General features: G+C 41.5%; 1 protein-coding gene across 3 annotated transcripts; it reads right to left on the bottom strand.

Moving 5' to 3' along the window:
* Positions 1 to 28,282: 28,282 nt before the first annotated feature.
* FAM174A (family with sequence similarity 174 member A) lies at positions 28,283 to 55,659 on the bottom strand. Of its 3 annotated transcripts, none has more exons than XM_080362814.1 (4): positions 55,327 to 55,659; positions 45,291 to 45,425; positions 45,072 to 45,184; positions 28,283 to 28,524 (listed from the first exon to the last, which is right to left on the bottom strand). In XM_080362814.1, the coding sequence occupies exons 1-4, from the start codon at positions 55,605 to 55,607 to the stop codon at positions 28,400 to 28,402; spliced, it is 654 nt and encodes a 217-aa protein (XP_080218940.1). In that variant the 5' UTR covers positions 55,608 to 55,659; the 3' UTR covers positions 28,283 to 28,399. The 3 variants fall into 3 exon arrangements, with proteins under 3 accessions (XP_080218940.1, XP_080218941.1, XP_080218942.1); XM_080362815.1 differs by lacking the exon at positions 28,283 to 28,524 and adding an exon at positions 34,515 to 36,136; XM_080362816.1 differs by lacking the exons at positions 28,283 to 28,524; positions 45,072 to 45,184 and adding an exon at positions 34,515 to 36,136.
* Positions 55,660 to 72,089: the final 16,430 nt, after the last annotated feature.

The raw sequence follows: 72,089 nt of genomic DNA, 5'->3' as shown, positions 1-72,089 counted from the left end.
TGTGCAGTTCTGGGCTCCAAAGTTTGTCTATCTTTAAAAAACAATGTTAAGGTCCTTGAATGCATCCAGAGGAGGGTAGTCTTGCTGGTGGAAAGACCAGAAAGCATGTCCTATGAGGAGTGACTGAGAACTCTGAGTTTGTCTGGTTTGGAGAAAAGGGGGCTGATGGGAAACCTCATTGCTCTCTGCAGCTTCCCATGGAGGGGAAGTGGAGAAGGAGGTGCTGATCTCTTCTTCCTGGTATCCAGTGACAGAATGCCTGGGAATCATTCAAAGCTGCACCAGTGGAGGCTTAGACTGAACATTAGGAAGCATTCCTTTACCAACAGGGACCTTTACCAACAGGAACACACTTCCTAGAGAGGTGGTCAGTGCCTCATACCTGTCAGAGTTTGAGGCATTTGGACAGTGAATTATTAAAATGTCTAAAATCTATTTCTGTTTCTTAAGAACCTTCATTACTGAATATTAATTGCATTGGAAGTACGGATCTAAAAAAAAAAATCACATTTATACAGATTTTTACCATGCACAAACCCTAAAAAATGCTGGGACCAAGTAGTCTAACAACTTAACAGGAATAAAACTTTCTTCAAATGTCTGCATACCTATTGTGTTTACAAAAGTCAGCATGACAGTCGTGTACAATGTTTTCCCAATTTCTGCATCAGAAGCTTCATACATAGGGACAGTGTGGGCAGTTTTATAGGAACATGCACTGCTAGTTGGCCAAAGGAAAAAAGGAATTCCATATTCAGTTAAACTAATACATTCTGGTTTCCAGTGTAATACTCCTGCACATTGTATTCAATTTAATAGGCTAAGTTTGTAGTTTTCCCTCCTTTCTAAGGTCTATCTTCTCTATTTGACTATCTTTTTTCCTTAAAAAAAAATGTATAGGAAGATAATATCTTTGAGAACTCTAGCTATCTGTGTCATATCTAGATGAAATGGGCCAGCATTTTTCATTATTAGGAGAGGCTAGAAGAAAGGCTTTTGTATTTATATGCAGATAATGTGGTCATGAAGTTTGTTTTCTTAAAAAGCCAGACTAAAAGCACAACTTACCTACAACAATATTTCTTTTAAAAGACAGTGCAATCAAGCTGAGAGACACAGAAAATAAAGATGGTATTTTTGCACAGTTTATAATGTTTGATTCTGCTATAAATGCTGGCATTATTCAGCTTTACATTTATTGTCATTAAAATTTAAAAGGACTGAAAAATTTGCAATTTACACATAATTAAGAACATTTAGGAATAGGATTCTATCAAGTACAAAACCAATCTTCAAAGTCTGTCAAGTTCCACAAAATGTTTGCAATATGTATGTGTATTTATTCATTGTTATGTATTGTATTATTTCCAAACCATATTTTGGAATACCCCTTTTCCTGGTAATGTAGATACAAAGGCATAATATTCTCTGTCATGCTGAGATATTAGTCCTTCAGATTTTTGTTATAACCCTTATTTTGAATGTTAACCAATTAGAAGCTCACACTCAGAACCAAAACACAATTTCAAGTGTTCAAGAAAGTTTAAAATATATAATATAACAATAAAAATAAATTAAATATTTTTCCCAGGAGGCAAGAATGGCTATTATCTGCAAGGTTCAAATTTATGGATGGTCTTGTCATTTCCTCATATGTTTCTTATTCTGTCCTATTGAATCTTCCTCATATTAGACATTCTGAAATGAACAGAAAGTAGAGTGTGAATCTGGAAGATTATAGGTATTTTTCAATTTTTATTAATCACCAAACAAGTAGATAAAGCTTTTACTGAATTTGAAACACGAGTGACATGTCTCCTGAATAATGCTACAGAAATAGTGTCAGAAGGACACTGGGCAGGATATGAGAAAGCTCTTTGTGACCTACTGTATATGAAATGAAGTGCTCATTTGTTTCCTTGAAGAGAAACAGAAAAGATTGCAAATGTATGTTGCTCATGTAGTCTTAATTCCTGATGCATATTCATACACAAAGCTACTGAATCAAAGCCTAAAGTGTATGTCAGTAATTACTGAGAGAATGCTTATACCTGCATAATTTAATTATCTAGAAGACTATGAATTTTTACATGCCCTCTAATCTACATCCTTATATGAGTTTTCTTTTCTTTTTAAATTGCAGTGTTTGTTAATGTGGATTTTTGATAAATTCTACAGTCCCGCTTACCTCAAACTGCTCACAGAACTGCCCTTTTCCAAGACACACAATCTAAGAAAGCACTTTTTCCATTGTTAAAAGCAGCTACAGACTGAAAAGAATGCTGGGAAACTCAGAACCTTTATTAATACAGTAATATTTTTCATACATGTTCAAATTTGAACGTGTGCTCACATAAAGAAGCATCATCACCCTTACCAATGTAATTAACCACAGTGGTGAAGACGAAAGTCTCACAGACCAATGTTTGTTCTCTGATACACAGCAGGTTATTAAACATACGCCCTGAAGTAAGCGAAGTATGACATGCAGCTCCATTAGATGTAACAAATAGAAGTCATTATAAAAGGAGATTTACAGAATCTATTACAGTTTCCTACTGAAAATAAATACTAAATGAAGTCCTAAAGGACAGATAAGTCATGGAATACTAAAAAAGACTACTTACACAGCGCTTTGTTCCCTAGGGGTCCAGTTTAAGGCAGGCCAAGCTGAGGACAACAAAGAGCAGATATAAAAAGTGCTTAAACCTTGGGGATGTATGAAAGGCCATTGTATGGAGGGATAACTCGTAATCTGAGCAGCTGCTTTACAAAAACAACAAGGAAAAAGAAAGAAATAGAAAATAATAAAAAATTAATGACACATTATTTTGTTCATCCTGAAAACACTAGTAAAAGGGGTACCACTTAGTGAAACAAGGGTAATTCAGAAAAAAAAAAAAAAGTGACTTATTTTTGACAAACTGCTTGCAGAAATTGCCAAAAATCTCTCTATTTGTTCTACACTGTAAGCTTGGTGCAGGTATTGCCAGTTAGTCCTTGTCATCGCTTTTGATATCACAAGTATCTGCCCATGGAAATGACAGACGTGGTGGTCAAAGTGTAAATGCAATGTACTGCATAAAGATTTTGGAATCTGCATGTCACTTACACAGTCAGCAATGTTTATTTCTAAGAACAAAAAGACTTGGAAAGGTGAGGTTGTACAGGTTTCTGGGTAAATCAGAAAGAAAATAAAAGCTGAAGAAAAATGTCCAAAGTGAAAATATTCCTGTCTCACCTCTTCATTTGTATCAGATGTTTCAGATTTACAGAGAGCACTGACAATAATTGAAACTCTTGTGAGGTAGAAGTATATAATGAATAATATAAGTATTTCATGCCTGACCTCCATCCCAAAGCACCTGATAATATTTTATGTATTTTGGATCTAAGACTACAAGCTGTGCTGCAGACTCAATTTCTTTTTTATTGGTGTTCCACTCAAGCACAAAAATCTGCCTGCAAACTTACAGGTAGAACTGACCTTGTGAAACTGGGCTGCTACACAGATCTGTACTTTCTCATGCAAAAGAATATGAAACTCTTGCCAGACATCTTCTGAGGCTTAACTCTCTTGGCTGGAAACCTTCCCATTCCAAGGTGTTCACCATGGCCCTAGTTGGTTGTCATTATCCCCTCATCTCTTCCTGGAGGGTATTCAGGTAAACATTCACTTTCCTGTCTGGGTTAGTTTAAACTAACATCCATCCATCCATCCATCCATCCTCCTCTCGCCCCACCGAAGTATAAAACAAACTACTTTATATGAAGTGACTACTACTCTGAGTCAGAGGGAAATAAGAAACAGGTAAGCAGAAATAATACCACATCTATTTGCGAACTGAATATTTGCCCATCTCTACTATACATACAGTCTGCAACAGGTTTGAACAGGCCTTCAGTTATCTGCAGTATTCTAAAATTAGTTTATGCCACAGTCTTTTCCTCTTGGTTGAGAAGCTGGCATCCAGAACAGCTGATTTAACAAAACTTTGTAGCAATGTATGCTATTGAAATGTTAAGCATCTGAGGGCTGAGGAAAGCTTATACTTACAATTTAGGCAATCAGCCACCCTTTCAAACTGATCAAAGTTTACTCCTTTGCAGTAAAACACTAATGATTTTTAAACTATGAAATGATATCTATTTCTTAGCTTCCTGTTCCAATTCTTCACTACATCAGCATCAGTTGCTGCTTTTGATGTAAAGCTTTGTGATTTTGGTGGTGGTGGTTTGTTGTGCCTTTTCAGGTTTGTGTGTGGGATTTTTGTTTTTCTATTGTTGTTTTTGGGGGGTTTTGTTTGTGGGGTTTTGTTTGGGTTGTTTGTTTGTTTTGTGGTTTTGTTGTTGTTTTTCATTCAGCTGGTCTCATCCTGGAGTAGAAACAAGAGCTTATTAGAGAATATTCCAGGACATTACAGAGGTAAGCATACAGTCATTTCTACAATCCCTAAGGTTTTACAATTGGGACAGAAAGTAATCCACTGCTGTCTGACATTTCTTCTGATCCCTTTACCAATAGTTTGTGTCCTGCCACCTTCCTTTCTGCTACCTGAGTAACAATTAACTTTGGGCACATTTTTGAGTAGCCAATATACAAGCACAGTCACAGAATCAAATATTTTCAAGAACAGTGAAACTGGCTTTGTCCAAGAAGGGTGAAGAGTTGTGTTAATACAGAAAAAGGCTGTACCCTTTGAGGGAATGGATGAAAAAAACCCAGACTAAGCAGGATTTGCAAAAAGTGCTAGGAAATGCCACTAAATGTGGAGGTGAAAATGACATAAAGTGAGCGTTGCCCACAAAATTAATTACAAGGCCAATGACTAAAGACAAAAAGATCACCATAAGAAATAGCATGCCCTTTCATTACGTAAACACACACACAAACATTGGAAGAAATGTCAGCCCCCACTTCCCTCATTCCTGGGGACTTTCCAGCTTCTGCACCCGCTTTCCTCTTTCAATTACTGATGCAAAGATCACAGCTGAGGAGGACGTGTGGCCAGCACTGGGCTAGAGAGAGGAGGAAGCTGAGATTTTGCCTGCATTTTACCCTGCTCTATGTATTTCTGTAATGATTTGGTCATCTATTCTCCCATCATAGACAGATGCAGCAGAGAGAAAGAGAAGTGAAGAAAAACCCAATTAAATTCCAGACATATCATCAGCCAAGCACATATTTTGGTTTCTTATTCAGCTCTATTTTAGTATTTCATGTTTCATGATTCACTTTTCAGCTGGGAGTTTGTCTAAATCCATTCAACGCTGCCTATAAAAATGTAGCTGTCTACAGCTACATTTTTTGAATGAAAGCAAGCATTATTTGCTTTAATTTAAAACTCTTTTGGTTAGAGACACACATGCTTGTTAAACATATATCTCAGTTCTCTGTTAAAAATTTGACCATCACTATCAGAAGAAGAGGTGATTTTTTATGAAAATTCATCTGCTATTTAAGTGCCTAAATGGCAATGAAGATTTTCTTAAACTCTAGTTCCAGCTGTGCTGAGCCCAATGATGTCTTGCTTGAAGTCTAAAAATCAGGTTTATTGGAACTACAAGATCAAGCTTCCACAAGCAAAACCTCAGATTTGCCTTCGGTAGTAGAATCTCATTAAAGCTTTTTCCAGGCTTGTATTTCATGAAAAAGGAAACAGACTGTGGGTCTGTGGGGAAATAAACAAAACTTTGACCAGGGTACACAAGGGCTCTTCGAAATTTCCAATAGCACAAGAATTGTTCTTTCTGATTAGGACAAATTAAAATCACATAATCATACAATTATAGAATTTTTTTGGTTGGAAAAGACCTTTAAGATCGAGTCCAATCATTAACTTAGGACTGTCAAGTCCACCTCCATATTATGCTCCTAAGAACCACATCTTTAAATACCTCCAGGATGGTGACTCAACTAGTTCCCTGGGCAGCCTGTTCCAATGCCTGACAAGCCCTTCCGTGAAGAAGTTGTAATATCCAACCTAAACCTCCCCTAGCACAATTAGAGGCATTTCCTCTTGTCCTATCACTTGCTACTTGGGAGAAGAGACCAACACCCTCCATGCTACAACCTCCTTTCTAGTAGCAGTAGACAGCAATAAGGTCTCCCCTCAGCCTCCTTTTCTCCAGGCTAAACAGCCCCAGTTCCCTCAGCTGCTCCTATAAGACTTGTGCTCCAGATCCTTCACCAGCTTCGTTGCCCTTCTCTGAATTCTCTCCAGCACCTCCATGTCTTTCCTACAGTGAGGGACCCAAAACTGAACACAGGATTAAAGGTGGGGCAAGTACAGCTGCACAATCACTTCTCTACTCCTGTTGGCCACACTATTCCTGATACAAGCAAGGATGCTCTTGGCCTTTCTAGCCACCTGGCCACACTGCTGGCTCATATTCAGCTGTCTGTCAATCAACACCCCTAGATCCCTTTCTGACAGGCAGCTTTCCAGCCGCTCTTCCCCAGGCCTGTAGCACTGCCTGGGGTTGTTTTGACCCAGGTGCAGGAGCTGGCACTTGGCCTTGTCAAATACCATATAGCTGGCATCAGCCCATTGACCCAGCTGGTTCAGATGCCTCTATAGAGCATTACTACCGTCAAGCAGATCAACACTCACACCTAATTTGGTGTCATCTGCAAACTTACTGAAGGTGCACTCAACCCCCTCATCCATATAATTGATAAAGAGATTAAACAGAACTGGCCCCAATACTGAGCCCTGGGGAACACCACTCATGACTGGCTGCAAACTGAATTTAACTTCTTTCACTACAACTCTTTGGGCCTGGCCATCCAGCCAGTTTTTTACCCATCAAAGAGTACACCCATCCAAGCCATCGGCTGCCAGTTTCTCCAAGAGAATACTGTTGGAAACAGTGTCAAAGACTTTACTGAAGTCTAGGTAGAAAACATCCACAGCCTTTCCCTCATATCCTAAGCAGGTCACCTTATCATAGGAGATCAAGTTAGTCAAGAAGGACTTGTCTTTCATAAATAAAGGCTGACTGAGCCTGATCGCTTGGTTGTCTTGTATGTGCTGTATGTGCTGTATGTGCTGTATGTAATGGCACTCGGGATGATCTGCTTCATAATCTTTCCCAGCACCCAGCTCAGACTTGGCTACCGATCCTACCAACTTTTTGTGGGGAGAAGCCCTAATGTAGCAATTACTAATCACTACGTTACCATTCTCTTGGCACTTCCCTGGTTTATAACTCATTAATAACCCTAGCATGTTCCAGATAGATATTCTGTCGATGTAAATATGCTCTGAAATTATTTTTCAGAATTCACTGAAATTAAATATTTCATTACTTTAAAGCAACACTTGAATGTTAGACTCAGTATTTCAAATGGAATTGAGACATAGAATGAAGGATAAATGTCTGCTTGAGACTAAAAATTTTGCTTCATATCTGGAATTGAAAATGTATGTCTTTTTTGCTTGGAAAGAAAAAAGAGCTAAAAACATTTTTAAAAATATAAAATATTTTTGCTGAAATAAACTTTTTTCCATATAACATTTTACCTCAATAGTGTACATTTCTGTCTAGCAACATTTCCAAACTAATACTTTCAGTCTGTACTGATAGGTACTGATTTCTGACAGTTGAATCCTCCATAGTCATCCCCATATTGAAATATTCTGACAGCTCTCTCCAATGATCCCTTATTTATTTTCTATAAAACTAGGGTAAAAACATTTATTTTCCTCATGTAAAACTTGGAGACATGCAAAATATATGTTGGAAGCACAACCATGTTGTTTTGGCCCATACTAATTCTTGAACTATGTCTGGAGTGCATTCACTAAGAAGAACTGTCTCAGGGTACATTAGGAGCATATTACATTCAGTTAAGTCCCAGCATCTAGAAATGTTTCTAGAGAACATTTAATCTAATGGTTTTTTGACTTGTTGCTGACTTTAAATCTCCAGAACATGACTGATGAGAATCCATTTTTTTCTGGGATTTTTTAAATGAATTCTTCTGGAAATGTGTTCATATCCAAATACCTTGACTCTTTTATTTCTATGAAAACACTATAATTTCTAAGGAAAGTGCACATAACACTTTAGGTAGACTTCTAAGTAAGTATAAGTGCCCTATTCCATCCATCTTGACTTGGTAAAAGCACAAATAGATTAAACATGGCAAGATTCAGTAACGTTCATACCTGAGATAGTTCCCATATTTATAAATCTGTACCAAGAACATATAGAAAAGTTGTGATTTCCCTGCCATGTCACACAGTCAGCAATAAAAATTCCAGCTAAAATCCAAGGGGATGTCTCCAAGGGGACATCTTTTACTAGATTAGGTTTTTCAATTCATCAGTGACTTGGATGAGGGAATAGAGTGCACTGTCAGCAAGTCTGCTGATGACACCAAACTGGGAGGAGTGGCTAACAGGCCAGAAGGCTGTATCACAGTATGTTTGGGATTGAAAGGGACCTCAGAAGATCACCTAGTCCAATCCCCCTGCCAGAGCAGGAACGCCTAGATGAGGTCGCACAGGAACATGTCCAGGTGGGATTTGAATGTCTCCAGGGAAGGAGACTCCACAACCCCCCTGGGCAGCCTGTTCCATGCTCTGTCACCCTCACTGAGAAGTTTTTTCTAAAATTTAAGTGGAACCTCTTGTGTTCCAGCTTGATTCCATTAACCCTTATCCTATCATTGTTTGCCACCGGGAAGAGCCTGGCTCCATTCTCATGGCACTCACCTTTTATTGCTTGAAAAGGCCAAAGTTAGCCCTGCTAAAGTCCCGGGTTGCAATTCTAATTATTGCCCTGGTCCTACCACACAAGATGCTGAACTCCACCATCTCATGGTCACTGCAACCCAGGCAGCCCTCAACCTTTACCGCTTCGACCAGACCCTCCTTGTTAGTGAGGATGAGATCGAGCAGCGCTCCTCTCCTGGTCAGCTCCTCCACCACTTGCATGAGAAAGTTATCGTCAATGCACTGGAGGAACCTCCTGGACTGTGGCTGGCTGGCTGAATGGTCCTTCCAACAAACATCAGGGAAGTTAAAATCCCCCACAACAACCAGGGCCTGAGACTGTGAGGCCACTCTCAGCTGCCCATAGAAGGCCTCATCAACTTCATCGGCCTGGTTCGGTGGCCTGGAATAGACACCTACAACAGTAACACCCCTGCCAGCCTGCCCCTTGATCCTGACACACACACTTTCAACTCGCACCTCATCCGTTCCTGGGCAGAATTTAGTACATTGTAGCTGCTCTCTCACATAGAGAGCAACTCCACCACCACGCCTGGCTGGCCTGTCTTTCCTGAAAACGGCATAGCCATTCATGACCACATTCCAGTCATGTGAGCTGTCCCACCATGTTTCTGTAATTGCCACCAGATCATAATCTCCCAACCGAACATAGGATTATAACTCCTCCTGCTTATTCGTCATGCTGCATGCATTGGTGTACAAACATTTCAGGGAGCATGCCGAGCACACCAATTTCTCCCTAGGGGTACAGGAGGCCACCTGGTCCTCATCGGCTCTAGAATGCTGCCCCACTGGGACAAGCCCAGCTACAACCCCATCCCCCTTCGAACCGAGTTTAAAGCTCTCCAAATGAGCCCAGCTAATTCCTGTCCCAGCCTCCTTTTGCCCCATGCGAGATAAGCCTTTCCTGCATATCACTGTCCGGACTGGAGTCTTATAAAACCAGCCATTATCAAAAAATCCAAAGCCCTGCCTGTAGCACCAGCCTTGGACCCAATAATTTACAGTCTGAATTTTCCTGTTCCATCCCTCATCGTCATTCGAAGATGGAAGGAGTGAAGAAGATCACTTGAGCCCCAGAGTCCTTCACCATCCTTCCCAAGGCCTTGAAATCTTTCTTCATTCCCCTCAGTCTACGAGAAGCAGCTTCCTCCCCATCTGTCTGGAAGACCAGCAGCGGGTAGTAGTCTGTCGGGTGCACCAGTTTGGGGAGCTCTCTAGCGATATCCTTGATCCGGGCACCAGGTAGACTGCAAACTTCCCTATGATGAGGGTCCACCCGGCATATTGGGCCCCAGTAAGACCTGGACAGGCTGGAGAGTTGGGCAGGGAAAAATTTACTGAAATACAACAAGGGCAAGTATAGAATCTTGCATCTGGGCAGGAAAAACCCCAGGTTCCAGTATAAGCTGGGGAACAACCTGTTAGAGAACAGTGTAGGGGAGAGGGACCTGGGGGTCCTGGTGGACAGCAGGATGACCATGAGCCGGCAATGTGTACTTGTGGCCAGGAAGGCCAATGGCATCCAGGGGTGTATTAGAAGGGAGGTGGTTAGCAGATTGAGAGAGGTTCTGCTCCCCCTCTTCTCTGCCCTGGTAAGACCACATCTGGAATATTGTGCCCAGTTCTGGGCCCCTCAGTTCAAGAAGGACAGAGAACTGCTGGAGAGAGTCCAGGGCAGGGCAACAAAGATGATGAAGGGAGTGGAGCATCTCCCTTATGAGGAAAGGCTGAGGGAGCTGGGTCTCTTTAGCTTGGAGAAGAGGAGACTGAGGGGTGACCTCGTTAATGTTTATAAATATGTAACGGGTGAGCATCACGAGGATGGAGCCAGGCTCTTCTCGGTGACAACCACTGACAGGACAACAGGCAGTGAGTACTAACTGGAACACAGGAGATTCCACTTAAATATGAGAAGAAACTTTTTCACAGTGAGGGTGACAGAGCACTGGAACAGGCTGCCCAGGGAGGTTGTGGAGTGTCCTACTCTGGAGACATTCAAAACCTCCCTGGACACCTTCCTTTGTAACCTCATCTAGGTGTTCCTGCTCTGGCGGGGGGATTGGACTAGATGATCTTTCGACGTCCCTTCAAATCCCTAACATTCTACAATTCTGCAAAGCACCATCCAACCTGACAGTGAATACTTCCACTTATGAGGCATCCCAAACTTCTCTTAGCAACCTGTTCCAGTGCCTCACCACCATTATGTAAAAAATTTCTTCCTTATATCAAATCTAAATCTACCCTCTTTCAGTTTAAAACCTTGTCCTAGCTTGTACAAACTGAGAGAATAGAGCTTATGTTTGCATAGGATCTGGACAAACTGCTAAGGAGCTGAAAGACAATATGTATTGCTGATCACAATAGATTAATAGACTATACTGTCATGACAACACAAGATTTAGGAAAACCAAGTAGATGGAGTAAGAAGGGGATAAGACAGGTAAAGCATTATTTACAAAGAACATGGCATTACCAGAACTCAATGAAAACCTGTCAAAGGTCTCAGACTATTCTGCCTATTGTGTTGCCATGATCAGAAGCCATTTACCTGACATTTCATGGAAGCTACTGGCTAAGACAGGTGGTGTACCATCTCCTCATACCGTTTTGTGCGGAACATGAGCCTGTACTGGTTTATACTTCATGGCACCATGGCACTTCATGGCACTTCAGGTAATTTAATGACTTCAAGATCAAAAACTGTGTCTTTGCAGGAATGGCAGCAACTGAGAAAGAATTTTATGGAACTAGATGTTGCACTATGAGGAGCATAGCAGTTGTGTTTAAGACTTATTTTAAACTGTTTTAAGAATCTAGCCCTGAAAAGTGACACAAATATGCGAGGCAAGAAATAGTCCTCAAAGAACATAATGCAATTTGAAAAAGAGAAAATAATTTACATAGTAGTACAGTGGAAGAGAGCAGGAAATACTAAATACTATTTAAATAAATATGAATAACCTCTGACTCTGTAATTTTCCTTTTTACAAAGTCTTTCAAAGCATGTTTTACGGAAACAAAATCCTTGCATTACTTCTAGCAGACTCTCTGTCTTTTTCACTTCAGTGAAGAAATAGATAGTTCTCAATGATCTACATTATCAGAGTAAACATCAAATGAAACAAGTTAACAATGAACTTGCATCACAGGGAAATAGGAAACTGAAAACAGTAGCATATTAGATAGGGTGGATATTTTTAAATAGTAGTGCACTGTTAGAATCTAAATACATGATCATATGATCATTCAGATTTGGACATTACTGAGAAGAAAAGGGTTTTGAAAAAACATATTCTAAAATAGTGACTGCAAAATCTTTTCTTAAGAGATGCAGGACATCAGATGCTAAAATACTGCATGTAAATGTCTTTCCTTATGTACTTACAACAATAAGTTGACAATCTCAATTTAAACTCAGTTGTTACTTTCCTAGCCTGATTTAGGATGTCACCAAGATTAATTTCATTTTAATTCTTTGCATCCATTTTGAATATAAATGCACTTTTCTCTACTATAACTTGAATGTATAACAAAGCACCTGCAACTTTATTTCCGTTAATTTGGTTCACTATCACAGTAGAAACAAGAGGAATCAGTATGAAGTATTCCAGTCCTTAAAAATTCTGTTGAATTTTACATGGTTCTTTTTTCATTGTTTCACAAGCATGATAACCACCTTGTTGTTGGATGCCCTGTTTTTCAAATGCAGTCTGGATGAATAAATAGGTTGATTAAAGATCTACCGTTGCAAGATGAAGGTTTAACAGCCTGAAAAACAACAGTTAAACCAGAGCAAGACTCCTGCAGTACTTAAAGTCACTTTTAACCCTATTAAGGGAAGATTCAACCATGTCTACTATCAGTCAGAGAAGGGGCGTCAGAAGATGTTAGGTTCTAGTGCTAACAAACCCCTTACAACTGAGCCCATTATTGAGAGTCATCTACTAATTATTGTAAAGATTTTGGGTCAAACCCCACATTATATTATTTAGTGCAAATTCACAGATCTAAATCCACATTTTCATAGTTTTTCTTCAACCTCTGTTTTCCATTTCAAAATTATAAACTAAGCTACAGGAATTTCCATGCTGAAATTACCATAAAACAGAAAAATTAACAATATGGAAAATAAATGCGTTATTATACCAGTACAAATCACTTTAAGGAAGAATTTTGCATAACTTTTTTTTTTTTTTCCCTAAAAGAATAAATATTTGAACATGCCCAGTCCATTAAGTTGTTTTATGTCAGCCACTCTACTTTGACCTGAGTTTCTATCTTAGAATGCACCATAAGAGATGTGCAGTATATTGCCTATTCTCATTTTTCATATGCCACAAAACTAGAATTAAATTGTCCATCCACTGAAAAAATTCCATGTTAGGTTTCTTCAGAGATAACTGTCTACTGAACCAATCTTGATCACTCTTTTGTACTTGTCTCAGTGGAGTTCACACACTTCCTTTCTACCTTCTTTACCTTTATTTATCTTATTCAGTGGACAATTTATTAACATGATTATATAGAGATATTCCTCAGTGTTTTAAATGAAACACCCTTGCATACTGTACCTTCTTCCACAGTGCACTTAACTGCTTTTTTTCTTGGTGTAACACTGACTATGGAGTAAGGTGCTTGCTTTAAATAAATAATATTAACACAGATATGTAATTGATGTGTTGAATTAAAAATATTACATTCATAGATGGCCAAAGGATAAAACTGCCTTTTCTGTTTTCAGGAGAACAAGAGTTCAGGAGAACATGAGTACCAATGTGGTTTATTTTGCTGTAGAAGTCAGGATAATAGTGTTTAAATAGTTTATGTGAAAGCATGGTAGCTCTGTAAGTTGTGAAACTGCCATTTACAATTATACTGATGAAAAGCCATTTATATTGTGTAAGAACAGCTTGATTTCCAAAACGAATTATGTCTTTCATAAGTCATAGCTGGGAGTATTTTACTGAGTCTGCTTAAATGCAGGTATCTGAAATAATGTAATATACAGGATATGGTTCTGCGTATTCTGCACATTGTGGCAGAGATGTGGCTTTTCCTTTGTAGGTTGGTTATAAACCACTCCTGCCAGAAGGCACACTACACAAAATAGAATTCAAGTGAATATTTACAGGGCACTTAAGGGGATCTTTAACTTGTTCTCACCAGGATATCCAATTGTAAGCCACTAATACAACTCTGGATATAATTCTTGCTAGGATTTTAAAAGAACAGAAAAATCATAATAAGTGAAAGCAAAACACACCATTTTCAGCAGTATTTTAATTTTCAATAAACAGGGCTTATCATCCTTTAGTTGTCCAAATGCAAGCCTAAAACAAAACAAAACAAAACAACAACAACAACAAACAAACAGAGAAAAACAAACAAAACAACCCAACCCAACCAAACCAAACCGAACAAAAAAACTGAATTAGGAACTGTTGACTGCCTTAGCCTGTGTCCAGGCTTTAGCTTATTGAACTACTGTGCTTGTACAATCAAGAGGCTTGCATAAGCATGGTAGGGCAGGATTACTGTGTGGTTTGGTATACTGCTGTCCCGTCCCAACAGATGGGATGAGGGATGAGTTAACTCTGAACGTGACACGCGCCCTGACTCAACAGATGAGATCAGGTATGAGTTAACTCCGGGTAATTCTGCGTGGCAATGTGAAGTGAATGACAGACAATCACTCCAGGAGTCCAATCATGAATTTACTAAAAGCACATGGTGGTATACAAATTACAGCAATCAGTGACTTGGACATAACACAAAACTTATCAATACATTGACAGCAAAAGCCCTTTTAAAAACAGTGGATTGGCAACAATTAGTAACTGTAATGCAAAACTTAACAAGACTTTAGCAGCAGAACTTACAATGATATTACTTTATATGTTTAAGAAAAAGAAAGAGAGAGAGAGAATAGGAAAACTAAGATATCAGAAAGAGAAAGGGAGAGAGAGAGAGACAGAGAGGGAGAGTAAGATATCACCACTCCACAGGTACATCGGTCCTGCGACGACCTCTGGAGGCAAGGACGCGTTGAGGATTTACATGCTGCCAACCTGTATCATACGTGAGGTTGTTTTATAACCCAGTTCATTTACATGCAAGATAGGAGAAGGCGGTTCATCTCCTCCCTCTGCTCGTTCTTCATGCTAATTAGGAAGACTCTTCTGGAAATGGCTCTGGGGTCTTCAGACTAGGGGAACGTTCATGGTATTGACCAGAAGTGAGTTGACTTGCCTGTCAGGGGTAGCTGTTGGTTCGTGGTTTCTTCTGTTAGTTGGTTGTCAGACAGATGATTCATCTCTATCATCCCAATTAGGCCATGAGGCCTTTCACAGCAACACTGTTAATTGTCCTTATCTTCCAAGGTGTCTGCCTTCATGGCCATAAAACTTTGGGAAAGATAAGATGAGCTGTCATCTATCTCTTCCTCCCAAAGTAACAAAAAATAGACATTTAAGGCATAACAAGGTCTTTGTTCTGCAAAGCATGGGGGGAGTGCTTCAAGGTTGTCACAACTGCTTATATAGAATTTGCTTAGCATAACTCGCTCTTAGCATTAGTAACTTAACTTCTTGCTGGAGGCCCCAAACTATGAACTTTCACCAAGATATGTCAAACTTTTTACGTAGTTAGGCAAAGGAGGGTGCCAGAGCTGATTCAAGCCAAAAAGGAGCTAGAACAGTCAGTAGAAGCCATATTCTTAGATATAAGAAATGGAACAGCACTTCTAGAGACAAGAAATGGCCCACCAGGAGAAAATTAAGAGACCAAATGAAGAACAGGAAGATCCCAGACCCTAATGTTACTATTGGTCCAAACTGTCATGTGAGGAGTGGCGAACTTAGACTGTAAGGACATAAATTGCCCAGGGATTTCTTTACTTGAAGCCCCCGCCCAAAGTCACCAAGCTGGAGCTGCCCTCTACTTCTGCACCTTACAAATAAATTAATTAGTGGAATTTATGGAATTCATGCCTGAGACTCTACTTGGGGAAATCTAGGGTGAAGAAAATTCTCTAAGACTCTGGCACGCTTGAGGAAAGAAGAAACAAAGAATCATTAAATATTTTCCATTAATTGATATTACATGAGTCATTTGATAGAACAATATTGGCCATATTTTAGAATAAACACTTTCTTTACAATATGAAAATATTTCTTGAGAGAAAGAAAAGTCCTGCTTTACTGGTATAAAAACATGTCCTCAACACCAAAGTTCTCAAAAATCCAGATATATTGTGCAGTTCAAATTTTATAGTACATCTTAAAAAGCATAGACTAGTTATGTTACATTTTTAATAATAATTCTAAAATCACTACAGTCAGAATACAGTATTTTAATATATCATTTGATAAAAACAGCCTTATCTCTCAGAGACAGGTAACTTCAGTTGTTCTCAACTTAGAAAAGTAAGATTTTTTTAAAGTAAAATTTATCTTATCTAAATATAATGAAAGGGGTTTTTTTCTCTTTGCCCTTCATACCTGAAATATATTTGAAAGATTTATTCCTGGTATTAACTCATTCACTCTTCTGTGGCAAATTCTGGAGAGAATTTGGAAAACTTATTCTCTTAGTCTGTTAATTTCTGTATCCTATTTGATTTCCTCCTTGACAGCTCGAAAAAAGTCCTTTCTTTCATCTGAACACTAATTTCCTGCCACTGTTAGCAAAAGTTAGCACCATCACTGGTTTTGGACACTGATGTCAAGTTGTAGCAACCTGTCAGAGACTCAATTTGTCAACAAACCTGAAATTAGAATTTACATTAAGCTTGAGAACTGAGACTCCAAACAAAAATGAGATATTGAGAGCTCTCCGGTTGCATCTGTGTCTCATTGGAGGGTTTGTTGCTCCTTAATCCTTCCTCTAGGTCCTGATGAACCCATTGAAACAAGGAGCACTGGGCTTGACTCTTAGTGCTGCCACCCGGTGGCCACGAAAATGACTGAAGGTGATCCCTGAAGTATTGCACATCAGAATAACAGAAAATCACGGATTTTTTTTTAATGTTTAAAAAAAAAAAAAAAGTTTATTCCCATTATTTCCATAGAGAATTAAACCATGCTTAATTAAAAGAAAGGAAGGAAAGGGTGCAGGCAAGCAAACCTTCGATACCAAGTAACAAACACAGTTTGCTAAATATTAAAGTTACTGAAACTAAGTATTAGCAAACATTTTGTCGGTCCTAAAAGTGTAGCTCTGTATACACATTTACACATTTCTTTGTAGGGATTCAACTTCCTTTCAGAAGGATTAAGTCACAAGTGACTTAATTCCTGGCTATCCACTACTTCCTGATGCTGCTGTGGCCTAAAAAAGACAAGCAGCTCAAATTCATTGAGTCTGCTGTCCTTTGTGTGGCTGAGGGACCCAAACTGTTTTCAGGGCCTCTGACTGCAGGAAGTCAAATGCTGTCTCTCGGTTTGCTGCAAACACTTGTTACTTGCAAGCTGCTCTGACTCGGGCTTCCCAAAGTGTCATGTTTGTTCACATTCAGCCCACTATGACCAAAAAGTATTATACTCGGACATGCAAATCAGATTCTGGTGCATTAATTTGTCGTCCTCTTTGCCCCAAACACTGGCAGTTATATCTAAAATGGACACGTTGAAGAAGTCTCTCCCTGGCCAGCAGCTGGTCCCTAACTTGTTTTTTTAGTCCAGCCCAAGGATTGCACAGATTGTGGGTAGCCTCTGCAGTGTCCTTTGGAATCCATCATCCCCAGATTACTCTTAGGTGTTTAGGCATTACTGGTAAAGTAATTCCTCATGTAGAATGAAAAAGACAATTTATTATTCTCATATTTCATTATTTATTTACATAAAACTACACTGGTTAGAGATTCAGTAGAATCTACTTTACTACAGGAAGCCCAAGTTCAACTGTCTAATTTCTGTTACACAGGAATATGAAACATACATTACCTATTTCAGAAAAGATACCTTACTTAAAAACTGACCCTTAAGTAAAGTTGTTACTCTAAGCAAAAGCAAACCAGCAGAAAAGGGAAAAGCCAACTTGTGATCATAAAGAAAGCTGAAAAAAACCCTTAGGGTTAGTAACAATAGAGATTACTTGGAACAGATGTTAACAAACACATTTAAAGGTTTACATCTGTCTTCAACACAGACACGTATCCAAGAAGAACGCTGAAGCAAATTAATTTATTTTTAAAGACATCAAGGAACTTGACTGCCTAGTGAAACTGGATTAAATTTTTACTTTTCTTGCTACACTGGAGCATCTAACATGCTGGATATCTGTTGTTCAACACATGCAGTGAAAGTGGTTTGCAAGTTCTTTGTATGAAAGTGTTTTCCAAGTTCTTCACACATTGCAAGTGATCATTTCCGTGTATCCACTTCAGAGTGTACCAAAACTCTACGATCTGAAGAATTTTGCATATTACTACTAAGTAATAAATAATTCACTGACATGAACAAAGTACTTTGTCTCCTGCATACTTCCACAGGGAATGACTTTCCAGTAGTCTGGTACAGTTACCTGATTTTCCCATACAAACTGGCATTCCATTACTATAATTTACAATGCTTCAAGATCCTAGCTCAAGAGACATTAGACATAGGTTAATTCCAGTTGACCTCTGTGGGAATTAGGCATATGATTGAGTGCTCTGACAAGTTCGTTTTAAATAAGCATCAGTATTGATGTATAGTAAGAATATTGCAAGGCAGAGCTGTGAGTAGTGCAGTACACTGTGTTCAGAACATAGAATAATCTATCTTGATTAGAGATCCTTAAGAGGGAATTAAATACATTGCAGTGAGGTATAAAAACATCATGCCTAGATTGCTCCTTCACATCAAATCCAGATTTGAAATGAAAATTTTATTATCAGCTGCCTGTTTGAGCTTACGTCTATGTAATGAGCTTGATTGCTCAGGTGCTTTCACCTTAGAAAAAGATTAGTCCCAAGTATGAGACAATGACTTACACAACTATCCTGTTTGCACATGCCTGAGTGACTGTATCTAGGTCAGTCTGACACATCATTCCCAAGGGTTTGTTTAAACTACATGACTTCACCTATATGCACATAACATTCCCACATGACAAGATCATCAATATATCTCCGTTCATGCTTACACTAATAAACCACAGAGGGACCACTAAATTGACATTTAAGACCTGAAGAAGGTACGATCTAATGCAAAACTTATAAGATATGCTCTAAGTTTTCCAAGTCTCTTTTGAGCCTAATCTCACTACTAACTTGTCAGCACCTGTCTTATCTATCGTGTACGGTTTTTAAGCTCTGTCGGCCATTTACCTTCAATTTCCACACAAACCTCATTGAGCCAGTATGGTGCACCAACCTATAATCTACAAGATGGAGGCAGAGAAAACAGAGCTCTTACAAAGTAGAACTTCAAGAGACATCTAGTAAAGCACAAGACAGGTAGGTACTGAATCTGCAATTACTTTATCAGAAAAAAAGAGTAAGTACTCTGAGTAGTTTTCAGTTGTTGGCAGGTTTGGGGCCTGTGTCAACCACTGACAAAAAAATACAGATATACAGGCTAATCCCCTCAACTTATGTACCCACAAATTTCTCGGTACAGAAGGCTACGTTCCTGAGCCAGTTGTTGGACCTGGTGTTATGTTTAATTCAGCAAACTGCATTTTCTGGGCTTTTATCGCAAACAAGAAGCAGACAACACTAACCTTAAAGGGGCAAACAGTACAGCAATTTGGTACGGCACAGTTAACGTTATGACAAACAAGGTCTGTGGTACCACCTGAAATATTTAGTAAAATGGTCAAAGACTTCAGAACATATACCAGCTCCAGCCCCGTGTGGCACTCTTCTCCCCTCCTCACCCCGCTGCCCCAACCTGACCTTTTCCCATAACCCTGCTCAAGTAATAACCACCCGTGGCAGACTTGACAGATGCATCTTGTCATAATGGATGCATCTCGCTCAAAGTGGATTCAGGGGAGACAGGTAACACAATACCCAAGTGTGAATTTATGGCAATGTGCCCATCTAACCACAGTGATGGTCAATGTCTCACTCAGGACAAATTTGGAATAAACTAACATCTGCAGTCAGTATACAAATACAACCATGAGTCAATGATAAAGAAATAAATCGTGGACAGTCCAGAGCCCTTTCAGTTTTCCTGCATGGCAGCAAGTGGCACGCCGGGTTCTCCCCTTGAGTAGGGACACTTTTTGAGGCTGAAATATTCCTTGGTGCAACAGATCCTCAGTAAGTGACTAATAGCATGCTAAACTTTGAAATCTTAGCTTAGTGATATAAAGGATTGACTGTGGATATATAATCCTTTAGACATAAACAGTTGGCCACGTCTGAGGCTAAGTCTGGATCCAGCTGCACCTAGACTTCCATCTGAGAAGGAGTTTGCAAAGCAATGAGGTCATTTCTGAACCTCATGACTCAATGTGAGGGTCTCTCTGACAATTTTGTCTGACCCTGTTCTCTATACAGTAAATAAGTGTACCTTGCCATCACATCTTTTTAAACCACTGTCACATTTATCATCGAGCTTTGTTCCCTGTTTTGTATCAGTAAAGTCTGTTGTTCCTTCTCTCTTAGGAGTAAAGTGCATCCCTCATACTCCATCAGCAACACATGACCAGCCCACAGATAAGAAAACTGGTGACTAACACAGGGAGCCTGCTGTCACAATCAAAAGAACATAAAGAAATGACAGCAGTCTCAGCAGAATTATTTAATGTATACTTACATTAAGTCTATGGCTGTAAACAACACTAATATCTATCAGTATCAGAACTCTAGTAGCTGTCTCTTGTGATAAGCTAGAACCTGTTTCAAACATGGGGCAACAACTACAGCATTGTCAGCAGCACTATCTTACTTCTGTTGCTGTAGTGCCTGATGTTTCGTACAATCATCAAAGCTATTAGAAACAGTGGGTCCTTAACTTCTGCCAGGTGACCATGAACGAGGCCTTCAAGCATCTCTGTACACACCAGCTTTTCCCTCTGCACTGGCAGAATTATCATGATCTGCTGCACACTTTGTAATTCACATGAGGAATGGCAAATCCATCCAACTGGTAGCTTGTAGGTTCATACACTGTTTCTGGACAGTCATCCTTCTCAGGAGTGCATCTAATAGGAAGGTTATATGTCTCCTTGCCAGCACTTGTTACACAACAGAAAAGGGTGGATTTGTTGAAAGAGGAAGGCAGAGGAGGAGGAGGGAGGAAGGCAAGACATGGAATTGTTCATAGTCCAGCAAAATGCAATCACTTTCTTAATATATCCAGCGTGTCCCAATGTCACCTATGAATGATACCTATGCAAGGAGTTTCACCTTTCCCTTCTTTCCATGGCTCCCCAAAGGCAGGACCCTCCATTCCACTTCATATTCCTCCAAGTGATCTAGACACAGCCTCTCTTCCTTGAGAAGCTAACAGCAGGACAAGTCACATAAAAAGTAGCAGCTACACGTAAGAGAGAAAAAATTAGGGCCTTTCCAAGACTGAAAGCCCATACGTTGTGCAACTATTCTATTGCTTTGTCAAGCACCAAAAGTGTACATATATTTGCAATAAGAGGTGAAGAAATATGTTGGCAGTACTGCATCAGTGTTCCATTGATAGCTGTTCACCCAGTGGAGGGTACTTCCCTCTTCAGTTACGAGGACCAGCACATAGAGCTTGCCTGCTGTGAAAACCAAGTTGTTCTTCAAGTCCTTCACAGCAGTTTCACAGCTTGACTGGAGGGGTCCACTTTTGGGTAATACTGGCCAAGTGACTTGGAAAAAAAACCCACAAAGAATCCCAAACCAAACATATATCTTGAGTTCTTGGATAATAAGGAAGAGGAAGCCTGCCTGATTAGAGATCAGTTTGGGAGCTGCTGCTGAAGTCCACACTAGCTGACAATAGGCAGGATTCAAATAAAAAAAGACGTCTTGGGCTACCAGCCAGCTCAGGCAAGAAGCCAAGTGTTAGGGAGTGTATTTTGGAATGAACATTTCAGCACTATTTGGCAGCAACCCCAACAAGGTAGGTACCTGTCTCTGGCTGGTAATGTCAGCGGATGGATGCTCTGTCAGTGTTGATTGGATACCTGCAACCACACAACTATGTCAGATGTATGAGCAACATTATCCAAAAGTATCCTTGGAATAAAAGCTTGTGAGCCCTTCTGTTTTCATCATTGCTGGTAACAGAATACCACTTCTCCCAATAAGAACATGCAGGCTGAACATTGACTTTCCTTCTGTATTTCAGGACTTTCTTCATTAGGCAAGAGAAAGTCTCATCTTCTCTCAACGACCAACACTCTTTTGAAAGTCTTTTTCTAGTGAGTACTTTATTTTGTGAACTTCAAGCTGGTATTTGTAATTAAAACTATGACTTTGCCATGTCAGTTCTTACAGCATACATATTTCATGCCTATGACCTCTCCTGAGATTGAATAACACCTTAGGTACTAGATTACAGTATCACAGTATGTTTGAGATTGGAAGTGACCTCAGAGGATTATCTAGTCCAGTCCTCGTGCTGGAAAAGGAACACCTAGATGAGGTTACAAAGGAAGGTGTCAAGAGAGGTTTTGAATGTCTCCAGAGTAGGACACTCCACAACCTCCCTGGGCAGCCTGTTCCAGTGTTCTGTCACCCTCACTGTGAAAAAGTTTCTTCTCATATTTAAGTGGAAGCTCCTGTGTTCCAGTTAGTACCCACTGCCCCTTGTCCTGTCAGTGGTTGTCACCGAGAAGAGCCTGGCTCCATCCTCGTGATGCTCACCCTTTACATATTTATAAACATTAACGAGGTCACCCCTCAGTCTCCTCTTCTCCAAGCTAAAGAGACCCAGCTCCCTCAGCCTTTCCTCATAAGGGAGATGCTCCACTCCCTTCATCATCTTTGTTGCCCTGCGCTGGACTCTCTCCAGCAGTTCCCTGTCCTTCTTGAACTGAGGGGCCCAGAACTGGACACAATATTCTAGATGGGATCTCACCAGGCCAGAGTAGAGGGGAAGGAGGACCTTTCTCGATCTACTAACCACCCCCCTTCTAATACACCCCAGGATGCCATTGGCCTTCCTGGCCACAAGGGCATAGTGTTAGCTCATCGTCATCCTGCTGTCCACCAGGACCCCCAGGTCTCTTTCCCCTACACTGCTCTCTAATATGTAATTTCCCAACCTATACTGGAACGTGGGGTTGTTCCTGCCCAGATGCAGGACTCTACACTTCCCCTTGTTAAATTTCATCAGGTTATTCCCCGCCCAACTCTCCAGTCTGTCCAGGTCCCGCTGGATGGCAGCACAGCCTTCTGGCGTGTCAGCCACTCCTCCCAGCTTAGTGTCACCAGCAAACTTGATGATAGTACACTCAATTCCCTCGTCCAAATCGTTAATGAATATATTGAATAATATTCGCCCCAGTATTGACCCCTGAGGCAGTCCACTAGATACTGGCCTCCAACTAGACTCCGCACCATTGACTACCACACTCTGGCTTCTCTCCTTAAGCCAGTTTGCAATCCACCTCACTACTCTATTGTCCAGACCACACCTCCTCAACTTAGCTGTGAGAATGCTGTGGGAGACTGTGTCAAAGGCTTTACTGAAGTCAAGGTAAACCACATCCACCGCTCTGCCATCATCCATCCACCTTGTTACATTCTCATAAAAGGCTATTAAGTTGGTCAAGCATGACTTACCCTTAGTAAAGCCATGCTGACTGCCCCTAATAACCCTTTTATCCCTGATATGCCTTGAGATGGCACCAAGGATAAGCCATTCCATTACTTTCCCAGGGACAGAGGTGAGGCTGACCAGTCTATAATTACCTGGGTCCTCCTTCTTGCCCTTTTTGAAGACTGGAGTGACATTTGCTTTCCTCCAATCCTCGGGCACCTCTCCCGTTTCCCAAGACTTGGCAAAGACAAAAGAGAGTGGTCTAGCAATGACTTCAGCCAGCTCCCTCAGCACCCGCAGATGCATCCCATCTGGACCCATGGATTTATGGATGTTCAGCCTATTTAATTGCTCCCTAACCCAACCATCATCAACTAAAGCAAACTCCTCCATTGACCTGGCTTCATCCGGGGTCTCAGGGGTACAGGTCTCCCGAGGACAGCCTCCAGCAGAGTAGACAGAGACAAAGAAGGCATTCAGTAATTCTGCCTTCTCTGTATCTTCTGCCACCAGGGCACCCACCCCATTCATCAGTGGGCCTACATTGCCTCTGGTATTAGTTTTATCTGCTATGTATTTGAAAAAGTTCTTTTTGCTGTCCTTGACCCCTCTCGCCAGCTGTAATTCTCAGGAGGCCTTGGCTATCCTAGCTGCCTTCCTACATCCTCTAACAGCAGCCTTATATTCCTCCCAAGTGGCCAGCCTCTGCTTCCATGACCTGTAAACTCTCCTCTTCTGCTTGAGCATACCCAACAGATCCCTATTCAACCACACAGGCCTCCTGGCTCCCTTCCTTGCCTTCCTACATGTGGGGATGCTCTGATTCTGAGCGTGGAAGAAGCAATCTCTGAATGCCACCCAGCTATCTTGGGCCCCTTTTCCTTGAAGCAGTCTTGCCCATGGGATTTCCCCTAGCAATTGCTTGAAAAGGCTGAAGTTAGCCCTGCTAAAGTCCAGCGTTGCAATTCAACTTGCTATTCTGTTTCTGCCACACAAGATATTGAACTCCACCATCTGGTGGTCACTGCAACCCAGGCAGCCCTCAACCTTTACCGCTAGCCTAGTCAGCTCCTCCACCATTTGCATCAGGGAAGTTATCATCAGTGCACTGGAGGAACCTCCTGGACTGTGGCTGGCTGGCTGAATGGTCCTTCCAGCAAACATCAGGGAAGTTAAAATCACCCACAACAACCAGGGCCTGTGACTGTGAGACCACTCTCAGCTGCCCATAGAAGGCCTCATCAACTCCCTCAGCCTGATCTGGTGGCCTGGAATAGACACCTACGACACTATCACCCCTGCCAGCCTGCCCCTTAGTTCTGACCCATACACTCTAAACTCGCTCCTCATCCGTTCCTGGGCGGAATTTAGTACATTGTAGCTGCTCTCTCACATAGAGAGCAACTCCACCACCACGCCTGGCTGGCCTGTCTTTCCTGAAAAGGGCGTAGCCATCTATGGCCACATTCCAGTCATGTGAACTGTCCCACCATGTTTCTGTAATTGCCACCAGATCATAATCTCCCAACCGAAAATAGGATTATAACTTCTCCTGCTTATTCCCCATGCTGCGCGCATTGGTGTACAGGCATTTCAGAGAGTAAGCTGAGCACACCAATTTCTCCCTAGGGGCATAAGAGGCCACCCGGTCCTCATCAGTTTTAGAATGCTGCCCGACTGGGACAAGCCCAGCTACAACCCCATCCCGCTTCGAGCCGAGTTTAAAGCTCTCCAAATGAGTCCAGCTAATTCCTGCCCCAGCCTCCTTTTGCCCCTGCGAGATAAACTTTTCCCACGTAACATTGTCCAGACTGGAGTCTTATAAAACCAGCCATTATCAAAAAATCCAAAGCCCTGCCTGTAGCACCAGTCTTGGAGCCAACCATTTAGAGACTGAATTTTCCTATTCCATCCCACATCGTCACTTGAAGATGGAAGGAGTGAAGAGAATATCACTTGAGCCCCAGAGTCTTTCACCATCCTTCCCAAGACCTTGAAATCGTTCTTCATTTCCCTCAGACTACGGGAAGCAGCTTCCCGCCCATCTGTCTGGAAGACCAGCAGCGGGTTGCTGGTCCGTTGGGTGCACCAGTTTGGGGAGCTCTCTAGCGATATCCTTGATCCAGGCTCCAGGTAGACTGCAAACTTCCCTAAGATGAGGGTCAGCTCTGCATATTGGGCCCTCTGTTCCTTTCAGAAGGGAATTTCCTATTACAATCACCCTTCTTTCTTTCTTATCAGAGGCAGTCTTAAGTGGTGAAGTCAACTGCCTCTTCCTATGTGATCTTGTAGGTAGGCTTGGCACCACCTCCTCACCTACCTCCTTTTCAAGATCCAGGGCCTCAAACCTATTACGGAGGGTCACCTGGGGAAGCAAAGCAGGCAGGGAGGGGGGCTGCCCGTGATGTCGAACTGGAATATGCTTCCAACCCTCGTCGTCTTTTAGGTCCCCTAGCTCTGCCCGACAGCAACAAGGGTAGGGCTGTGTCGGACTTACGCCTCTGTCTGAGAGGGCAGGAGGTCCACCTCCTTTTGGGAGGTACCTCCCTGGGGCCTTTCCGACTGGCACATCAGGGTGTTACTCCACCAGTCGATCTCCCTTTCACACTCCCTGATGGTCCTCAGCGTCTCAACCTCCTCCTTAAGTTTCACAACCATGTCGAGCAGATCTTGCACCTGCTCACACCTCACACAGGTGGAGTGCTGGCCTCCTCCCCCGGCAGCAGCAGGCTCTGGCACTCCCTGCATCCGGAGACCTGAACAGCCACCATTCGGGACAGAACCTCAGTCTGCGTTGCCACAGTCTTTTTGAGACAAGCTCTCCTCGAGGCGACCGTGGTCATCAGCAGTCTGGGACACTGGCAGTAAGTTAGAGGGGCTGACAAACAACAAGTGCTCTCTGCACTCTGCTGCACAAGCTACCACACCTGCTGCTGCAGTACAGTGTGGGTGGGACTCAGCCGCTACTCAAGCTGGGTGCTCCTCTCTGCACCTAAAGGCTTTTTCAAGGCAAGGGAAGGGGGTGTGGTCACCATCACCGTGGGAACACACCCTGCCACGTCAGCCGCTCTCTCGCAATGGCTGCCAGGGCTTCAGGGATCGGGACATGCCGCCAATCATGCTGTCCCTGTACGTTTCCCTCTGAGCTTCCTAATCTCTGCTGAACCTCGTGGTCAGCTGAACCTCACCGGCTCTGGCTCTCGCTGGGCTGGCTCCGATCAGCTGGCTGATTCCTCATTCCTATCTATGGAGGGGAAACATATGGATACCTTGGAGGCCTTGCTGCAGATTTTTTTAAGGCAATGTTGTATTTCAGTACATGGACACAGACTTCCTGAAAAAATCTGCCATGCAAATTTCTAGGATACTTGTCAACAAGAGACGATTTTGAAGGGTGCAAAGGACATCGTTGGCACAAGCGACAATGGTCAAAATAGGTCAGTCTATTATGAGTGCAAAATGGTCTTGCTGGTCTAGGGCTAAGCATGTACAAAGCACATGCTCCCTTTCACTGTTAAGAGCTGCAACTTCAGTCTGAGGCACAGGCAAGTTTAAATTGCTTCCTCTACATACAAGACTGTAGTCCACTGTCAGTCTGATACATTAAATGAAAAATATCCTCCAAACCAAATATTCAAATTGAAATCCTGAAAATACCAACTATTATAACATTGCAATTTAACTAGAAATAGATTTTTAGAAACTGTACATTTAAATTTGCTAAATAAAATATTCACAGTAGCCTTCTCTTGCTTTTGCTCACTGGAGAATGGCATGTATGCTAACCAAAATTGAACCTGTGTTTGTTGTGAGAAAAGAAACAAATGTTTATTTTCTAAAGAAACATCCTAAATGTTTCAATGGGATTTTACTCTACAATTTCTTTCAAGGCAAGTCTCACACTTTGGCATAGGGAATGTCAAACAGTTACTTTACTACAGTGACTGTCAACATATCTTGCACCCAAAAGCACAGCTGAGGTGACAGAACAGTGACAACTGCAACATTACCTGGCTAGATTGCCTAAATCTTCAATCCTAAAATTTCTGTTTTCTGGAAGAACTGTTTGATTAAACTCCTACATTATGAATCAGGGGGGAAAAGACCCCCAAACCAAACATTTGCAACTTGCATTTTTGTGCTGGTTTGGCTGAATTGAGGTAATTTTCCACACAGATAATACATTTTCTTGGTAGGCAGCATGGTGCTTTTTTTGGATTTAGTTCCAGAATAAGACAGCACCCTGGGATAAAGTTAATATTTTCTTCAAGTAGTTTTCCAGTGTTTGGGATTGGGTATGAAAGAATGTAAAAACCCATTGATATGATGACTGTTGCCAAGGGGATGAAGGATGTTCTAACTGCCCAGCTCCAGGTGCAAGATAGCAGCTGGAAGGAGCAGATGCTGGACAACTGAACTAAGCTGGTCAACAGGAGTATTCCATAACATGAACATCATGTTCCATATATAAATGGGAGGTCACCAGGGATTGCCCTCTTCTCTTGACAGCTGCCGTCCATGAGAGGTCCTGCTCCTGTACCTAGGGCCTGATTCCAGTAACTTCTCCATGCCCGACTTCCATCTCCACATCATACTGGGCTCGTCATGTTTGCAGTGTCCACCCTTTGGTGTTCATGGCTGGAAGTACACATTCCAGCCAGTAAGCATTGCTCTGTATATTTTAATAGCTTGGTATATTTTATGATACATTATTATTCACTCTTATTTTATTATTTTTTTATTAAATCTGTTTTAATTTCAAGCCACGAGTCTTTCTTCCTTTTTCCTTCCTTGTCCCCAGGGACAGAACGGCAACAGAGAGTGGCTGTTTACTGTTTTCGCCACTGCCCAGGGCCAAATGGAAACAATTTTTTAAACAGAATTTTGCCCTACCATGATTTTAGAAAGAAGACAAAACTGAATCCAACATGGGAATTTTTTATTTTCATTTTTAAATTGGAAACATTACAAACAATTTTCCTTCTGATTTGAGTTGTAGTTTCTAGCCATGCACATGGGCAGAACAGCATCTACAGTGTTTGAAATCCAGGAAAATATTTCCATTCCGTAGGTACTGAAGACAGACATATCTGCATCAAGAACACAGTTTGTATTCAAAAAGCAAAACAAAGAACAACATGTTTTAGCAAGCTTTTCATATATCCTAGTTCAGCTTTCTTTTTCTTGGAACTTACATCAACACAAGTGAACATAAGGGTTTTTCTGAAGGACACCTAGAGTTGCCAAGGTAATCTATTAAAATCCTAATCACTCTCTGCTATTTATATCCAGAAGACTATAAACACTTCAGTTACATCAATATTGCACACTGGAGCTAAGATATTCCTGTATTATGTTAGTAGAGACCACATAACATCAGAGCCAGAAGCACCACAGCTGCTCAGGCTAATTAGCCCCGCTCTCATAGCACCTCTAGGAATATGAATGCTGTCAGTTTCTAGGCAGATTGAACAGTCTCTAGAACCTCCATTCTGCTTGCAGATGTAGAACAGATGTGTAGTTACTAATATTTTATTTAGAACCCTATTTTCTGCATGTTTACTTTCTAGTATCGAATAGTTCTGATGCTGCTACAAAATCTAAGGCCCTAAATCAATAAAACTTATTTAGAGTACTAAAACTGAAAATGTAAGTTCTTATCTTTGATATGGGTACGAGATGAAGGAAAAAGGTGTTTATTTCATATTTCTTATGTAAAGTTCAGAAAATGAACTGAATGCAAATCACTGATGTTACATGTTAGTCTCCAATCACTGAGCTAACAGCTCAGGACAGCAACAGGACTTCAGATCATACCCTTCCACGTCATATAGGAGAAAATTGTACCTAAGGGGAAGCCTCAACTGTTATTTTGACATCTGTAAAAGCAGAAAAAAAAAAAAAAAAATCAAACATTCATGCTGCACTCAGGTAAGATGCATACATTATTAAGGGCAAGTGTTGCTTCAGTAGGAAAAAGCAGGTGTAACTACTGCTGAGAACTAAATCTACATGGCATAATACAGCACTTCACAAATATCTGGTCCAACCAAATAAGTTGACTTGGATAAGAAATAGGCATGTTAAACAGGCCAAAAAAGAGTTCTGAGCTGATGCAGATAAGCTCCTTTCAGTACTTAAGATGGCTTACTCCTGGCTTGGTTTCTTTGCATGGTCCAGCATTGCCACATACCTAAATACAACATGCATGTAGAAGTTTCAAGATTATACATAATTTAGTAAGCTTAAGCAAACTTTAATCAAAAACTTTCACTTCAACACTACTGGGGTAGATTGAAACTTCTACATTGTGCTAGCAACCACACAGAGAGATAAGTGTGCAGACAGCTGATCCTCTGTAAGTTCTTTCAATATTTTTTTTTTAAAAGGCAGTGATGTTTTGCAGTGATAAGGATAGGTGGGCCATGTACAAGGATGTCTCACACATACTTTCCATATCTGTCATTCCATAAACACCATCCACAGTCCTTTCAACACTGCAGTTTATGGAGCGTGTGAATCAGCCAGTTCATTTCCAGAATTAAAGGTATTACATATCTACACCATAAGAGCACTACGAAAAAAATGGAGGGTGCTTTGTTTAGCCAAGACTGAAGGGATATACAGTGATCTAAAATCAATTGGCAGACCTGCAACAGAACCAAGCTCTTTCTGCCATTCACGACAGCTTAAGTGTTACATGCTTTAAATTACTAAAAAGTACATTTAGGTTACATATTAGGAAAAACAAAATTACAAACCACTCTACTAGAAAGGATAGCTAAGTTTTGAACTAGATTTTTCAATTTACCTAAATAATCTGCATACTTGGAAGGCTACTTCAGGCTGGAAGAGTTCGAGCCCAAGAAGAGAAAGCTCCGGGGAGACCTTATTGCAGTCTTTCAGTACTCAAAAGGAGCCTATAAGAAGAGTGCTGACAGACTTTTTATATGGGTATGCTATGCCAGGACAAGGGTAATGATTTTAAACTAGAAGAGAGGAGATTAAGGTTAGACATGAGGAAGACATTTTGTACAAGGAGGATGGTAAAATACTAGAACAGGTTGCCGAGAGAGGTGGTAGATGCACCTGTCTCAGATGGTCATCCCTGGAGACATTCCAGGCCAGGCAGGATGGGGTCTGAGCAACCTGAACTAGTTGAAGATGTCCCTGTTATTTGTAGGGAGGGCTGGACAAGATGACCTTTGAAGGTCCCTTCCAACTCAAACTATTCTATGATTCCATGCGTAAGACTAACTTGGAGAAACATCACGACAATGTCAGTATACTTGTTCCTGCTTTGATCAGTAGGTTTAATGTACATCTTAAAAAAATGATGTTCTCTGTGTTTAGAAAGAGGAGATGCCTCTATCAGAGCACAGTATCAGTATACCTGTATTTGGTCTGAATAGAAATCCACCTAGCCATGCATCTTTTCTTGGACAGTGACCAAGGCAAGTTCAAGAGAACAAGATCAGTACAAATATAGCGCACTTCCTCAGTGGAATCCCCATATTTCGAAACATTTGTGGCATATAGGCTTTTGAATTAAGTAATCCGTGATACCATTTACCTTAATTACAAGCCTTTTTGCCAGATTTTTAAGAAAAAGTTGTGAAAAGAATAAAGAGTTTGTTTATTAGAAATTAGTAATTCTTTGTACAACACACAATCCTGTTGGATAGCTGTTGAACTGACAATGACTTTAGAACATGAACAACAAAACCTTTGGGTGAGTATGTGTATTGTTTCATCCTCTATCTTTATGGACTGGGTTTTCTGATGATATAATTAATGAATCTTTGTTTCTAATAAACTGAATGAGGCTCAGGGAAGATCAATAAAGTGCCTTTTTGGAATAACAGTTCAAAAATATCTTTGGCATTAACTTTTGCATTCAACCTCAGACTATGCCCTTGTCATATAGAGAATCACAGAATCATTGTGGTTGGAACAGACTCTCAAGATCATTGAGTACCATTGTTAACCCAGCGCTGGCACTAACCCATGTCCCTAAGAAACTGATCTCTGCATTTGTTAAACCCCTCCAGAGATGGTGACTCAACCACTTCTCTGGGCAGCCTGTTCCAATGCCCGACAACCCTTCCGGGAAGAAATCATTCCCAAGATCCAACCTAAACCTCTCCTGACACAACTTGAGGCCGTTTCCTTTCATCCTGTCACTTGTTCCTCCTCGTGCACTCCATGTTCCCATTGTCTCCTCCAGTTGCTTTTCTTTCCCCTCCTGGGGAGATGCCCAGAGTCAGCAGCATCTGCCTTCCTTCACCCCATGCTATGGTCATGGTTCCTCCATCCTCTTCTGTCCATACCTTCAATCCCAGCTTTATGTTCAGCTCCACCTACTCCTCCCTCACTCTCAGTAAACACCTTTGCAATCTCAAGCCTTAATTTTGCATTAAATCAAAGTCTGAACAGTATGCAAGGACTCAGGAAAACGTGACTTAAATGGTACTGTGCCAATTCACATCACATTAAGTCTACAGAGGCAATTTACTGCATATAGAAACTGGAAGGCAGAGCACAGCACATTAATGTCTGGGATTATTACTATTATTGAACTAAAACAGAAGCAAATCATAGAATATCTCAAGTTGGAAGGGACCCATAAGGATCATCAAGTCCAACTCCCTGCTCCTCACAGGACCACTTAAAACTAAACCATATGAGCATTGTCCAGATGCTCCTTGAACTCTGACAGGCTTGGTGTTGTGACCTCTTCCCTGGGGAACCTGTTTCAGTGACAGACCACCCTTGCAGCGAAGAACCTTTTCCTAATGGTCAATCTGAACTTCTCATGATGCAGCTTCATTGATTTCCTTGTGTCCTATTGTAGTCCTTACCAATTAAAAGAATGACTTCTGTCAGCAGTTACTGACCTAAGGATACATAAATCCTGGCAACAATTGCTAACCTAAGGATATGCAAGCAGTGGACCAGTAACAGGTCAGCCTGCTCCTTAAACAAATATAAGAGTGATTTGAAGAACTCCTTATCAGGAGCTCCTGTCCTTGCAGTTTGAGCATCCTGGAACACATGTAATTATCTGAGTTTGTTTAACATATATCTTGAGACTGTCAGACAGAGCGCCCTTTAGGTTAACTTTGCTCATTATAATACTAAAAATCACACCCACAGGAATGAAGACCCCTGCTCAAGTGAAGACCCCAACCTGTGAGCATGCATGGTACAAGAAAATGATTGTGTAACCATATGTAAATTACTAACCAATTCTGGAAAGGGGAGTGGAAACATTGGGATGTATTAACCAAAATCAAAAGTGTAAATGATGTAGGTAATGTGAAGAAGATGTGTTAGCTTTGGGTTTTTATGACCTAGCACCGACACTGTTTAATCTCATAATAAAACGATATTTTGGCTCTCTGTGTATATTCAGCTGCCTGCACACCAGGTAAAGAACCCTGATTTTGGGATAATACTACCACCAGTCACCAGAGATCCATATCTCCTCCTCTGCTGCCTTCCTTGAGGAAGTGGTAGATTGCAATGAGGTCACCCCCTCAGCCTTCTCTAAGCTGAACAAACCAAGCAACCACAGCCATTCATTTAAGTCTTGCCCTTTTGCAATCTTGGTCACCCTTCTCTACACACACTCTAATATTTCACTGTACTTCTTACATTGAGGTGCCCAAAACCACACACATTACTTGAGGTAGGGCTGTACCCATCTCTGTGAGGTAGACAGGGACAATGACCTCCCTTGATCACTAGCTATGGTGTGCTTGATGCACCCCAGGACACAGTTCACCCATCTGGCTGCCAGGGTACATTGCTAACTGATATTTAACTTGCCATCAACCCAAAACCCCAGATGTTTATCCACTGGGTTGCTCTCCAGCCTCTCGTCCCCCAACTTGTATGCATAACCAGGACTACCCTGACCCAGGTGCACAAGCCAGCACTTGCTCTTCTTAAATTTCATATGATTAGTTATTGCCCAGCTCTATACTCTATCCATAATCTCTCTGTAAGGCCTCTCTATCCCCGAGGGAGTACACAGCTAGTTTAGTATCATCAGTGAACTTACTTAATGGAAATTTGATTCCTGTGTCCTCACCATTTATAAAAACATTATACATACCGTATATTGTGCAAAGCATACTGCTAGAAGCATCCAAAGGGCTTATGCCAGAAGCATGTGCCTTTTGGCTCATACTCTTCCAACAGAAACAAGCAGGAAACTACACTCAAAATATTTCATTATTTAAGAAGCTAATCTTTATATATATATACATATATATATATACCTTAATAAAAACCTGAACTTAACCATCCTGCCTGATGATCTCTTTAAGATATAGTAAAATGAGCAGATTTCTTAAAGTAAGAATGCTGCAAGATGCAAGCTAAAGAGAGTGCAAGCTACTTGGAACACATGAGCAACAGCAGACAGAGAAAAATCAAATAAAAAACTCAGAGGACAGTACTCCTGAGAGATCTGAGTCAATTCTGCAGCACTTTATCAGTTAAGAACTTGAAACAACATCATCAGTAGTGCTGTTGTCCCAAAAACAGATTTACCTGGTGTGCATACAAATGAGCCAAATTAACACACAGAGACGATATTTATTTACAGAGTTGCACAAGCCTGGATGCTGGAATAAAGCCAGCATGCAAAGAAAAAAAAAATCTTATCATTACTCAGGGCAGTCCTGAAGAGCCAACTGGTTACGTACTTGCATATTGCATTACATAATACTTTTAGAGTATAATGAGCAACATTCAGCTAAAGGGCACTTTATCCAACAGTCTTGAGGCTTTTCCAGTGTTTCTAACAACTTGAGTTCAAGAAACTATGCTTAGCAAGCATAACAGCTCCTGAGAACGTACTCAGTTCTAAGCCTAGAAAGATTCTACAAAATGAAAACAACTAATTTTAGGATGTCAGGAAGACAGTCTCTACTGCTAGGGCCAACATGTGGCACTACTAGAAAAATTTAAATCTAAAGAAAGATTGCAATTATGTTTAGTTTTAACAATGATTATACATATTTATACACAGAAGAAACATGCTCTGCTTTCCATTAATTTTTGTTCTCTCACCTGCAGCCTATGTCACAGTTAGTCTTCACTATGTCTCTAGATTCCCCAGTTAAGCTTCTCCAAGAATCAGTGCTTTCATTTCAATTTTGTCTTTAAATATGGGCAAAAAAAGTTCGACACAAAAGAAGCAGCAAAATAAAGACTTGCATTTATTGTAAGTACAATATATTTCCAAGTTGTGTGCAGCACATGGGCAAATGTAGATAGAAATTACCTTGGAAGGCTGATTTGCTATTAATTACTTCAGGCCTCATCTGAGTTGTTACTAGGGCAAGTAATTAGTTTTCAATACAACATTGGATAGTACATGGTAAAAAAAAAAAAAATCTACAGTGCATCCCCTCCCCATCCCATCACCGAAGAGATAGTAATAATAAACTCAAAGACAGATAAGGCATTCCAGTTTTGTTCAAACACCAAGAGAGGACTAAAGAATCAGGAAAGATAACACCTCTTTCCCCATAGCCCATAACACATGAAATTTCAAGAAACAAAGCCAGGGCCCACAGTACTGCTATAGCAAGTTTGCCTTGATAATATATATATACATAATCAGCAATATATTTACACAGTAATTTTAATGAACTGGAATTTGAATATTTTGTCTGCATTTTTAAGATTCCTGTGGAAACCACATATTTTTTTAAAAATTAGGTCTTCCAGGTCTTAAAGCTTGTTCCATTAATTTTTATGGAACTAACTAAAAAAATAAATGTAAGCACTGGATGACAACTACCTTCATGTAAAAATTACCACTCATTTCGTAGTAACACCTGCTTCTGATGTCTCTTTTTCATTTTAGAGTTACAGCAAATTTAGTATTTGACCTAGATTGTTCAAAGAGTGCAAAAGTAAAAAAGGCTTCCCAAAGCCTTATATCTGCTTCACTATAGGCCTGAAGACAGACACCACATGGACTACACCAGTAGCACCATGAAGTCGGTGAACATCTGTCCATACAATCTGAAGATGGACCTCACAAAAAATTGACTCAGCAAATGTAACCAGTAGTCTTAGCAGCAAGAAGATATTGCAGTACTGCATTTTACAAGGTTATGCTAGTATCCTTAAAATCCATAGTGTTGAAGTATCATGCTAAATGCTAGGAACACTGTAAACAGTGTTTAAAAACATGTTAATTCCATTTTTAAAAGTCTCAACATAAACGGTAGTAGTTCAACTTTTTATTTGTAAAGGATAAAGAATCTCCTCAACTAAAATCAAGTTCCAACAATCCTGAGAAGTCTACAGAAGGTACATTTACTTACAATTTAATATCAGGAAAAAAAAAAAAAACTTTTAACATTCCAGATTACTGCAGAAAAAGTGTACACCACACTCGTGGCACAAAAGACGTATAACAAGCAAAAAATACCCTTCCAAATGGGTTTTCAATCCAGTGCACTCGGTCTGTAGGCTTTACATTTAGAATCCTCTATATACAAATATGTACAACAAATTGGTACAGTATTTATTGTAACAAGTTAAGGATACCATAATATACACAAATTAAATTAGTCCCCCCAACTTGCATACCCTCTTGCTTCTTATTCCTCCCATGAAGCAGTCTCCTTCTCTGGTTCTAAGATTAAGTTCTTTCACTGAAAGGCACGTATTTCTCTACAACAGAAGAAATGGATGCATTAATCTGAAATGCCCTGTTTCAAGGAGAACCTTAGCCTACATTTTTGAAGCTCAAACATGACCAAGAAAATGAGATGTAACATTTTATTATTAAATTTGCCTGTAAAACCTCATAGTTACCATATTACTGGGAAGCAAAGTGCCACAAAACTCCATTTATTTAGACTTCCCAAACAGACAGCTCACTTACAAAAACCTGGGTTTTCACCACATTGGATATATTTTTAAACTTCCAAGGCTCCTGAGTTCCTATTCGAACTCCAGTAGCATTCCATAACTGGAATGCTATCAAAAACAGAATAACTGCTTTTCTTTGTGCCTTGCAGTACAGCAAGTAGTTTGTGTATAAAGTGATTTAATGAGGATTGATTGTAAACTATTAGTGTGATACACCTTTGAAAAACAAAGATGTGATATTAGGATACCATACTTCAGTTGACATGCAGGTACAGCTGAATGGTGAGAGCCCAAAAGTTAGACTTTCAAACTTCAACATGTAATAGTATGCTATGGAACAAAATGGCTAAAACATCCCATCCAGGCAAGCTGCCCCAAACTGAAGAGGCACAGAGACTAGCTACAATGGTGGGAGTACACTTAAAGTGCACATATGTTACAACAGAAGGCACTGTGAACTTTTTTCCGTATGGCTCTGAAAGAAAACAGCAACACTCAAGTAATAACCATATCAGCACATTAGCATACTAACATCAATATGCTGATTTTAGGAAATAAGTCAGTTTCTCTGACTAGCTTTGGAAAGACTCAGATACGCTTACCAGCTAATCCAAAACAAGTCTATAGGGGTTTCTCACATATGCCTAGATTATAACCTTAAAAAAGGTTTGACTTTTAGCTAAGAAAAATGAAAGCAGAGTGGATACTACTGCAGTCTATTAACAGGTCATACAGAAAGAAGGAAAAAAACACAACTATTTGCTATACAGAACAATAGTTACATAATTTAGTGCCTATAACAAACGTGTATGAATGCACTTGAACACATAGATCACAAACTCTTATAACTGCATTTAGTTTTTTAGTGCCCTCCATTATGAGTTATGAAGGTAAGAATCTGATGAACTGAATAAGCTGATTGTTGACTGTACTCAGGCAAAACTGCAACTGTGAATTAATTAACAAATGACAGAATGTTAGGGATTGGACGGGACCTCGAAAGATCATCTAGTCCAATCTCCCCGCCAGAGCAGGAATACCTAGATGAGGTTACACAGGAAGGCGTCCGGGCAGGTTTTGAATGTCTCCAGAGTAGGACACTCCACAACCTCCCTGGTCAGCCTGTTCCAGTGTTCTGTTACCCTCACTGAGAAGAAGTTTCTTCTCAAATTTAAGTGGAACCTCTTGTGTTCCACTTTGAACCCACTACCTCTTGTCCTACCATTGGTTGTCACCGAGAAGAGCCTGGCTTCATCCTCGTGACACTCACCCTTTACATATTTGTAAAATTTAATAAGGTCACCCCCCAGTCTCCTCTTCTCCAAGCTAAAGAGAACCAGCTCCCTCGGCCTTTCCTCTTAAGGGAGATGCTCCACTCCATCATCTTTGTTGCCCTGTACTGGACTCTCTCCAGCAGTTCCCTGTCCTTCTTGAACTGAGGGGCCCAGAACTGGACACAATATTCCAGATGTGGTCTCACCAGGGCAGAGAAGAGGGGAAGGATAATCTCTCTGGACCTACTAACCACCCCCCTTGTAATACACCCCATTGGCCTTCCTGGCCACAGGGGCACAGTGCTGCTTCATGGTCATCCTGCTGGCCTCCAGGACCCCCAGGTCCCTTTCCCATACACTGCTCTCTAATCAGTCATTCCCCAACTTACACTGGAACCTGGGGTTGTTGCTACCCAGATGCAATACTCTACACTTTCCCTTGTTATATTTCATTAAATTTTTCCCCACCCAACTCTCCAGCCTGTTCAGGTCTCACTGGATGGCAGCACAACCTCCTGGTGTGTCAGCCACTCCTCCCAGCTTCGTGTCATCAGCAAACTTGCTGATAGTACACTCTATTCCCTCATCCAAATCGTTAATGAATATATTGAATAACACAGGCCTCAGTACTGACCCCTTGAGGCACTCCACTAGGTACAGGCCTCCAACTAGACTCCACCCCATTGACCAAGACTCTCTGGTTTCTTTCCTTGAGCCAGTTTGCAGTCCGCCTCACTACTTGTCATCCACACTGCAATCCCTTAGTTTAGCTGTAAGGATGCTGTGGGAGACTGTGTCAAATGCCTTACTGAAGTCAAGATAGACGACATCCACCACTCTGCCATCATCCATCCATCTTGTTATGTCCTCATAAAAGTCAATGAGGCTGGTCAAGCACAACCTCCCCTTGGTGAAGCCATGCTGACTGCCTCTAATGATCCTCTTATCCCTGACATGCCTTGAGACGGCACCAAGGATGTCATTCCATCAGTTTCCCAGGGATGGAGGTGAGGCTGACCAGTCTATAGTTACCTGGGTCCTCTTTCTTGCCCTTTTTGAAGGCTGGAGTGACATCTGCTTTCCTCCAGTCCTCAGGCACCTCTCCCATTTCCCAAGACTTGGTAAAGATGATGGAGAGTGGTCCAGCAATGACTTCAGCCAGCTCCCTCAGCACCACGTGTGCATCTCATCCTGACCCATGGATTTATGGATGTCCAGACTGCCTAATTGCTCCCTACCCCAGTCCTCAAAGGACTAAATTCAAAAGACCATTAAAAGCCCTTTTTCTTTGTTCCCTAATTAGTTGCTCCAAGCCTGACAGAATATTTATGCTACCTTAAAAAAAACCAAACAAACAAACCAAACAAACAAAAGCCCACATCTCTGAATTACTGCAAACCTCAGGATAAAGTGTAATGACATCTACTGAGACTATGTGACTATCATTATCATTGAGTTGTCCTCAGCAATTCTTTGATTACTTTGGTATTTTGTACTCCCATTGGTCATTCTTGGTTAAGCAGTGACATGAAGACTGATTTCTAAGCCTCAGTGCAGACACAAAAGACTTAGTTGAAACAAGGGAAAAGAAATTAACTGGAAAAAATACATTCCCAACTAAGGATTTTTTTTTTAAGTACTCTACCTTAGTTTTCAAACTTCCTTCCCATCAATGCCTTTGCTTTGTAAAGTTTGAACAGCATTTTATCAGGGTGTTTCATAGAGATTTCTGGAGTGCATTCACATCATTCAGCACTGCTGTTTTCCTACACACAAACACTGTTTCAAGATAAAAAAGTAACTTTTAAAATTTTGAGAGCTTCTCCCCATAAAGGAGAACACAGTGATCTCTCAACATGCATATAAATGGAGTATATTCACATTATTGACTATACATAACTGAAGTCTTTGTTTTCTCAAAATAATTACTTCGATAATTTAAACACTTACTTTCTGAGATATCTTGAAACACTAACACCTTTTTCCTTTATTATCTACAGCTACTCTCTTCTGAAAGTATTACTTTTGATCTGGTTAGTCAGTCTTCCTCAGCAAGTTATCAGAAATGTGTTGCAGTTAAGTTTGGTTAGATCACTCAGTCACTCAAATACAATTACTTTTCTTGCAGTTTGTCTAAGATGCCGACATTATTATCTCCTCTGTGAAAACCATCAAATTTTAAGTAATTTTGCAGCCCCTCAGGGCAGAAATAAAGCTATGTCTACGCCACAAGTTACATCACTATGTAGTTACTCCAAACTATGGTATGTTCAAATGTGACATGCCAATTTTCTCTCCACTTTTTCTGGGCTCTTTGGACATGATGAAAACATCAGGTATTGCCTTTTCAGCTGAAGCTTTTAAAATAAAATACTACTTGAGAAGTTCTTTCACCAACAAGATACCACACTGTGTGAGGAACTGTATCTAATAAAATAAATACCTGTTTTATCTTAAAATAGCTTAATTTATGCCAACAGCTAAATTAAACACTATTAATGTATTTGAACTGTTTGTACTGTCTGTCATCCAAAGGACTATTTTTTATGTGGTCTGGATCAGTAATCTGCTTTCAAATACTTCCAAATTGTCTAGTATACCTAAACTAAATTATTATTTCCTGTAGTACTTTGAAGAGAGTACTTTAAGTACTTTAAAGAGAGGCTGAGTTTTTGGGAATAAGGACAGGGGTTTTTTTCTGATGTGGTTTTTGTTTGTTTGTTTGTTTGTTTTCCAACTACAACACTAACAGTGTTTGTTGGTTTGGTTTTTTTTTTTGTAGTTATCACAGTTTAGGGCAAGAGCAGCTCAAAGCCTGCTGTCTGTAGTTACAAAGAGTTTGCTTTAATGCAAGTTAATTTCAACCACAGAATATAGAAAGAGTAGTGGTAAAAACATTACTTTAGGACATAATTTGACAAAATCCATACTGGGACCAGAGGTAGGGCAATCTCTAGGACAACTACTTCAATGAGTATGAGTTTCCAAGGCAAATTTTGAAAGGAAATGAACAGAATATTATCTGATTGAATAACGACGATAGATATAAATAGGGTTCTTGATACAGCCCTATTTAGATTTTAGAAGTTCTCAGGTTTCTCTTTAGATTGATAGGCATTTAACAAGCATAAATTCATTCACCCCAGCATCACCCTAACATGTCTGTGGCAAAAAGGGGAAATTAAGATAAAAATAAGGAGCTCTACGTAAACCATATTCATTTTCTTACAATTTTACTACTGTTTCATCCTTATATATCCTTTCTGGGACAAGCATTAAATACCCAAGAATGAAATAACTGAATTATGTAAACCAGACAAAAACACTATCTATCCGCTTTACATAATTCAGTTATTCCGTAAGACACCGCAAGTATATGATCACAAAATGGATTTGGAACAATTTAAAAGTACTGTCCATATTAGGTACTTCTACAATAAAACACCTGAATGGAAAGTTTTCTCCCTCAAACTGAAGTATGTAGAAATGTATAGGGGAAAAAAAAAAAATCAGAAATTTGCTTTCTGAAAGCCTTTGACATCATTTTAGTGAACTTACCTCTAGGGTTTTTATTGCTTATGTTTTAAGGAATGCAAAGAAGTTTAGAGAAACAGAAGAAATCACGTTGACACTTTGAAGTGGTTTTGCAGCTTCAGACTTCAAAAATACAATCTTGTTTATGCTAGTATACAGTAACCTTGCCTGGCAGAACTTGAGGCCATTTCCTCTTGTCCTATCACTTGCTACTTGGGAGAAGAGATCAACACCCTCCATGCTACAACCTCCTTTCAGGTAGTTGCAAAGAGTGATAAGGTCTCCCTCCAGCCTCCTTTCCTAACAGGTTAAACAGCCCTAGATCTCTCAACTGCTCCTCATAAGACTTGTGCTTCAGACCCCTCACCAGCTTCATCGCCCTCCTCTGCACTCTCTCTTATACCTCAATGTCTCTCCTACAGTGAGAAGCCAAAAACTGAACACAGTATTCAAGGTGGAGCCTCACTAGTGGTGAGTACAGTGGCACAACCACCTCTCTAGTGGCCACACTATTCCTGTCACAAGCCAGGATGCTCTTGGCCTTTTTAGCCACCTGGGCACACTGCTGGCTCACATTCAGATGGCTGCCAATCAACATTCCCAGGCCCTTTTCCACAAGGCAGCTTTCCAGCCACTTTTCCCCAGATTTGTGTACTGTTGCATGGGGTTGTTGTGACCCAAGTGCAGGACCCGGCACTTCACCTTGTTGAACCTCATAAAACTGGCCTCTGCCCATCAATCCAGCTGGTCCAGATCCCTCTGTATGGACTTCCTACCATCCAGCAGATCAACACTCTCACCCAATTTGGTGTTGTCTGCAAACTTACTGAAGGTGCCCGCAATCCCCCCATCCAGATAATTGACAAAGAAATTAAATAGAACTGGCCCCAATACTGAGCTCTGGGGGACAGCACTCATGACCGTCTGCAAACTAGATTTGGCTCCGTTCACCACTAGGTGTTTGGACCTGGCCAGCCATCCAGTTCTTCAGCCAGCAAAGAGTACTCCCATCCAGGCCACAAGCTGCCAGCCTCTCCAGGAGAATACTGCGGGATACGGTGTCAAAGGCTTTACTGATGTCTAAGGACACAACACCTTTGGGTACTTTGCCTCATCTACTAGGTGGGTCATCTTGCCACAAAAGGAGACCAGGGTGGTCAAGCAGGACTTGCCTTTCATAAACCCATGTTGACTGGGCCTGATCGCATGGTTTTGCTGCATCTGCCATGTTATAGCACTCAGGATGATCTGCTCCATGACCTTCCCCAGCACCAAGGACAGACTAACAGGTCTGTAGTTCCCCAGATCATTCTTCCGTCCCTTCTTGTAGATGGGTATTCACATTAGCCAACTTCCAGTCATCTGCAACCTCCCCAGTTAGCCAAGATTGCTGATAGAGAATGGAAAGTGGCTTCGTCATCACCTCCACCATCTCCCTCAGCATCCTTGGACGGATCCCATCTGGCTCCATAGACTTGTGGGTGTCTACGTGGTGTAGCAGTAACCATTTCCCTTGGATTATTAGCTCTTCATTCTCCACCCCATTCCTGTCTTCTGGCTCAGGGGGCTGGGTACCTGGAGCACAACTGTTCTGACTATTAAAGACTGAGGCGAAGAAGGTATTTAGCACCTCAGCCTTTCCCTCATCCTTTGTCACTGTGTTTCCCCCCGCATCCATCAGGGGATGGAGATTCTCCTTAGCCCTGCTTTTGTTGCTATTATACTTACAGAAACATTTCTTGTTTGCCTTTTACAGCAGTAGCCAGGCTTAGCTCTAGCTGGGCTTTGGCCCTTATAATTTTGTCCCTACGTAACTTCACCAGCATTCTTGTATTCCTCTTGAGTAGCCTGCCCCTTCTTCCAGAGGTTATAAATTCTCCTTTTATCACCAAGTTCCAGCTGCAGCTCTCTATTCAGCCAGGCTGGCCTTCTTCCCCACTGGCTCGCTTTTCAGCACATGAGAACAGCTTGCTCCTGCACCTCTAAGATTTCCTTCATAAAGACTGACCAGCCTTCCTGGACTCCTTTGTCCATCAGCACTGCCTCCCAAGGGACTCTGCCAACCAGCCTCCTAAACAGATCAAAGTCTGCCTTTCAGAAGTCTAAGGTATGAGTTCTGCACACTGCTCTTCCCCAAGAATATTCTCCAAGAATAGAAAACTCCGACATTTCATGATCCCTATGCCCAAGGCAACGTCCAACCGATACGTTACCAACAGGTCCTTCTCTGTTCACAAACAACAGGTCCAGTGGGGCGACTTCCCTAGTAGGCTCACTAACAGTGCTTCCTCTCCACTGAATTGTACTTCCTGCAGACATCTGGTAGGTTGAAGTTCCCCATAAGAACAAGAGCTAGTGACTGGGAGACTTCTCCCAGATGCCTGCAAAATGTGCATCTGTCTCTTCATCCTGCTTGAGTGGTCTATTAACACCAGGTAGCCCACCTTGTTGTCCTTCCCCTTGATTCTCACTCATAGACACTCAATCTTATAATCACCCTCATCAAGCTCCAGACAATCAAAACACTCCCTGACATACTGGGCTACCCCACCTCCTCTCCTTCCTTGCCTGTCCCTTCTGAAGAGTTTATAGCCATCTAATGCACAACTCCAGTTCTGAGAGTCGTCACACCATGTTTCTGTGATGGCAAATATATCGTAGTTTTTCTGCCCTCTGTATTGTCCCTTTTGATAAAATATTGCTCTTGAGACATAATCAGCTCCTTGAAGCACCATGCTTAATCTCCAAATAAGCATACAAGAGCATGAAGTAACGTCCATAACACTTGTTAATTGTATAATACTGTATACTGTATAATTGTATAACACTGTTTGTTAACAATAACTAGGCATATTATCATGTCCTAGTAAAAAGGTTACTTGAGATTCCTGTAAATAAATATTTATGAGAAATATCATGTTTGCTGGTCATCAAATACCTCAAAGTCTTATAAGCATATGGAGTAACAAGATTAAAGTATCTATGAAAGACACTGAGGGAATGCCTGGATATAATGACAACTACCTATTAGGTAACAGACATAATGTATACTGGAATAAGACTAGTAACATGTGGTAACCATGTCACATGACTCTCTAATACAGAGGAATGGTAAGTGGAGATATTCCAAGTAATTTATTCTAATGCATGGGGGAGAGAAAAAGGAAAGAGTGACTTTAATCTCAAATCTTTCCCCTAAGGAGACAAAGTTAAAAAAAGACGGAACCTTTTGCTTCGAGTTCCAGAATTGCATCCAAAGTTGTTTCCTAATAAACAGCAGAACATCTGACTTAGTACTCCACTACTTTAATTAATTTGACACATCATTTGTTGAACTGTTTTGCTTGAGACTTTTATTCAGATTCACAGTGTGACTGGCAGAATTCATCATTTTGTCTCCTCTGAAACTTGACAGTATTCCTCATGTCAATTCTATCAAAGCTTTTACTATGTCTTTGCTTGTGCCGTGAGTGTGATTGCATTACTCAATCAGGAAAACTTTTTAAAGTTTTAAGAGAACTGAGTAAGAATAGTAATTTTGAATTGATCATCATCATTGTGAATAGTAATTTTGAATTGATCATCATTTAAGTGTAAGGACAGCAAGGAAATATAACAAAACTTTCCTGTATCTAGATAGTTTCAGAGAGTGATTTAAGAATATGAACCTGTCTATGCAGCAGTACTAAATCTAAATCTTCGTGCAGGATTATCATCAACTAACTGCTGACTACTTCAGCAATGAGAAAGCAGAAAGAAGCTGCTGGAAGCAGAACTCATGTGAGAGAATACACAGGAAAAACTGAGGAGGCTCCAAAACAAAAAAAAAATCAAACAGAAAAAATAAGATAAAAAGAAAGGTAAAATTCATCAGCTTTTACATAAGCTTCAACAACCACACTGTATTTGTAACAAAAATATCCTACCTTCCTCTCCATTTCTCGGGAACTCACATGCTGAAGACAAATGGTTTTTATCTTCTTGCCCACTAAATTCTTTCCCATTTAAAATGCAAGTGATCTTGACATCCCTTCTCCAACTACATGCATATGAAACACAGTAGTGAGCTTTCTCAGTGAAACTGCTTATCATCCATACTCCTCCACTTCTATTGCTAGAAGTTCATTTGGCTTCTGTATACAAACCTTCGAGGATGATTGGCAACAAACAGTGTTGTATCGTCATCCTCATCATCTTGCTCTAATGGGGTCAGTTCCATGTTTTCTATGTTTGTATCCAAAACTCCATATCTTCGGGTTTTTCTGTTTCGCCTTCTGAGCCTGAAATGTATTTTAAAATATTTAAGTTCTATAAATTAATCTCTAATTTCTATTGCAACTATGTAAGAAAACCATCCTTTAAAATATATCTATACTGGTACTTATCATAAATTTTAAAAATCAATATATGTAAAGTGTACACACTTAGCTTTATGAAATATGGAGGTCGAACAATTCTAAGTGTCAAAAGTGTACATGAAATTATGAAGGATAATAAGAAAGTCATCTATAGTTTTGTATGCAATTGCCCTCGTGAATACAAAAATCTTATACAGACAGGTGGTAGATAAATGCAAGAGTTAGGTAGAAATACATGCAAAGGCTACTTCTAGCAGATCCTACAATGAGAAAAAAATGTCTAGCTACATATTCTTTATGTGTTTTACGTGTCTCTATAGCACAGCAGATCAAATCAGAGACAAACTCAACAAAGCGATTGCAGCCATGTAACACAAGTCACAAGTGACATCAAAACCTTTTATTATAATTTGTGAAGTCTTTTATAGCTATCGAGTCAAAAACACTGTTTATAATTACACTTTGGAACAAGAGAGAACCTGTAGAGTCAATGTCTTGTATGCTTCACAAAACATGGAAGGAAGAGGCAGTGATTCACATTTCAGGATTAAAGCACAGAACGCATCACAGATGAACAGACTGCATCTGCTTTTCTCACTTGCCATGGCTTCTCTGCATGGGCCTGGGTCTGATGTAAACCCCATGCACACTGAAACATTCCACTTGACTTTACAGAACTATTTCTATATACATCAAATATGCCTTGCTCAGGTTAAGGATGAGGAATCCAGATCACTAGCCCCTCAGCAAAAACTACACAAACACATCTGTTTACAAAATGCTGACAGGCACTTTTAGTTACTGTATACTCTGTATACTAGTAAACAGCAGCTACCTGAAAGTTAACTTAAAAAAAAAAAAATCTGCTTTCTAGGCATTTAGTGCTAAACTCAAAGGTGATAGTAGCCCTTCCTTTTAGAAACTCCAGAACATACAAACCCAAGCTTGGTGCCTAGGAAAGGTGTTTACAAAATTCAGGAACTTCAATAATGGATATTTCAGAACTATTAATAAAAATTATTATTTATGTATAACATACTATGTATAATATATTATACTATTATTAGATTGTGCATAATCAGCTCTCTGCTCCACAGTGAGGCATCACTTTAACTACTTGCTAAGAGATATCAAATATGATATCGAGACTTTCAGCTTCAGATTCTGTCCTGAACTCTGGTGTGCTTAAATAATATTTCTAATGTGCTTCTTGGAAAACCATTCACCTTTTCACGCCAAGGCAAATTTGAAAGAACACACAGGAGCATCCAGTCTTGGTTTAGACCACACTCCAGTGAATTAGACCCCCTTTTGCAACTAAGAAGAAAACTAAACCTTGTTAGGATGGGAAGAGTACAAAATACCTTTCTTCAAAGTGCTCCAACTTCTGATATTATAAAAAGAAATAATCAGCATGATCATTTCCTCCACCCTCAACTATGATTTGAAACAACAGATTGTTTCAACAATCTGTTTCAAACAACAGCTGCTAGGTGCTTTAGCACAACTTCAAGTACCTAACTTTATTGGTTAAAGCTAAGGCTAATAAAAATGATGCAAATTTCACCTTTCAGTTCAAGACAAAGTTCCTTCCATTTTCTTCCTTCATTTCATCCAGCCTTTGGTCCTCAACATAGAAAGAATCATAGAACATGCTGAGTTGGAAGGGACCCATGACCGTCATCGAATCCAACTCCTGTCTCTGCATATGACAACCCCACAGTTCACACCATGTGTCTGAGGGTGTTGTCCAGTCTCTTCTTGAATACTGTCAGGCTTGGGGCCGTGACACCTCCCTGGGGAGCCTGTTCCAGTGGTCCACCACCCTCTGGGTGAAGATTTTCCTCATGTTCAACCTAAACCTCCCCTGGCACATACTCCTGCCATTCCCTAGGGTTCTGTCATCAGTCACTAGAGAGAAAAGATCAGTGCCTACCCTTCCTCCTCCCCTTGTAAGGAAGCTGTAGACAGCGATGAGGTCTCCTCTTAGTGTCCTATTCTCCAGGCTGAACAAACCAAGTCACTTTAGCTGCTCCTCATACGACTTCCCTCCAAACCCTTCACCAACTTCATAGACCTCTTCTGGACTGGTCATCATCTCGACATAACCCCATTTACTATAAGCCTTTAAGCCCGACCTGTCAGCCAACACCTCTCCCACTTTACCCAAATGTATGCTGGACATGGTCCAGGAGGATACTGTGGGAGACAGTATCAAAGGCTTTACTGAAATCCAAAAAGATCACATCAACAGACTTCTCTTGGCCAAAAAGGTGGGTAACCTTGCCAGTGAAAGTTGGTCAAGCAGGACTTTGCCCTCATGAACCCGTTCTGGATCGGACCAATGATTGCACTGCCATTCAGATGTTTATCAGTAGTTCCCAGAATAATCTTCTTCATAATTTTGAGGCAGAGTAGTGAGGCTGACAGGCCTGTAGCTCCCAAGGTCATCTCTGTTGCCCTTCTTGTAGACTAGGACACTGTTTGCCAGCTTCCAGTCAATTGGGACCTCTCCAGACTCCCAGAAGTGTTGAAAAATCAGGGAGAGAGCTCTCGCTATGACATCAGTCAGCTCTTTAAGTATCATTGGATGAATTATATCAGGGTACATAGACTTTTAGGCATGTAGCTGAAGCAGCAAATCCCATGCAATTTCTGGACTGACTGGGAGTTTATTGTTCTTGCAACCATGGTGTGACAGCCTTGAAGTGCACCTCATCCTTTGCAAAACAAAGGACCCATTAATGGTATATGTTATGCCTTTTTTTGTAACTTCTGACAGCAATAAAGTGCTGTGGAGATAGCACTTGTGTCTATTTCTTCACGGTCTTGCAAAACAAAGGCATACATTTTTGAGATCAAGACAATTAGCAGTGTTTGTGAAGGTCCTAGTCCTCATTCCTGGTCAAGCGAGCTGGAACCAAGGCAGGGTTATTCAGCAATCACTGATCACTAGGAGGAATCATGAACCACCAGCTACCTACCCCTAGAGGACAAAACAATTCACGTCTAGGCACTTTTGAGACCACTGGCAAGACCACCGATCTATTTCTGGAACAATCTCCTTAATTAGCATGAAAAGACAGCAGAGGGCAGAGATGAGCCACCCTCTCCTCTCTCACATGCAAATGGACTAAAGCATAAAAATGCCTCACTCCAGACATGTGTGTGTGTGTGTGTGTGTGTGTGTGTGGTGTGATGGGCTGCACAGCATTATTGGCGACTGATCATACCCATCACCCTGAAGTTTCACCGCATCCCCCCACCAGAGCTACACAGACCATCTGTGGACCAATGAGTGGTGAAATCTTACCTTTCTTCTCATATCTTTCTCTCTCTCTCTTTTCTCTTTCCTTCTAAGTTTATTCTTCTGGGCACTTAAGGGTAATATCATTTTTGTCTTGTTGAAGTCTTGCTAAGTTTTATGATATAGTTACAAACTTTTGCCAAGACACTATTTGCTGTAAATCCGCACAGTTTTAAGTAAATTCATTATTTTATTGAACATCAAGTAATTGCCATTACTCTAAGTTACACGCATTCACTGTAATTCCACTGAGTTTTTAGTAAATCTGTGACTTATTTGAACCTCTCAAGTAACAGTCATTAGTCCAGGTTACCGCACAAAGTTAACTCTGCCCTCACCCCACCGAGCAGGGCAAGACACATGGTTCTCTAGCCCAGAGTTATGGGGGACCCAAGTCCATCTTTGGTGTTGAAGGCAAAGGCAAAGAAGGCATTAAACATTCTAGCTTTGTCTATGTCCCTGTTTATAAGGTGACCATGCTCATCAAGTAATAGGCCAACATTATTTCTGGTTTGCCTTTTGCCATTAACATATTTGAAAAGCCCTTTTTATTGTCCCTCACTGTACTGGCCAACTTCAATTCTAACTGAACTTTGGCCACACAAATTTCCTCCCTAGAGTGGTAAGCAGCATCTCTGTAGTTCTCCCATAACATCTGGCCTTGCTTCCACTAACCATATACTTTCTTTTTTCACCATAGTTCAAGAAGATCCCTGCTCAGCCTAGCCGGCTTTTTGCCTTGCCTGCTAAATTTTCAACATTTTGGAATTGCCTGGTCCTGTGCTTTTAGGAGATGGTACTTAAAAAGCAACCAACACTGATGGACCCCAGCACCTTCAAAAGCTCCTTCACAGAGAACCTAAGTAGTTCTCTGAGCAACCTTAAGTCTGCTCTCCTCATATCCAAAGTTGAGGTCTTGCTGTGAGTTTTCCTCCTATTAGTATACATTTTGAACCTGACTGCTTCATGGCCACTGTGGCCAAGGCAGCCACCAATTGTCACTTCACCTACAAGATCCTCTCTGTTAGTTAGTATCAAATCTAGGAAGGCACTTTTCCTGGTTGGTTGCCTTAGTACCTGTACAAGAAGTTATTGTCCAGATGCTTTAGTAGTCTTCTGGACCTGTTTGTGCCAGCTGTGTGATATTCCCAGTTGACATCTGGCAAGTTGAAGTCCCCCATAAGGACAAGGGCAGATGACTTGGAGGCTTTGCTTAGTTCTTTAAAGAATAACTCATCAGTGTTGTCGTCCTGGCTGGGTGGCCTATGGTAGACTCCCATGACGACATCCACTTTGTCTGACCCTTAATCCTCACCCAAAGGCTCTCAACTTTGCCATGACCAGCTGCCAGCTCCATGCACTCCAGCCCCTCCACTACATAGAGTGCCACCCCCCTGCCTCTCCTACCCTGCCTGTCCCTTCTGAATAGCCTGTAGCCATCTGTCATGGCACACCAGTCACAGGACCCATCTCACACCAGGTTTCACTAATGTCAATTATATCATACCCAGGGAACTGGGCCAAGGCTTTTAGTTCATCTTGCTTTTCCTCATGCTATGTGCATTAGCGTAGAAGCACTTCAATTGTGGTTCATTGTGCCCTTCACCTTGTGGTGCAGTCTGAGGAATCTCACTGTAAGACAGCTCCTCAAGCTTTGGTGTCATCCCACTGCTCATCACTGACTGGCCTGGTACTGCTCCCTTGCCCCTTCCAATCTAGTTTAAAGCCCTACCCATCAGCCCTGCTAGCTTCCAAGCAAAAATCCTTTTCCTCTCCTGTGATTGGATGTCAGTAAACAGATTAGTCAAAACACTAAAACTAAAAGAATAGTGGAAATGCTTATGCAATATATATGTGTGGTCACAACTATGACACTAGAGCAGTGTCAATCACTGCTAACAAAAACTAACTTAAAACCTTTTACCCTATGACTGTTAGGAAGAAAACCTAGGACAAAATCCCCATTTCATTAAAGCTAGTAATGTTTTCTATATAATTTTTTATCTTTGTAGTTACTAAGGATACCTTGGGGTCTAAAATTATAAAGTTATGAAAATATAAAATTTAAATTCAAAAGTATTTTTAAAATTAATGTTATATTTCTACATGCTCAACCCTAACCTCTCCTCAAATACAGCTAACAGTAGTAGAGGAATCCAAAACAGATATTATCTGACTAACATCAGAGATGGCATAGATAGTAGTGTTACACCAAGAGCTTAATCAGAGAAACTAATAAATATTTGTGTAAAAAAACACAAACAAACCCACACACAAGGCAGAAAGTATGCTAAGAAAATGAGAACTGAAATAAAACAACAGGTCAAGTTAAAAGAATATCCAGTGCCTAAAGAAACATAAAACTACAAGGGACTTGAGAGGGTGGAAAGAGTTAAAAAAACTCCACAGAGCAAGGTAAAAACCAGTCACTACATAGCATGGGATCTTCTTTGCAGGGGGACACAATTCCAAAACTGGCTGCTTACAGAAATCTCAAAATCTCATTCACCTATGGCAGTTAAATATTAGCTTGAATCCCAGAACCTCCTTATACAAAAAGGTATTCTCAACTAAATGTCTAAGTTTTCTGAATGCTCATCTTCTGTACCAAATACAAACCTCTACTGAACACATCTGCACCAAGCAGTGGCAGAAGAACCATTAAAGAGCTAAAAGTAATAGGGCAAGGTATCTTACATGAAAGAATTTTCACTTTTACACAAAGTCTTGACAACTCACTGATTTAGTTTTGTGTAACAACACAGTGATAGTGTGTATCTTGCAAAACTGCTATATTTTCAGTGTCATATACTATTTCAATTAAAAGAGGTAAACTTCCTTCAAGCAACGTGACAGTTCAAACACAATTCTTACCTAAATTTGATACCAAGTAAAAGAGGCACAGCAATACTTGCTCTTAATTCCACCCAGAAAATGAATTTAGCATAATAATTGTGTGAAATATATTTTCCAAGGAGCCTTCTGTGTATTTTCTGTGTAGAACGTAGCATTGTAGGATTTGCGGGATAATGGTTGCTTATAAGCTGATGTAACTTAAACAGCCACCAAGTAACATTTTAAGGAACACCTGAACAAAGGAGATGTAAACATAACCTGAAACAACCTATTACGTCCTTAGACTTTACCAGAGAGGAAAAAAATACACTGTATACATTAGAGGAAAACCTAGCCAAACAAAAGGAAAATAGATTTTTTGTTTTCTTCTCAAACAGGTGGATTTCAATTCTAACAATCACAGATAAAAGCTAGTGGTATTAATCAAGTCTGTAAATGCTTTCCAAAAAGTTCAAAACTTCCTCATCTACTGTCATGATTCCATTCCATGCACATTCAAGAAACTTAAATTACATTTAAAAGGCTGGGATAAATCCATACTGTACTAGTGCCATGAGTGAAGTTCCACTCTAGGATCATAATCAGCAATACCTTTTCCTAAAAGAAGATTGATAAATACAGCAGCACTGACCTAACAGCATTACTCAGATTAAAAGATTGACCAGGACTCAAAATACATATATCGAACTTCTATCATGATTACACACATCATATATGGCATACTTACTGCAAAGTGCAAGCTTAACATTAAATATGTCTAAATGCTAAAAACAAATGTTAGAACAAAATGACATTTTCCTGTAGTAATTTCCACCTACGTAAGAGAAGAACAAACAAGCTGTATTACACTATCTTAATCTGCCCAGGTGTAAGGTACTACCCTTGCTGAAAGTCACAAACACTTTAAACAAGATCAGTTCAATAAAGTAGCAATTGCTAATCACCCTGTCTTTTAAAGTAAAGTGTCTTTCTACAATTTCTACTTTAGAAGATTCTGAGAAGTATGTACCAAGGAAATCACAGCTCTCCCATCACCTCAACCTACAGACAAGTCTTAATTATGGGCCAGTATATGCTTTCTCAAAAGTGAAACTCAGATTTTCTTGCTCAATGGTTCCAAAGACAGACTACTTTCAAATAGGTGGGTAAGTTATAGGAAACACAGCACAGCAAAAGTATCATGAAGATTTCAGTAATAGTCTGTGTGACAGAACTAAGTTTTACCTGTCCCAAAGTTGACCCAGTGCTTGGAAAGTTACATGCTAAAGTTTTTGTATATCTTGTGTTTTATAAAATACAGTATATTTACTTTACTTTCTGCACTAACGCACATTTTAAACTAAATAACTTTTTCCTAACTATGAGCTATGTCCACTACAAAAGGTATTCCTATAAAGTTTTTCTTGAAGTTAACTGAGCTTTTCTTCTGCAAAAAGCATGCGTGAGCTACATCTGTCACACCTATGAAAGACATTCAGCAATCACCCTTCAAAGGCTTATAAGTGACTTCCTGGAAATTTGTTTTAAATTAAAATCATGACACATAGTTCACATAAACATATTTTGGATGCCTTACTTAGCATGATTTCTCTAAAAAAAATAAGGCCATTTCACCTCATCTGCTACACCTGTTCTCCCATCATCTCAGAAAGACTGAATATTTAAGGCCATGCGCCTCTTCCTGAATAAGACCTTTTTCTGCAATAGGTTAAGAAAACAAACAAACAATCAATTAAAAAAAAAAAAAAGACATATGAATTGTAAATCTGGCCTTTCTGTGCATCATGAAGGGCAATCACACACAGAAGGTATTTTATGTAAGTATCAAAACTAAGAAGCAAAAAGGGCAATACAACTACACTAGTAGACTGAACAAGGTATCACTGTGTCCTTCTCTTATTCCTAGCCCCAATGGATTGGTTGTATGATCCTGGTGTTTCATACCTTATTCTTTGCAAACCTGTTATAAAAGGAGTTTGATATATACCAGAATTAAAACCCATAAAAGCCAAAAACTTATATTTAAATTGGCAGAATCAGCTATTGCAGCAGAACAAGTGTGCGCAAGCAAGACCTCCAATCCAATGGAATCTAGAAAAGACTAAGGCTTCACTACAATAAAAACCTTTTCCACTAATGTGACTGGAGAAATCCAAAAAACAGTAACAGCACCAACAGAAAACAAACAAACACACAAACTTTCCTACTCAAAGAGTGGTAAAACACAGAAACCTGTGGCCCAGAGAGGTTGTAGAATCTGCATCATTAGAGATACTTAAAACTCAAACGTACAAAAGCTGAGCAACCTACTGGAAATGGCCCTGCCATGAGCAGAAAATTAAACTAGAGCTGCGTGTCAGCCTCTGCCACCCTATGATTGCCCATTTCAGTTGTCACAACCAATACCTCCCAAACTAAACTTCTAAATGTATTAGGAGAAGCAGAGACACAAGCAGCCCAACCATAATCAGGCTGTTCAAACAAGTCTCTATACAAAGCTAGAAATGAAATTAAGTTTTTTTTTTGTTTCCTGAGAGAAATTGGATCATCAGCAATGCCATATTTGAGAAAGCTGATGCGACATTGCTGTACTTTACATAACCATTCCCATCCAAAATTCATCTCCTACATAGAGAAATGTTAAGTGTCAGCAACATTAGCAAAGTTGTATCAGTTTACACAAAATTTTTTATAATATGTATTTTCAGGGCACCATCTTCAATGAAAGTCATATGGCTCTGAAAACACAAGATTGAAGGCTGCTCAAGAATGATCTGTAGGAGCCACGGCGCATTCAAGACATCCTAGGTTACCTGGACCGCATGTCTTAGTACATGCCTCACACAGACCACTGTCTTTCAGCTATCTTTCTGGAATAAATTATGAAGGGAGTAGATGCACCAACCACCACTACATCTAACTACAATGAAAAGTACATAAAGAACTTGCTGCATAATGAATGTGCTTTATACATAATCACACATTTGGACCTTGCCCAGAAGAGTTCACAGTTGAAGCATGACAGAGAGCAAGTAAAACTGCAAGGACAACAAAACACAGTGACAAACACTGTAATTAACTTTAAAAGCACATAGACTTATACAGTCAATAGATTCCATAAGAAATATAACGGCAGGTGCCAACTTCGTAAGGGCCCTTTTGTTAGAAAGTGTGAAGTAGAGAAGTTTACTTAAACAGAAAGCACAAAAGAAAGATGTTTAGTGACAAAGAAGGAGATATGGGCACATTTAGTAGCTAAGTGAGCCAGAAGTTTGCCAACGGGGCAAAAATAACCCACAAAATGTACAAAATCAAGATTCAGGTGGACTGACTAGTAGTGACAACTCCACTTGAAGAGAACAGGAGGGAGCCAGGAAAGGCCCAGCACTAATCAGGGCTATCACTGCACCTTTCCATCCAGATGCGAGGCGGAAGCAGCACCAGGAGTTTCACAGAGGCCTCAGCCAGCGGGGATAGGTCCTGCCCGCCGGCCCCGACCCGGGACCGTGGGGCTACTCCACGGCTACTCCACCCGCTGGCGCGAGCAGGGCGCGACCCCGCCCCCTCAGCGCGCGCGACGCACCCCGAAGGGCCGGAGGGGGCCGCAGCGGCCGCCCTACGGCCCGCTCCCCGCGGCAGCGCGCCAGCCGGCGCTCTCACCGGACGGTCCGGATCACGAAGTAGACGATGAGGGCGGCGCTGGCCAGCACCAGCACGGACAGAGCGCGCTGAGTCATGAGCTGGCCCTGCTCGGGCGGCGCCGACACCTCGGCCAGGCGGCTGCTGCTGCTTCGCGTGGCGCTCACGCCGGCCACCTCTGTAGGGCGCGGGGAAGCGGCGGCGGCCCTGTCGGGGGAAGGGGCCGCCGCCGCCGCAGCCTCCCGGCAACGGACAGCCAACAGCAGGCCCGCCAGGAGCCAGGCCAGCGGCGGCGGCCACATGTCACCTTCTCCTCCCGGCGCGGGCCCCTAGCTCGCTGCCGCGCGGCACAGCCTCAGCGCGAACGTGCCCTTCCGCGCTCTGACCGCCGGAAGCGGAAGCGCTGACACCCAGCACTCCCCGCTGCCATGGAGGCGCAGGCGGGCAGCCCGCCTCGCTACACTGCGGTCACGTGCGGGAGGGGCGGGGCCCGGCGTGAGCGGGAGTGCGGATTGGCGAGGGTGGGCGGGGCTTCCCTCGCCGCCGGGGTTCCCACAGTCCTCCAAACGCCCCCGTGACTGCCCGCCGGGAGGGGCGTTGGAGCTGCTGTGCGTGTGACCAGGCTCGTCAGCTGCCGGTCCGCGTGTCTCTGCGGGACAATGGCTGCGTTTGCTGAACGGTTGGGTGGGTGGGAGATGTGGCCGCAGGCGGTGGCACCCACAGCTGCCTGCCCTGCTTTCCGCCTCTTGGGCGGCATTCTGACTTTCAAAGGTTGAACTCCACAGTCTCTCTGGGCAGCCTGTTCCAATACTCTGGGACCCTCAAAGTAAAGAAGTTTCTCCTCATATTTGGACGGAACCTCCTGTGCTTCAGTCTCTGCCAGTTGTCCCTCATCCTATTGTTGGGCACCAGTGAAAACAGTCTCAAGTTTTCAATAAAAGCACATTCAAGAATTTCTCAGCTCTTCTAACAATCCTTTAAAACAGTGAAGAACATTTTTTTACTAAATTACTGAACAAGGTGTGGAAGTGATTTCCTGTGAGGCAAGCTTGAAGTCTATAGAAAGATGTCAGTTTCATATGTAAAATGCGTTAAGAGCACACAAAAATAACAATGGATGCTGCACTGGATTACAATTTCAGACAAATCCTCATCTGAGATGAGCAGTGAAGCAGAAAAGTTATAAAAGTGACACTCTGTCAGAAACAGAATTTCTGTAGTCCCAGACGCATACCACTAATGCATCGGGAATCAAGAAGTAATGTAATTTCTGAGCTGCAACATGTCAACATTTACAGCAGTTTATAGAGATACAATATATCCTCCTCATGTAAACAGTGATTGATTTGGCTGCTATGTTCATGTAACCACTTCTTCAGATAAAAACCTCCATCAGTAATCTTAGTACATGTAGTGTGTAAGAAGAATTCTCGCATCTTCTTCAAATTAATATTTTTAAATCATAAACAGATGCTGTGCAAGGGGGTGCGGGGAAAGTCTGTGAGCTAATCTAGTCATCTTTCTAGTGGCTTCTTAAACAACCTGCCAGGTTTTGAATTAAAAATGTTTACTATCTTCAGGATATACCCTTCAAAGTGCACTAATTATATTCCTGTATTTAACCTAGACTAATAAGTAACATCTAGATAGCCTGCAGGATATATGCACACATATGGTAGGTACATACACAATTCTTCCTCTATTCAGGGAAGAATTACTAATACGATTTAGTAGAGAATTCAGCTTTCAGTACATATGAGGTGGACAGCTGATGTATTTCTCTTTTGTCCTGGTTTTATGCTACTATAATCACCAGCTTCAATGTGTATGTGTACACACATGCATTTTGTGTATATATATATGAGAAGCACAAGTCCATGTGCAAGGCAGAGCTTCAAGAAGAGTCTTAATTGCATTTGCATTGTAAACAGTCAGTACAGTCTGCATACCTTAATTTCTGACTAGTGTCTGGGATAGAATCAGAGCAGGTGAGGAAAAACACATTGCAAAAGGAAATCAATATACCTTTCTCACACAGCCAGTTCTACATATAAGAAAAGCAGAAATGTAAGGTACCTCAGAGCTTTAGTGGTTTAAGTGTAATTTAGATATTATGCAGGTTTGACAGATTGGGGAACACAATAAAGTCACCCTTTAAAATCTCCTATGAACCCTAGAATGGTTGTCTAGAATGGTGATGGGATCTTAGTCTACATTTCTAAGATTGTCATCTAATCACTCTTACAACTACCCTGTTTCTAGCACTAGCATCCCTCCTATTATTTTCATTTTGCTACTCTTTCCCAGTCTTGCCTGTATGCTTCCTCATACCAATCTCTTGATTTTTAATGGGTTTCATTGTCCTGAATATGTTATCCATTTTCACATCATACATCAGTTAGCAGGGCTTATTAAAGGGCTTTAAACTAGATTTGAAGGGGGAAGAAGAGAAAACTGTGTGTGGCAGAGATAAACCCAAGCACACCATATCAGCAGTTGAGGGAAGGGATGCTAGTGAGGCCCTTCACTCTGTTGACCTGGTGGAGGGAGGGGATGGAGAGCCATGTGGTAGAAGAGATACAAGGCCTATAGATATGTTAGAAACTGTGGAAGCACTTGAGGATGGCCTTGAAGGAATTTTGGTTTCTCACCATAAAAGGGTGGCAGGATCTGTGGCCCAGCTGAAGTGCATCTATAGAGATGCACGCAGCATGGGCAACAAACAAGAAGAGCTGGAAGCCATTGTGCGCAGAAAAACCATTATGTAGTTGCCATCATAGAAATATAGTGCGACAACTCCAGCAACTGGAGTGGTGCATTAGATGGCTATAAACTCTTCAGAAGTGACAGGCAGGGAAGGAGAGGAGGTGGCGTAGCCCAGTATGTCAGGGAGTGTTTTAATTGTCTGGAGGTTGATGAGGATGATTATAAGATTGAGTGTCTATGAGAGTGAGAATCAAGGGGAAGGGCAACAAGGCACATGTCCTGGTGGGGGTGTGTTACAGACCACCCAAACAGGTAAAAGAGGCAGATGAATTATTTTGCAGGCATCTGGGAGAAGCCTCCCATTCACTAGCCCTTGTTCTTATGGAGGACTTCAACCTACCAGATGTCTGCTAAAGATACAGCGCAGCAGAGAGGAACAGTCTAGAAGGCTCCTGCAGTGCATGGAAGACAACTTCCTGACAGAGCTAATTAGTGAGCCTACTAGGGAAGAAACTCATTGGTAATGTGTCGGTTGGAGGTTGTCTTGGGCATAGGGATCATGAAATGTCGGAGTTTTCTATTCTTGGAGAATATTCTTGGGGAAGGGCAGTGTGCAGAACTCATACCTTAGACTTCTGAAAGGCAGACTTTGATCTGTTTAGGGGGCTGGTTGGCAGAGTCCCTTGGGAGGCAGTGCTGATGGACAAAGGAGTCCAGGAAGGCTGGTCAATCTTTATGAAGGAAATCTTAGAGGTGCAGGAGCAGGCTGTCCTCATGTGCTGAAAAGCGAGCCAGTGGGGAAGAAGGCCAGCCTGGCTGAATAGAGAGCTGCAGCTGGAACTTGGTGATAAAAGGAGAATTTATAACCTCTGGAAGAAGGGGCAGGCTACTCAAGAGGAATACAAGAATGCTGGTGAAGTTACGTAGGGACAAAATTATAAGGGCCAAAGCCCAGCTAGAGCTAAGCCTGGCTACTGCTGTAAAAGGCAAACAAGAAATGTTTCTGTAAGTATAATAGCAACAAAAGCAGGGCTAAGGAGAATCTCCATCCCCTGATGGATGCGGGGGGAAACACAATGACAAAGAATGAGGGAAAGGCTGAGGTGCTAAATACCTTCTTCACCTCAGTCTTTGATAGTCAGAACAGTTGTGCTCCAGGTACCCAGCCCCCTGAGCCAGAAGACAGGAATGGGGTGGAGAATGAAGAGCTAATAATCCAAGGGAAATGGTTACTGCTACACCACGTAGACACCCACAAGTCTATGGAGCCAGATGGGATCCATCCAAGGATGCTGAGGGAGATGGTGGAGGTGATGACGAAGCCACTTTCCATTCTCTATCAGCAATCTTGGCTAACTGGGGAGGTTGCAGATGACTGGAAGTTGGCTAATGTGAATACCCATCTACAAGAAGGGACGGAAGAATGATCTGGGGAACTACAGACCTGTTAGTCTGTCCTTGGTGCTGGGGAAGGTCATGGAGCAGATCATCCTGAGTGCTATAACATGGCAGATGCAGCAAAACCATGCGATCAGGCCCAGTCAACATGGGTTTATGAAAGGCAAGTCCTGCTTGACCACCCTGGTCTCCTTTTGTGGCAAGATGACCCACCTAGTAGATGAGGCAAAGTACCCAAAGGTGTTGTGTCCTTAGACATCAGTAAAGCCTTTGACACCGTATCCTGCAGTATTCTCCTGGAGAGGCTGGCAGCTTGTGGCCTGGATGGGAGTACTCTTTGCTGGCTGAAGAACTGGATGGCTGGCCAGGTCCAAACACCTAGTGGTGAACGGAGCCAAATCCAGTTTGCAGCCCGTCATGAGTGCTGTCCCCTAGAGCTCAGTATTGGGGCCAGTTCTATTTAATCTCTTTGTCAGTTATCTGGATGGGGGGATTGTGGGCACCTTCAGTAAGTTTGCAGACAGCACCAAATTGGGTGGGAGTGGTAAGGAAGGCCAAACATAGGGATCTGGACTGGCTGGATTGATGGGCAGAGGCCAATTGTATGAGGTTTAACAATGCCAAGTGCTGGGTCCTTCACTTGGGTGATAACAACCCCAGGCAGTGCTACAGGCTTAGGAAAGAGTAGCTGGAAAGCTGCCTGGAGGAAAAGGATCTGGGGATGATTGACAGCCCTCTGAATGTGAACCAGCAGTGTGCCCAGGTGGCTAAAAATGCCAGGAGCATCCTGGCTTGTGTCAGGAACAGTGTGGCCACTAGGGAAGTGATTGCGCCACTGTACTCACCACTAGTGAGGCTTCACCTTTGATACTGTGTTCAGTTTTGGATCCCTCACTATAGTAAACACATTGGCGTACTAAGAGAGTGCAGAGGAGGGTGATGAAGCTGATGTGGAGTCTGGAGCACAAGTCTTATGAGGAGCGGTTGACGGAACTGGGGCTGTTTAGGCTCAAGAAAAGGAGGCTGAGGGTTGTACCTGAAAGTAGGTTGTAGCATGGAAGGTGTTGGTCTCTTCTCCCAAGTAGCAAGTGATAGGACAAGAGGAAATGGCCTCAGTTTGTGCCAGGGGTGGTTCAGATTGGATATTAGGAAAACATGCTTCACATGAAGGGTTATCAGACATTGGAACAGGCTGCCCAGGGAAGTGGTGGAGTCACCATCCCTGAAGGTGTTTAAAAGGCATTTAAACGAGGTTCTTAGGGACATGGTTTAGTGCTAGAGTTGGGTTATGGTTGGACTCAATAATCTTGAGGGTGTATTCCAACCAGAATGATTCTATGATTCTATGATCAATGACTGACTTTTGTTAAACAGTTTCCAAATCCTATGCAGGCTCATTCTCCACATTCGACTCCTTCTGAATGTAATTAATTTACTTGATTTATATATTTTTTCCTGTTCCACACAAATCTGTGGGGTTTTTTTTTTGGTGCTTGCTTCTCACTTGATGTCTTTGGGAAACAATATATGTTTTAATAGGTATTAAAACCATAACTAGAAGGAAATAGAAAAGTAAAACTAATAGAACTAACGCTGTACTGATTGTATTGAGAGGTATATTGACAATACCTTTCTGAAAAACAGATTTTACTTGCAAATATACAGCAGTGATACAGTTAAGGACCATTTTACTTAAAAAAAAAAAAAAAAAAAAAACCAAACCTAACTGACCAGAATGAGGGTGATTTTTCGACATCACTGTGTCTGTAGAGTTGCAAGAGCTGCTATTTATTAAAGTATCTCTCATTTTGAAATATAGGTAAGGAGGAATGTAAATGGAGAACGGTTGATTTATGTTCCAACAAATGCCCTGTGTTTTGTTGCTTTGTCTAAGCATTGCTAAGAAAAGAACCTCTGTTTTTTTCTCCAACAGGTTTTAATGGATGGAAAAATTCCAATAGATTATCCCTAAAATCAAGGAAGTATATTATCATGCAGTTAGTAGTGAATGATTTGCTGTCCAATGGCATAAATAAAAATATTTTGCAGGACTGTAAACTATCATGGAGTTACAGTTAGTTTTACTTACTGGAAGGTAATGTTTAAAATAAATAAATCTGTATTTTGTGGGTGGTTGTTTTTACGGAGATTAGTGGGCCATGATAATAGGAATAAATTGGATATTTGTATGAAAACTGAAATGTTACAGTTGGCAACACTCAAAGATGTGCTCAACCATGACTTGAACAGCAGAGTCTCTGAGGACTTATCTCGAGGAACGCAGACGCAGCACCTACATTCAGGGAAGCTTCAGGATTGCTCTAAGTTATGCTTCACTGGCAAAGGTCTTTGCCTGCAATCTGCATTTATGGTACAGTGTGCAACATCCACAACATCTCTTACTTTGTGTTTGTTCCCATTGTTTAGATTAGTAGTACTGGTATATCGCAAGCCAGTCCCTGAGGGTCTTTGGCACTCCGCTGAATGACGGAAAGGTTACAATGATAGGATGTGGTTTACCCCTGAATACAGAGTGGTGCTGGGTAATGTTTTGTCATCAGGAACTTTTTCAGCTACTGCACAGGACCCGAGGCTTTTGTTAAGAGATGCAATAACCCTAGGGACTGAAAAATATATACAGAAAATAAAGTCTTTCCCCCGGTCTCCATACAAATGCTGTTATGGACAGCAGCACAGAGAATTCGTAATCAGTTCAGTATTTCCTCTGCAAATATACAGACAGTCTGAAACAAAAAGTCTGAAGAGGTTTTACGCACTGTATCCTCTAAATGAGGTGTTAAGGGGAAAATAACAACTACAATGTAATGTAGTCATTACAGCCTGTGGTCTTTATATGAGTGTGGTTTTGTGTTACCTGTCCAGGAACCTCCAGCATACAAAAAACTGGATGCGTGGTGACGGCTTAAGATAAACTGAATTTAGTCTCCAAGAAAATAACACATGAGGTCCTCACTTATTAAATAAACATGAAAATTTAAAACGCAACTGTTTTCTACTTTATTGAGTATTAAATTGTCCCAGTCTCTCCAGTCTGCCACAGTATGCAGCAGAATTTATTTCTGATGTTTTGGAGAATATAAGTATGATTTGGAGTACTTTAAAAAATACTGAAGCTTTGTATTAGTAATGATGATTTTTCAAAAGTCAACACTACAAGAGACAAGAAATATGAGCCAATTGAAGTGCTCTGGATCAAATATTCATGTTTCATTCTGACAGTTTATGGTTTCTTCCTGAAGTTAGTTAACAGTCTATCCCTCTGTTTGGGAGAGATAGGAGTTTGATTGGTAAATCCAGCCTTATTCTCAAGATAGCTTGTCACTCACATTAACCCTGTTATTAAAATTACTATTAAAATGGCTTTTTGCCATTATTTGATAAAAGAATACTAAAGGTGATCACAATTTCAGTGACAGGTGGTACTTTGAGTGTCCCCAAATTTCTTTCTTCAGATCAAATATTGTTTTGTGATGGATTTCTATCAATCTTCAAGTTGCCAAATTCCTTCTTAAGAGGATCATCATTCCTTCTCAAAGACTGACCTTTCACATTAGAGAATGGAAGCATTTGCAGTGCTAGTATTATTACCTGATGTTTAATAGATCTTTCTCTCTTTGGCTACTGTCAGCTTCTATTACCTTTTTTTCTGATGCTGATTTTCTGTTTTTATTACCATACCTATATCTACCAGCTACTGCATTTAACTCTTAAACTTTGTAACTTCCACTGAAATTATCTTACATAAATTTGACCTTTAAATGAGTGCATGTCTCCAGTGATCATTGCTAGCAGATTGTAATGCTGAACTGGGGTTGTATGCTGTGATTAATCCTACTATACTATTCTTTCGTTGGTATTTTTATTCTCTCCTCTTTCTTAATAAACAATGATGTTTGTCTAACTTTTACAAATTATTTTAATTTCTCTGGGTTTAATTTTTAACTCCTATTAGTCTTGTTTGGTGATTTGGTGGTAATGGGGTTTTTGTTTGGTTTAGTTTTGGGATTTTTGTTTTGTTTTTTAATTTCTGTCTGGTAACATGATTTAAATGAGCCTTGTGTGTGGAAGGACTCACTGAAGAGAAAATACAGCAGTTATGTATAAAAAGTTTAGAGTCTGTATGTTTAAAAAAACTCTGAAACAATTCTTACCTGATTTTGCTTGGTATATTTCCTCCATGCAGTAAGTGATAGAGTGAGCCTCACCATCAAACCCCATTAAAAGTTGTACTTTAAGTGATCTACGCACTGCTCTGCAGCAAGCAGGATCCTAAATCACTCACCTGTGACATGGCTTCAACAACGAGGCAAGAAGTTGCATGCGATATGGAATAGTCAAGTACTTCTGAATATTCTTTTTCTGTGCTGTAGTGGCTGGAGTAATTTTACAGTTATGACAAAATTTGTATATTTCTGATCTTCTGTGAATTAAATTAAATGAAAATTGCTTTAAGAATTGATTTGTTAAAGTGGCTTCTGGGCACCACAGATTATGTGTCTGTATCTTAGTGATTTAATGAAAGAATCATGCACAAAAGCAAACTCTAATAATAAGCTAAAGAGTAATCAACTAAAGTATTTAGGCACACTTTCAATCTGGTAATATACCTTAGATAAAATATCATGGAAAGCCATCTCAATTTAAAGCATTAGAGAGCAACTGTATCAAAAAATCGATTTTGAAAATTCAGATAATTGAAATTCTAAGTATAATTTAAAATAAATATTTGTAATAGTGAAACACTACAGGCATAATTCATTTCTTCAGGATACATTGTTTTGTTTAAACTTAGACATGGATGCATTAAGCTTTGAAAAGGACTGTTTATTTGTGCAATGCTTTTGATATGATTAGCTATCCCCTTTTGTCAATAAACCCAAGATTTAGTTCTCTTTTCTGCTGAGTGATTTTTATTCTTCCTATAAATACGGTAGATCATGCCTGTCAAACTGTTGTGCCAGAGGAAACTCTTATTTTCAGTCCCTGCTAATGATCTTTTTATGATCAGCACAACCATGAAAATCCATATGTATGCAGAAGACAATGCTTTTTAGTGACACTTAGCAACACATAACAGGTAAATTATTAAGTGTTTCCAATTGGTAAGATTGCATGCCAGAATGTTTTAAACAGTATATTTTAATAGGATGGGTTTACATGGGAAAAAAACACGTGTGTTGCGGGGGGGTGAACAAATGAAAAGAACACTTTATAAGCTAGTTTTCTTGATATTTTTCATTTAAATACCATAAATATATCCAGAATGAAAACCTATAGAAATGCAACTGAACTACCTGCTATATTGTATTTTTTTTTTAACTTTGTCCGAATACAAGGATGTCACATGATCTGTGCAATCCCAGCAAACAGTTCAGTGGTCACTACAAAACTTCCTTAACAGGTAATTGCTATAGACTTCCCTGGTGCTATTTATGTGGCACTTTTAACTTCCTGTTAAAACTACAGGTTTTAGCGTATCCTCAGCAAGAAGAAACCCAAAAGAGAGGACTAATGCTACAGCTGCAGTGAGAGGGGTCACCACGTCAAAGAATGTAAGCTCCCGTCGCAGCCCAGAAGATGCCATTTCTGCCGGAGCACCAGCCATATGGTTGTCAGCTGCCCCAAAAGAGCTCAGCAGCGCAGTAGACAAACACTAGGAGCCTGAATTTTGCATTAACATTAAAAATCTGTTTAAGGATAGAGATGGGTTTTCTCAGGTAGAATAAGCCTTCTTACGTGTGGCCAGATAAAACATAGATAAAGAATCATCACATTAGTAAAAGAATTTACTAACCTCTTAGAAAAAGGGGCAATGACACAGGGAATTGACAATTAACTAATTAACACTTAAAGAACTGACACTTGAGAACTAACCCTACTCCATATCACTAAAGACACTTAGAGTTCTAACCCTTTAACCCATATCACTATTGCCTAGCTTTGCAATATGTAACTTATTGTATGAAAAACAGGACTTCACTGATGCCTTGCAAAAATAATAATCCTTGGAGGCATCCTTGGGTGAACTAGATTACAGAAACTTGGGCACAGGACAGGAGATACGCCAGTTTTAACCAACTCAGCAGTCTGAGAACTAAACAACTCGTCACACTGGACCAAAGGTGACCATGTACAAAGAAAGAAGACCCAGGTTCAAGATTATTGCACAGCTGCAACCAGGAGGAGCCAGAGGTGTAGGCTATGGAAATGGTTTTCTGGAACTCATTGTAATAAGAACCACCCTCTCGGGGACAGGTTATGCATATGTATAGGCGTTCCTAATAGTTTCATGAATATGTGACACTTTACTGCATTTAACCAAGCTCACAGCTACTGTAATTTTACACATGTATTAGGTGAAATGCTCCCCGTGTGTCCGACGTTGCAAATAAATACATACCATGCTTAGAACCTCAAGGGTTGTAAGGTCACACTGCGCCTCATGTGTAAGTGAACAGTCATGACTCCTCAGTCGTGACTTCTTCAACTCTGAAATTAAATATAGCTCATCTCTGTTTCTAAAACTGGTTCGTTGCACATGGGGAATGGACCGCCACTTAAGCAACAACATCTCCCTCACTCATTCCCGTGAAAACTCCAGGATTCCTGGTCTCCAGAGAAGTGAATGTCTGCTCTGAACCTGTTGAAAACGCATCCTGCAGCAGGTCTGCGACAGGAAAAGAAGTAGCTGGGAAACCATGTTTGGGGATGAGGTGAAAAAGGAAAGATGTTCACACTTGAAAACTCATGCGTGGATGTCTATGGACTAACATCATTGCACATGTACGCTGCTGGTTACACATCATGATGCCCACGCCTGCACATACTATACTTATTCCTGTATGATTATATACTTTTGTACACACTCATTCCATACTTGCAATCACAAATCAGGCTGAACACAGTTCATGAACACACATACACAGCTGTGATCGCACACCATTATATACATACTATTTCCTACAAGTATAGACAGAGCTGCAAAGTCCCATGGTCACACAGACCTGCCCAGTGCACATATGCACACACCAGTCCCTATCCAATGCAACCTCTAATCTCAGATCAAGAAGCACAAAAAATAGGGCAAGCTAAGAGCCCTTGTATGGCTGTCTTCCCTACCTCTCCTTACTCCAAGAAAAGAATGCACGGACAAGACATTCACAGCATCACGATCCTTTCTGCACTACAGATATGCTAGTCATACATGCGTGAGTATTGGAACTGCTCCACACTGCTGCAGTAATCTCTCTACTGGGAGGAATATGAGGACTCTGTGGGGAGGGTCAACACATACTGTGTTTGCAGAGCTCCTTCCAACCATATCCCAGAAGTGCTGATGAGAGGGCTTGGAAGGGAGGGGAGCCAGGCACATTCTAGGCAATTGTAAAGGACGGAAGAACGAACAGAGTGTGGCCTAAATCAGAAGTAAAGCGGAAGAAGAGGTGCTGAGGATGGAAGCTTTTCCTTGCTGGCAGGAAGTAGCCCAGGTTCTTTGAGATATGACTTTTGTCTGATATCAGAGTCTGTTCTTCTTTGGCTAAATGACTCATTTGGAAACATCACAGCATCACAGTATGTTTGGAATTGGAAGGGACCTCAGAAGATCATCTAGCCCAATCCCCCTGCCAGAGCAGGAACGCCTAGGTGGGGTCGCACAGGAACATGGCGGGTTTTGAATGTCTCCAGAGAAGGAGACTCCACAACCTCCCTGGGCAGCCTGTTCCAGTGCTCTGTCACCCTCACTGAGAAGTTTTTTCTAAAATTTAAGTGGTACCTCTTGTGTTCCATCTTGATCCCATTACCCCTTGTCCTATCATTGTATGCCACCGAGAAGAGCCTGGCTCCATCCTTGTGGCACTCATCCTTTATATATTTATAAACATTAATAAGGTCACCCCTCAGTCTCCTCTTCTCCAAACCGAAGAGACCCAGCTCCCTCAGCCTTTCTTTGTAAGGGAGATGCTCCACTCCCTTAATCATCTTTGTTGCCCTGCGCTGGACCCGCTCCAGCAGTTCCCTGTCCTTCTTGAACTGAGGGGCCCAGAACTGGACACAATATTCCAGATGTGGTCTCACCAGGGCAGAGTAGAGGGGAAGGAGGACCTCTCTCGATCTACTAACCACCCCCCTTCTAATACACCCCAGGATGCCATTGGCCTTCCTGGCCACAAGGGCACAGTGCTGGCTCATCGTCATCCTGCTGTCCACCAGGACCCCCAGGTCCCTTTCCCCTACACTGCTCTCTAATATGTAATTTCCCAACCTATACTGGAACGTGGGGTTGTTCCTGCCCAGGTACAGGACTCTACAGTTTCCCTTGTTAAATTTCATCAGGTTATTCCCCACCCAACTCTCCAGCCTGTCCAGGTCCTGCTGGATGGCAGCACAGCCTTCTGGCGTGTCAGCCACTCCTCCCAGCTTAGTGTCATCAGCAAACTTGATGATAGTACACTCTATTCCCTCGTCTAAATCGTTAATGAATATATTAAATAATATTGGCCCCAGTACTGACGCCTTGAGGCAGTCCACTAGATACTGGCCTCCAACTAGACTCCGCACCATTGACTACCACACTCTGGCTTCTCTCTTTAAGCCAGTTTGCAACCCACCTCACTACTCTATTGTCTAGACCACACCTCCTCAACTTAGCTGTGAGGATGCTGTGGGAGACTGTGTCAAAGGCTTTACTGAAGTCAAGGTAGACCATATCAACCGCTCTGCCATCATCCATCCACCTTGTTACATTCTCATAAAAGGCTATGAGGTTGGTCAAGCATGACTTACTCTTGGTAAAGCCATGCTGACTGCCCCTGATAACCCTCTTATCCTTGGTATGCCTTGAGATGGCACCAAGGATAAGCTGTTCCATTACTTTCCCAGGGATAGAAGTGAGGCTGACCGGTCTATAATTACCTGGGTCCTCCTTCTTGCCCTTTTTGAAGACTGGAGTGACATCACTGTGTGAAAAGGTATGTGCCTTTCTGTAGCTGTGTATTCCTGCAGGTGATAGATTTTGCACATATCTGTGTGCTGTGGAAGCTCTCCTGCCTATGTTTTGGTGAGGAATCCTATGTGTGCATGTGGACAAAGAAAAGAGAGAGCAGTAGGCACCAACACTGATGAAGACATGCTTACCTGTGATATGGAGTGGAATGCAAACACATTTTTGCTTCTTTGAGCACAAGTCCGTCCAGGTAAGTTAATAATGTCGCACACGGGTACATGCGGTTATAGATGTGTCCAATCCTGAGTGCACGGCTTTCAGAAGTGTGCCTGAGAATTTCCAAAACCGATAGAGCCTGTCTCCAAATGCTGGTGGTTATGTGAATGCATTTATGCAACTTCATGTGTGTTACTTCCATCGCATATGTGCATCTGCACTGGTCTTGAGCTCAGTTGAGTGTGTCTGTTGACAGAATCACAGAATCACAGAATCGACTGGGTTGGAAAAGACCGCAGAGATCATCGAGTCCAACCCTTGGTCCAACTGTAGTCTGTTTACTAGATCATGGCACTAAGTGCCATGTCCAACCTCACTTTAAAAACCTCCAGGGACGGCGAGTCCACCACCCCCCTGGGCAGGCCGTTCCAATGCCTGACCACTCTCTCTGTAAAGAATTTCTTTCTAATATCCAGCCTAAATTTCCCCTGGCAGAGTTTAAGCCCATGCCCCCTTGTCCTACTGCTGACTGCCTGGGAGAAGACACCAATCCCCACCTGGCTATAACTTCCCTTCAGGTAGTTATAGAGGGTGATGAGGTCACCTCTAAGCCTCCTCTTCCCAGACTAAACAACCCCAGCTCCCTCAACCTCTCCCCATAGGTCTTATGTTCAAGTCCCTTCACCAGTCGTGTTGCTCTTCTCTGGACCCGCTCCAGCACTTCAATGTCTTTCCTGAACTGAGGGGCCCAGAACTGAACACAGTACTCCAGGTGTGGCCTCACCAATGCAGAGTACAGGGGAAGGATCACTTCCCTTGTCCTGCCGACCACGCTGTTTTTGATACAGGACAGGATACCGTTGGCCTTCTTGGCCACCTGGGCACACTGATGGCTCATGTTGAGCTTCCTGTCAATTAGTACTCCCAGGTCCCTTTCTGTCTGACTGACACTGTGTGTGTTGGCTATGCTTGTGCTTAACAGAGCAATCATGACTACTCAAGTTAAGAGATAAAAGCGAAATCATCTACATGGAGGCAATAACAAGCAAAACTAAGGCAGAATTGAAGTGTGTTTGATACAGACAGTTTATCTGAGGTGGTCTTTCACAGTTACAAGAGAAAAAAGCTGAGAGGCATATCTACCAGAGCTACCAAAGAGCTCATTTAGCAGGAGAATGACAGAGCCTGTGTCCTAAGGTTGTGCGTGTAGCCATTGTGTATCAAACGTCTGCCTAGAAATTGTCAGTGTGTACAGCCGTACACGTGGTTGTATGTTTATACATGATGGTAGCGGTGTAAAATCTTGGAATTAGTCCTGTGTTTTACATGCTTGTGAGACCGTCCGTGGGGTGAACATGCACGTGCGTTTTTTTGGAATCTTATTGATACAAGAGATGTGCACAACCGTGAGAGTTTGGGAAAGAGTTTCTGTAGCTGACCTCTCCTCTGCTTGCATGTGGACACAAAAGCGATATGAAGAGAAGCTGCTAAATTGATGTAGACAAAGATTAAGGTACAAAGGACTTACCCATGATTAACCAATGACGTGATAAATGCTTTCTAACCACCTGCAAAACGAAGGGACATTTTTCAAAATTCAGACCCTCTGGCATGACAAGCTGGAGACAGAAGATGAAATTTGTATAGAACCTCAGAAGGCCCGCCGAAACTGACTCCATATCATTAGAAGACACTAGATGGCAGCAAAGACCGTGAAATAACTAACTTCAACTAACCATAGGTTTACGCAATTCTGTCTTAACTGTCACGCACATTGTAATGATTTGCAATACTAGTGTCAATACAGGGGACGCAAGAGTTTCCTGTCTTTGGAGCACTTATAAGGGATAATACTCCGTGCTATTAAAAGAAAGAGTGCCTGTTTAAGGGCATAGATTTCGTTGTTAAGTTCATACATTTGTTTCACCAGGGTACCTCTTTGGATTTCAGCAAAATGCCCTCTACACCTGTAAGATGGGCACAGTTTTCACAAAAGCAAGACTTTAAATTTCTCACACATGGGTATTTAATCCCTTCAATACAACCTTGTCACCTGCATTGATTTCTCCCCTGTTCCCTCACTTCTATTTCACTGACTCCTGTAATCTCCCTACAGATGGGAAGAGGACCCCAGCATTCAGGCACTCAGTTCTCTCCACTTGTAGAGTGTTCGAAGTGCGCCAGACAGTGCCAGAAATGAGAAACCGTTTTTCCCTGGGCATTATATGTGGCTATTCAAGCTAGAAAGGGTCTTCTCCGCCCTGAACCTAGTAAGACATTGACAATGATTCCCTACCCCATCCATCTGTAGCCATTAACACGTAAAGAAGAAATCCTGTGGGCGACGGCTAAAAGAAAGCGCAACAAAACCTAAAAGAGCTCAACAGAATCATCACAGAGCCTGACACCGCTTGACAGAGCCTAAACAGATCCCGACAGCACCTGACACAGCCAGGCAGAGCCCATCAAAGCTTGAAAGAGCAATTCCAATACTCAGGCATGAGTGACCAACAGAGCTGAAGTGCGGAAAGGATCGGAATGCGGTGAATGGCTTGTCCGTGCCTTCTCTTCTTGGAGTAAGGAGGGCTAGGGAAGACAGCCATAGCAAGGGCTCTTAGCCTGCTCCATTTCCTGCGCTTCTTGATCTGAGGCTAGGAGTTGCTATGGGCACGGATTGGTGTATTCTCTGTGTGCTCATGTGTGCACTAGGCAGGTCTGTGTGACCATGGGACTTTGTGGCTCTGTCTATATGTGCAGGAAATAGTACGTGTATCATGATATGTGATCACAGCTCTGCGTGTGTGTTCGTGAACTGCGTTCAGCTTGAAGTGCGATTGCAAGTCTGGAATGAGTGTGTATGAAGCTATATAAGCATAAGGGAATAAGCACAGTGTGTCCAGGCGTGGGCGCCGCGATGTGATACCAGCACGTGCATGTGCAACGACGTTAGTCCATAGGCATCCACGCACGAGCTTTCGAGTGTCTAGCTCTTTCCTTTTTCGCCTCATCCGCCATCATGGCTTTCCCAGCTGCTGCTTTTCCTCTCGCAGGATGTGGCCTGCTCCAGGCTGTGTTTTGCAACAGGTTCAGAGCGGACATTCGTTTCTCTGGAGACCAGGAATGCTGGAGTTTTCAGGGGAACGGGTGAGGGAAATGATGTTGCTGAAGTGGGGATCCCTTCCCGGTGTGCAACGAACCAGTTTGAGAAACCAAGATGAGCTATACTTGATTTCAGAGTCGCGCGAGTGACGGCTGAGCAGTCATGGCTGTTCCTTTACACACAGGCACAACCAACACACGTACAGCGTCAACAGACACACTCAGCTGAGCTCAAGACCAACGCAAGATGCACAGATGCGACCGAAGGAACGCGCATGCTTGTTGAGAGAAAGACACGTACCCACATGCGTGTGGAGAGAGGGAGAGATTCAGCAGGCGCTTACGCACACAGCCTTTCAGGGACACTGTGTCCACACACGCTGGGTCAAGTCCGCAGCTA

This window comes from Nesoenas mayeri (assembly GCF_963082525.1).
Source record: "Nesoenas mayeri genome assembly, chromosome: Z".
NCBI lineage: Eukaryota > Metazoa > Chordata > Aves > Columbiformes > Columbidae > Nesoenas > Nesoenas mayeri.
The sequence above is the reverse complement of the archived record's forward strand: the minus strand, read 5'-3'. Positions and strand labels throughout refer to the sequence as shown.

Bases quoted from the DNA above. Each gene is read 5' to 3' on its own strand.
- FAM174A (XM_080362814.1), bottom strand. From the start codon at position 55,607: ATGTGGCCGCCGCCGCTGGCCTGGCTCCTGGCGGGCCTGCTGTTGGCT. The intron at 45,185-45,290 runs GTTTGTATACAG...ATATGCATGTAG, and splicing joins GTTGCCAATCATCCTCGAAG to TTGGAGAAGGGATGTCAAGA. The intron at 28,525-45,071 runs GTAGGATATTTT...TTCTTGATGCAG, and splicing joins CCCGAGAAATGGAGAGGAAG to ATATGTCTGTCTTCAGTACC.